At 43.5% G+C, this 72,089-nt stretch overlaps 1 protein-coding gene across 1 annotated transcript; it reads right to left on the reverse strand.

The window, feature by feature from the left end:
- Positions 1–28,237: 28,237 nt before the first annotated feature.
- On the reverse strand, positions 28,238–44,212 carry LOC126251583 (achaete-scute homolog 1a-like). The gene is made up of 2 exons (XM_049952114.1): positions 42,971–44,212; positions 28,238–29,854 (listed from the first exon to the last, which is right to left on the reverse strand). Exon 1 carries the CDS (start codon positions 43,946–43,948, stop codon positions 42,980–42,982), a length of 969 nt encoding a protein of 322 aa, XP_049808071.1. The 5' UTR covers positions 43,949–44,212; the 3' UTR covers positions 28,238–29,854; positions 42,971–42,979.
- Between the last annotated feature and the right edge of the window lie 27,877 nt (positions 44,213–72,089).

A 72,089-nucleotide genomic window follows, 5' to 3' on the forward strand; every position in this document is an offset into this window, starting at 1 on the left:
CTCTTCCAAGAACACCACAGTCATGTATGGATATAGATGAAGTTGTAAAATGTCTAATAACAGACGGATTTCCTTGTTTCAACGAGATTTACAGAAAAACACTTCCGTTTACTTAATTCTCCCAACAAAATAATTAAAAAAGCTAGAACGTTTTCTAGCTACAAACTCATTGCAAGATTTAAAAATGTCCTTCGTTTGCTTCTACAAACACATAAACTCCGACAGTATTTGTGACCAGATGAAAATCTTCAAGGTGCAATTTAGATAATAACTGATATTTGAAGTTACTGGCTGGGCTGGAGGTTTAGGCGGCTATGTGGTAGGTACGAATGCTCTCCCATCACGTGTTACTTGTGATATCTACAAAACGCTCCTTTAGGACTCTCTTCAGACTTCCTACACAATATGCTCCTGCAGATATGAGGAAATATGCAGTTTTTTCAGGATGACGCACCAGCTCATTTTAGTCATTTTGTTTGCGATGCTCTAGATGGTATCTACCATGGCAAATTATTAAGTGAAGACCAGATTCATGACTGGAAAGTTCCTCCAATTTTAATTAAAAAAAAAAAAAACAGTAGCCCCGTGATCATAACCGGGGGACCACGCGAAGTATTATATCCTCTGCTATATGGCATCATTTGGATGCGGTATGCAGAGTCGTGAGGAAAACATACCGCTCTCCCGGCCCTTGTCAGTCTTCCATACCGTGAAGCGGGCTACTTCTCGCTCAAGTAGCTCCTAACGTGATATCACGAGGCTGATATCACCCCGTTCCAATCCTCCCACCAAGAAAAAAATCCCTGGGAAACTGAACACAAGTCTTCTGCACGACAGTCAGGCACGCTCAGAGCTCAGCTATGTAGGCAGACTCAACATCGATCCCTTGGATTACTATAAGTCAATTGCTTTATTTTGGAAACGTTTGTGATTAGAGTTGTAAATCTTCCGCAGACTACCGTAGACTTGGATTACTATAAGTCAATTGCTTTATTTAGGAAACGTTCGTGATTAGAGTTGTAAATCTACCGCAGACTACTGTAGACTATCGTAAATAAGTGTAGACTATATGGTTTTTCTAATGGCATTGGTCAGTTAACACGCCCCTCCTATCCGCATCCACAGCTGAAGATGACACGGCGGTCGGATGGTCCTGATGGGCCACATGTGGCCTGATGACGGGTTGCTTTTCTTTTTGGTCAGTTAAGATCGTGACCGCGTTCTCTATACGATAAGTGTGTTGCATACCTGTCGGGCGTTACCTCATTTCCATCGCTTTTTTTTTTTCTTTTTATGTGGTCTGTGTCGTATTAGATTCCCCTACAAGCTGGAAGCGGTGATCCGTCCTGAAACTAAGTGAGGGCATGTCGCCTCGTAACGTACGGAACATTTTTGTTCTACGTAGTTATCCTCTTGGCTGTTACTTAAAAACAAACAGTATTTATAGCAAAATTAAATCTGTCAATTCTTAATTCAGGTTTTATTCGAAACTTGTTGATATGTAGTACAAAACAGAGGAATGTCGTAGTAAAAACAAAAACAAAATTACAGATTTATCACATAGAGCTAGAAAACACTATTTTCTGAAGAAAGGTATTCATAAATAACTTTCACACTTATTAGTAATAACAGGGAACTCGTGCCCTCGATCATGAAGAACAACGTTCTACAGAGTACAAAATGACACAACAATTATGTAGGCTTTTTTATATTTCTGCATGTAAACTGTGCATACATCAAAAGTAACTGCTTTGGTTACATAAATGTGCAGAAGTTACTCGGCCAACTATTTTTATTATTCATCAAATGCATTTACGTTCTGCAAGGATATTAAATACAGATACTAACACCGAACGATGTGTGGTTGTAAAACAACAAACAAAGAACAAAGAGAAGTCGCCGGTTCCCAGTTTCTCTCTCATACAATCAGTTATGTTTTTTGTCGCTTCCAGTGCTACCAATACTGCCGATAATCCTAACCCTTACTATGCCATTTATGTATTGTACCAGAACTACCGAACTGTAGTTTTGATGGAGCGCAACTCGATTTGTGATGGAGAGACACTTCATCAGTACGGAAAGGAACACTGTGTAACAGGATTTTTTTTTTGTTTTGGAATGAGGTATCTGCTACTTTTGTAAAAGAATATCCTTTTCATACTGAAAGTTGGAATGGAAGCTGCAAACTTCAATTTAAAGATAGCAACGATCGGTCCGACATGTAAGAAACAAATCGCTCAATTGGTGACAAAATTGCGGAGAACTAAATAGGAACACGTCCAGCAGGACTAGAGTGGCAAATATCCGTGTTGTTATACGATACTGGATTCATTCTTCCTGGACTAACAGGGTGCTGGGAAGAATTCTGTAACGCAGATTGAGACATACTACTGTTGAATGTATGTTTTACCATACAGAAAGTGTGGAAATATACTTATTATGTCCAGACTCGGCTATTGTACCTGATCTGCAAGTTTATTGTACATATCGTTGACTTCTCAATTCATTTAGGTTTATTTGTGGAAGTCAGCAATGAACACAGTATTCAATAATGAATAACGCGTTGAGCGGTTGTTCGCGAAAACCTGATCCAGTCCATGCTCTGGATTGACGACAGTTGGTCATGTATAAAAGAAATGAAATATATGGTAACCTGATTATAGATCACCGCTAAAAATGGTAAAAATCTCGTATTTTTTCCTTCCGTGTTTCGGTATAGTTTATTTATCTAATAAAACGGCTACCTACATTAATTCTTAGCTTAGTCTGAGAAGGATACGCTTCGTGCAGACGAATTACGGATGGAATTTATCAGGAAACTGAGAGTTATTTCCTCTCTCACAGTCAGTACGTAACGCACGTCAGAATAATACCAACCCCACTCACTTATCCCTACGCACGAAAGGACGCTGTGATGGCGCTGGTCAAATTTAAGAAAGAGAAAATACCTACATCCACAACTTCGTCGAAGCCCTACAGGAACTAGTATGTCGAATCAGATTTAACCCAACATATACACCAACTGAAGTACTGTGACCGAAGCGGGTGTCTTAACCTAGGAAGACTCCGACGGCAAATCCGAAGACAAGTACTCTTCAGAATATAAGTCTTACACTCATACTTTCCTTATAAACATCCATGCTTAGGTCCAGTGGCTGCTCTTGTATGGCCGACTCCAGGCAAGAACGGCAGAGAATGGCAAATCAGTTTCAGATGGTTCAGTTTCAGGATCGATAAATAACGCAGTAAATGAGGCAGCAGATGCAGTAGGCAAACGTCAAATAAATTCACAACGGCAATTGTAATCGATATCGCAGGTGTCTTTGATAATCTTTCGTGACTTATATATATATATATATATATATATATATATATATATATATATATATATATATATATATATATATACGTGAATCACTCTTTTCAAGACTTCCGTGCTTACTGCAAGGAGCCAGTGCTGGAGTGGTTTGCGGGAAACCGAAATGTGATTAAATATGCAATGAAATGATGTCTGCAGGGATCGATCTGCAGACCTATCTTCTGGGATTCCACGACGGAACCCTTCCTCAATTTTATGGATGGCGGCACAGCATTCAAAGTGCACACAAAGAGAATTGGAAACCAAAAAGTGAGTGCTAAATCAGAATCCGATCGTTCTAAATGGTGTAAATTGTAAGATAATCTAAATGTGCTGTTAATAAACACTACGTACACTACTTGAGCAAAAGTGTCCGGACACCTGTTAGTGAAGGTTAATGTGAAGTAAGTCCACTCTTCGTCATTATGAAGACTTGAACTATGCTGGTCATAGTTTCAATGGTATATCTGAATGTCTATTAGGAATGGCAGCTCAGTCTTCTTCACTAGCCGAAACCAGAGAAGATGGTGATGTTGGACGATGAAATCTGGAACAAAGTCGACGGTCTAATTCATTCCAAAGGTGTACCATAAGGTTAATGTTGGGTCTCTGGGCGGGCTAATTCATTTAAGGAATGTTATAGTCCACATTGTCATGCAGATGTAAACAAGCATCGCCTTTTAACTTTTTCTCTACACCAATACAAGGGTTGTCCAGAAAATAAGTTCCGATCGGTCGCGAAATGGAAACCACTGGGAAAATCCAGTAAAGCTTTGCACAGATGTGTTGGGTAGTGTCCCTAGTATGCCCATCAATCGTGTCGCGTCGCTCTTTTTAGTTTTGAGTGAACAGTGAGCACGTAAAGATGCATAGAGAATAGCGTCTCCCGCAAAGTGTGAATGCCTGGTTAGACCTTTCGCCTGTGTCATGCAGCCCACATAACGCAACTGTCGAGCAGTTCCTTCCTCATGCGAATTCACGGCCGCACACTGCAGGGGCAATGACGCTTCTGCAGCGTTTCCGATGAGAGGTGTCTGATCACCCACAGTACAGTCCGTAATTGGCTATCCCTGAGTCTCTTCTCAGCTCACAAGGACCGTTGGCTATGAAGATAAAATTTTTCCACAGACAACGAGATGCAGAACAGTGCAGAAATGGCCGAAAGCATAAGCGGCTGCATTCTATGACGATGATATTGGAAAGTTGACACAACACTACGACAAAACTCAAAGTTGGAGCGGCGACTGTGTAGAGAAGTAGGTGGAAGATGTACTTAACTGTTGCAAATAAAAGGTTTCTGGTTTTCACTGTGGTTTCATTTCGCGACCGATCGGAACTTACTTTCTGGACAACCCTCGTATAATGCTGTAAACTTTGTTCATAACCTTCCACTTGTAGAATTTTCTTAAGAGCAGTGACAGAACCACGCCCTAATTATGCAGAACGCCCTCATAACACCACGTCCGTCGTACTTCACTGTTGGCACCACACGATGGCATGTAACGCTCTCCAGGTGACACTTAGCAATGACTACAGAAATGTACTGCATGTGACAAGCTGCTCGACCATTGTATCTCAGTCTTTTAACTCCCTACGTACAGTCATTGTGCTTGCTGAATCCCTAGTAAGGGGTGTTCAAAAAGTCTCTCCGCAGTGCCGTATGGTTGTTAGCCGCGCGTGCCGTATGATTGTTCGCCTGCCTGGGTTACTTCCCTTGAAGCGGACTTCCCAACATTCCACTGTTTCGTTTGTCTTAGGTATCGTTGGTGTGTGTCGTTACGTGTTGACGTGAACGTTTAAGTTGAGTTCCTTTGTTCGTTTGTTTCGTTTTTGTCACTGTTAAAATGCTAACCATTGAAGAACGTGTGTTTTTAGTCGAACAAATGTTCAAAGCTGGCGGTAAATACACAGTTTTAGTTCGTCAAACAGTTAATTCAGTTTTCCCGGAGACAACACTCCAACATCCCGATACTGTGTGAAATTTGATTAACAAATTTCGAGGAATGGATTCAGTGACAGATGCACCAAGGTCGTGCTAGCGTTTTGTCTGAGGATAAACTACTCGATATTTCCGATAAAATGTCCATGAGTCCGAACAAGTCAGTTATAACACTCGCCTAGGAAATCCATGTTAGTGTCGGAACGGCCCACACAGATGTAAGGAAAAAATTAAAACTTTTTCCATATAAAGTGACAGACGTGCAAGAACTGAAAAATACTGATCATGGCAAGAGACTGCATTATTGTCAATGGTTCAATCTTTCGTTCAACAAAATGCAAGGGATATTCTTAATGAAACTTCTTTCACTGATGAGGCGTGGTTTCATTTATCCGGGTACATGACCTCGCAAAATTCTCGTATGTGGAGTACTGTAAATCCATTGCGTATTCATGAGGAACCACTTTATTCTGTGAAAATAGGAGTTTGGAATGCAATTTCTAGACGTCGGATTGTGGGTCCCAAATTATGCAACGAAACAATAAACGCACAACGATACTGCAGTATTATTCTGTGCCCATTCATAGGAGAACTTGTGTGAAATGAAATACTAAACGGTTGATTTCAACAAGATGGTGAACCGCGCATGCAGCTCGCGTTTCAATGTCACTGCTTGCTGATGTTTTTGGTGATCGCCTAATTTCACGGGGACTTTGGCCTCCACGATCGCCTGACCTAACACCACCCGACTTTTTCTTCTGGGGCGCAGCGAAAGCAACTGTGTATAGATACCGTCCAAAATCCGTCGATGAATTGAAAACAACAATATCCACTTTCACTGCTTCTGTTACAGAGGAAATGTTACAGCTTATGTTTGGAAACATGATTAGACGAATTGAATTGTGTATTCAACAACAGCGGGGACACTTTCAACATTTAATGCGAAAATTTGATAGTAAAAATGAATATTCAATAGATTAATAACTTGTATTCCACTGGGTTTCATTTCGATATATTCACTGCGGCATACGGAACGCGCTGCTAACAATCGTACGGCGCTGCGGACAGACTTTTTGAACACCCCGTGCTTTTAAATTCACGAATGATTTCTAACAATGATCACATGCGATGTTTTACAACCACTATGCGCAAGGCTACACGGACCCTGTCCGTCATTACATGAGGTTTGCCTGGTCTTGGTTTAGCTTTTGTTGTTCCTTCGAGTTTCCGCTTCAAAATCACATCGTCGACAGTCGATCTGGGCAGCTTCAGAAAGGCTGAAATGTTCCAAATCAATGTATTGCTCGGGTACACCCAACGACTAGTCCACGTTCGAAGACACTGAGCTCTCCTGAGCCACGCGTTCTGCTGTTACTGGTTTTCTGCTGACCGCAACGTACTCCCCACCTCCTTTATACTTGCTAGTCCTCCTCTTGTAACATCTAGTGATCAGTTCTACATTATGTAGGGGTGGCCAGACGCTTTTGATCTCATAATGTATCTCGTACCAAAATGCGAGAGTTAATCATATACCTTAATTTCTATAGACAACTGATGGTGCCTAATACGAATAGGTGAAATGGCTTTGGTTAAAGATAATAATAAGCATCCACATGCAGCAGACGGCTAATACACTACTGGCCATTAAAATTGCGACACCACGAAGATGACGTGCTAAAGATGCGAAACTTGACCGACAGGGAGAAGATACTGTGATATGCAAATGATTAGGTTTTCAGAGCATTCGCACAAGGTTGGCGCCAGTGGCGACACCTACAACGTGCTGACATGAGGAAAGTTTCCAACCGATTTGTCATACACAAACAGCAGTTGACCGTCGTTGCCTGGTGAAACATTGTTGTGATGCCTCGTGTAAGGAGGGGAAATGCGTACCATCACGTTTCCGACTTTGATAAAGGTCGGATTGTAGCCTATCGCGATTGCAGTTTATCGTATTGCGACATTGCTGCTCGCTTTGGTCCAGATCCAATGACTGATAGCAGAATATGGAATCGTTGGGTTCAGGAGGGTTAGACGGAACACTGTGCTGGATCCCAACGGCCTCGTATCACTAGCAGTCGAAATGACAGGCATCTTATCCGCATGGCTGTAACGGATCGTGCAGCCACGTCTCGATCCCTGAGTCAACAGATGGGGACGTTTGCAAGACAACAACCATCTGCACGAACAGTTCGACGACGTTTGCAGCAGCATGGACTATCAGCTCGGAGACCATGACTGCGATTACCCTTGACGCTGCATCACAGAGAGGAGAGCCTGCGATGGTGTACTCAATGACGATCCTGGATGTACGAATGGTAAAACGTCATTTTTTCGGATGAATCCAGGTTCTGTTTACAGCATCATGATGGCCGCATCCGTGTTTGGCGACATCGCGGTGAGCGCACATTGGAAGCGTGTATTCGTCTTCGCCATACTGGCGTATAACCCGGCGTGATGGTATGGGGTGCCATTGGTTACACGTCTCGGTCACCTCTTGTTCTCATTCACGGCACTTTGAACAGTGGACGTTACATTTCAGATGTGTTACGACCCGTGGCTGTACCCTTCATTCGATCCCTGCGAAACCCTACATTTCAGCAGGATAATGCACGACCGCATGTTGCACGTCTTGCACAGGCCTTTCTGGATACAGGAAATGTACTACTGCTGCCCTGGCCAGCACATTCTCCAGATCTCTCACCAATTGAAAACGTCTGGTCAATGGTGGCCGAGCAACTGGCTCGTCACAATACGCCAGGCACTACTCTTGATGAACCGTGGTATCGTGTTGTACCTGCACACGCCATTCAAGTTCTGTTTGACTCAATGCCCAGGCGTGTCAAGCCCGTTATTGCGGCCAGAGATGGTTGTTCTGGGCACTGATTTCTCAGGATCTATGCACCCAAATTGCGTGAAAATGTAATCACATGTCAGTTCTAGTATAATATATTTGTCCAATGAATGCCTGTTTATCATCTGCATTTCTTCTTTGTGTAGTTATTTTAATGGCCAGTAGTGTATTTACTCTTATTTCCACGGAAAACATAAACAAGAAAAGAAATAGCTCAGTTCATATTAGAACAAGCGCGGAGGAAGAACAGACGTTCGTGTTAGACGTTCGTCCCGTAACTGTGGCTAGCTGGTGGATGCAGCGCAGCAGGCGGTTGTGCGTGCACGCAGCTACGCAGCTAATGTGCGGTCGTGTGGGCGCGCGCACGGGCCGCCAGTCTCCTGCACGGCCCGTGCCCCGCGCTCTTTGTGGAGCAACTTTGTGATCAAGTTTTATTTCACGGCGAGGAAGCGTGCCGGGGAGATCGGTTGCTCTCCGTACAGGGGTTGCGGCGAGGGGTGACAAAAGTGCGCAACTCGTTTTCCAGCTGCCGGCGCTGGTGCGGCTTACTCTCCCCCGTGGGCACAAGACGGGCAGCACCCTGCAGGACTAGCAGACATCCACTGCCCACTGTCTGAAAACTGTGAGCGGTGTATTCTACAAGGAGTGATAACAATGAATATTTAGTGAGAACTGGAAATCGGTGCAGGACCAGGGAAAGTTTAAAAGCGAACAGTTGCGTTAGCCATTAGGCCTGCGTGGGAAGAATGACTTTCTGGACAACATTGAATACTCGAAGTCTGTGCACCTACCGTGCCTGTGTGTAACTCACCAACATACTGCAACGTCAGTGAGCCATAGACTGTGGCGGACGTGGAATTACAAATTTCCGAGTATGCTACATACTGCCTGCGCGGAGGCAGGGGCCTCTGCTAACATTGGAACTTTGTGACTGAAGCTCCTCTGGCCGAATTCACTCCTATTATAGAACTGTATTTTGTATTTTCGTCTCTTCTTAATATTTATTGAGTTGCTTGTTTTGTTTCCGTGACACATTGGGAAATTACTAAAGGACGTGGTATTTTTTGTTACTAGTGTTCACCTGCAAGAGACACGAAATACACAAAAAATTAAAAAAAGCCGGCAGCACGAACGAATAATCCGACTGGGACGGAAATCAATACATGTGATGTACAAGGGGAGATAAAGAGATGATTACGATTTCAGACAAAATTCAAGTGAGAGAGCTTCACATGTTGAGCAATCAACACCGCGCTTGTTCAACTTCGGATCTTACGTTAGCAGTCATTCATCTACATCTACATCTACATTATACTCCTAAAGCCACATAATGGTGTGTGGCGGAGGGTATTTTCGGTACCACTATATGATCTCTCCAACCCTGTTCCAATCGCGAATGGTGCGTGGGAAGAATGATTATCCGTAAACCTCCGTATTGGCTCTAATTTCTCGAATTTTCTCCTCGTGCTCAATAACGCGAGATGTATGTGGAGGGAAGTGATATGTTGTCCGACTCCTCCTGAAAAGTGCGGTCCCGAAATTACAATAGTAAATCTACATCTACATCTACATCCATACTCCGCAAGCCACCTGACGGTGTGTGGCGGAGGGTACTTTGAGTACATCTATCGGTTCTCCCTTCTATTCCAGTCTCGTATTGTTCGTGGAAAGAAAGATTGTCAGTATGCCTTTGTGTGGGCCCTAATCTCTCTGATTTCATCCCCATGGTCTCTTCGCGAGATATACGTAGGAGGGAGCAATATACTGCTCGGCTCCTCGGTGAAGGTATGTTCTCGAAACTTCAACAAAAGCCCGTACCGAGCTACTGAGCGTCTCTCCTGCAGAGTCTTCCACTGGAGTTCATCTATCATCTCCGTAACGCTTTCGCGATTACTAAATGATTCTGTAACGAAGCGCGCTGCTCTCCGTTGGTTCTTCTCTATAGCTTCTATCAACCCTTATCTGGCACGGATCCCACACCGGTGAGCAGTACTCAAGCAGTGGGCGAAGAAGTGTACTGTAACCTACTCCCTTTGTTTTCGGATTGCATTTCCTTAGGATTCTTCCAATGAATCTCAGTCTGGCATCTGCTTTACCGACGATTAATTTTATATGGGCATTCCATTTTAAATCACTCCTAATGCGTACTCCCAGATAATTTATGGAATTAACTGCTTCCAGCTGCTGACCTGCTATATTGTAGCTAAACGATAAATGATCTTTCTTTCTATGTATTCGCAGCACATTACACTTGTCTACATTGAGATTCAATTGCCATTCCCTGCACCATGCGTCAAATCGCTGCAGATCCTCCTGCATTTCAGTACAATTTTCCATTGTTTCAACCTATCGATACACTACAGCATCATCTGCAAAAAGCCTCACTGAACTTCCAATGTTATCCACAAGGTTATTTATATATATTGTGAATAGCAACGGTCTTCGGCACTCCCCTGCGGCACACCTGAAATCACTCCTACTTTGGAAGACTTCTCTCCACTGAGAATGACATGCTGTGTTCTGTTATCTAGGAACTCTTCAATCCAATCACACAGTTGGTCTGATAGTCCGTATGTTCTTACTTGGTTCATTAAATTATTGTGGGGCACTGTATCAAATGCCTTGCGGAAGTCAAGAAACACGGTATCTACCTGGGAACCCGTGTCTATGGCCGGCTTTAATTTCTTTTTCTTTCTTTACTGCACTGCAGCCTCTTTGCTTGTAACTTAAGGACACGTTACATTCATTATACTCAAATATTTACGAGGGTATGCTGAAAGGTAATGCCTCCGAATTTTATATGTGATGACTCTTCAAGCTTTTGAAGTAAAGCAGACGTTACCAACGTTCTACATCCCCACTCCTCATGTCTACATATTTATTTCTCAACATAGTCACCCCGGCAACGAACCCATGTCTTCCAAACGGAGAATGTCGGGCTTCGTTGACGGAGCCACAGCCTCACTTCTGCTTGCACCGTTTCAGCACTATCGAAGTTCAGTGCTCGAAGGTGTTCTTTAAGTTCTGGGATCAGATGGAAATGAAACATCTCTCCGTGATGCACAACGCCTCTCATGTAACGTCTGCCAGTGGAATTTGATTAGCATCCCCGTAACGCTCTCTCGTCAGCTAAGCGAACCCGTGGCGAAACGAGCCGCTCTTCGTTGAATCTTCTCTACCTCCTCTATCAGTCCTACCTGACTGGGATCCCAGGTAGATGAACAGTACTCAAGAATCGGGCGAACAAGCACCTTATAAGCCACTTCTTTCGCGAATGAGTTACATTTCCCTAATATTCTTCCGATGAGCCGGCCGGAGTGGCCGCGCGGTTCTAGGCGCTACAGTCTGAAACCGCGCGACCACTACGATCACAGGTTCGAATCCTGCCTCGGGCATGGATGTGTGTGATGTCCTTATGTTAGTTAGGTTTAAGTAGTTCTAGGGGACTGATGACCTCAGAAGTTAAGTCCCATAGTGCTCAGAGAAATTTGAACCATTTTTTTCTTCCGATGAATCTGAGTCTAGTGGCTGCTTTTCCCACTATCTGTTTTATTTGGTCATTCCACTTAAGGTCGCTCTGAAGAGTTACGCCTAGATATTTCACGGCAGACCTGCCTCCAGCTGTTTGTAATCGATAGTGTAGCTATACAGTAGAGGATTTATTTTCTTATGTACCGGGTGATCAAAAAGTCAGTATAAATTTGAAAACGGAATAAATCACGGAATAATGTAGATTAAGAGGTACAAATTGACACACATGCTTGGAATAACATGGGGTTTTATTAGAACCAAAAAAATACAAAAGTTCAAAAAATGTCCGACAGATGGCGCTTCATCTGATCAGAATAGCAATAATTAGCATAACAAAGTAAGACAAAGCAAAGATGATGTTCTTTACAAGAAATGCTCAATATGTTCACCATCATTCTTCAACAATTGCTGTAGTCGAGGAATAATGTTGTGTATAGCACTGTAAAGCATGTCCAGAGTTACGGTGAGGCATTGGCGTCGGATGTTGTCTTTCAGCATCCCTAGAGATGTCGGTCGATCACGATACAGTTGCGACTTCAGGTAACCCCAAAGCCAATAAAGGCACCATTCGTGAATTCTCTATAGGTCGTTCTGCAAATTTTTACTATCTTCTGGCGTTGCTACTTTGGTATAGATAACTGCATCCTCTGCGAATAGCCTTAAAGAGCATACGACGCTTACTAGTATATCGTTTATACATACATAGTAAACAGCAACGGTCCTATCACACTTCCCTGTGGTACTCCGGGTATTACCTTTACATCTGTCGATTTTGTTCCGTTAAGAGCGACGTGTTGAGTTCTATCTGCAAGAAAGTCTTGAATTCAGTCGCAAGTCTGCTCCAGTACTCCATAAGCTCGTATTTTTTTCATTAAACGGCAATGCGGAACGGTGTCAAATGCCTTACTGAAATCAAGGAACACGGCATCAATCTGAGTGCCGTTGTCCACTGCGCTGTGGATCTCATGGGGGAACAGAGCGAGCTGAGTTTCACAGCATCTCTGTTTGCAGAATCCATGTTCATTTTTATAGAGGGGATGTCCATTTTCAGAAACGTCATAGTTCTTGAGCATAAAAAATGTTCCATGATTCAATAATTCGCCTTTCTCAGTGATTGTTAGAGTTGTTGGATGTCCTCCTGAGGGCCATCGTACAGAATTCTGTCCAATTGGCGCATTAGATCGTCAAAATCCTAAGCTGGAGGAAGGACCCTGCCCACATGGTTCCAAATGTGTCCAATTGAGAAGAGATCCGATGAACTTTCTGGCAAGCAGAAAGACAAGCAGCAGAAACTCACGCCGTGTGAAGGCGAGCATTATATTGCTGAAATGGAAGAACAGTATGGCTTGCCATGAAGGGCAAGAATACGGGGCGCAGAAAATCGTCTAAGTACCGCTGTGCTGTAAGAGAAGCGCGGTTGATAACCAACGAGGTCCTGCTACGAGAAGAAACGAGATCCCAGACTATCAGTCTTCGTTGTTAGGCGGTATGGCGGGCGACATTTACGTTGGTACCCCACCGCTGTCCGGGGCGTCTTCAGACACGTCTTCGGCCAGGAATCTCATTGACTGGAGTAGAATTGTCTTCAGTGATGAGTCCCTCTTTGAACTGCGACCCGATGACGACCGAAGACGTGTCTAGAGACGCCCCAGTGAGCGATGAGTTACCACCCCGACTGTCGCGCGCCATACGGTCCGACAACCCGAAGTGATGGTCCCTGATCAGTTTACACCGACTTTATCCTTTTTTTTTATCGCATTCATTTAACTGTGTGTACATGTATATTTAATCTACCGGTTTCCACCCCGTTCGGTAATTACTTCGCGGTGTTTTTTTGTGTGTACCTGAAAAGAAATAGGTATTCACTTTCTACAGAGAAATAGCGTACAGTACGAATCAGTAATAACGTAAACAGAGGAACATGGTCCAATGATGATTATTTTAACAGTGTGAAAGACAGAATTATTTGACGAAAAAAATGATTTCCGGTTTATTTGGCACTTCACAAGAAAACAAGATAGAAAGGATAATGCAAAAATGAGATATTTGCTGCGTTATACGCTTTTTCTGATGTGTTTGCAATTTTATATTTTTTCTAGCAATTAAGTGTATACAATGTTTAGATGATACTTTTCCCGTCTTTTCAGTTCTCAGGAATGCAAATGATTTACCACTAGACCTTTGACAAGAATTTCCACTATGAATTCTACGTGGGTCATTAATAATTCTATTATCCTTGTTCCTACATTTTGTTACTGTATTTAGATTTTTTTTTGTAGAAACTACTTCATAGACTCACTTTACCGTTCAGATGCCAAACTGCACAGCAGACAGCTCTCACACCACAGGCAATTTTGACGATGACGCGTAAACGAAAATAACCACTGGAGACGGACGTAAACTTTCACTGTCATCTACGTTTACCGAACACATCCACACACACACCAGAGCTTACCTATTGGGGCATGCGGAAACGGCACGACTGGGGGAATTCGATCTGTGGAGCACCGGTTTCCACTTACATCATTTCATGTCACTGCGCTGATTTCATTCCCATCATCCTTTAATGTCAGAAAAATCTAATACATGTAGTGCCCGCGGCTCGTGGTATCATGGTTAACGTCTCTGCGTCTATATCGTGGGATCTCAATTTCGGTTTTCGGCCAGATCGGAGAACTTCCCGCGAGGGAGAAGGTTGTTGTCCTAATCATCGCCTTTAAAGATTTAAGTGACTGATTGTTATCCTCGTTAACATTTTACATAGATTCCCCTCTTAGTAGCGCCGCAGTCGGGTAATATTCTCTTTTTCGGGGATCGGTTTGTACTTTCTCAGTTACTCCAGGCTGATTCGTTTGTATTTTTTGACGTCTTATTCAGTTTTTTACAGAGTACATCATCGATAGAGACTGTGCGTGTTGTGAGCGGACACAAGGAGAATTGGCTGCTGTTTCTAAACAGCTGGAAGCTGCACTGGCCACGGTCGACCGGCTCCTGTCTACGGCTCAAAGCTGCGGCGACATCAGGGCGCCAGTGACGAGGCCTGCGACATATTTGGTGCTGCTGGAATCCCCTGGAGACCTGGTAGTAGCTGCGGCATCCAATATGCAATATCTGACAGGTCGGGCTTTACTCGACAGTGACTGGCGGAAGGCGGTGAGTTCACGTGAGACTGGGCGGAAGGCAAAAAAGGGAACGTGCGGCACGATTGGCTTCTTTCGCGGTGGCGGCAGGTAAGAGGTGCTACCCAGTGTTGATAATACGTCTGAGCCACCACTGGATGCCTCTCCTGTTGAACCAGTGGCCTATTTTCATACACAGTCCGGGCAAAGGCCGATGGCGGTTATGCTAGTCATCGGAAGCTCCAACCTTAGGCGGGTGATGGAGCTCCTCAAGGAAATAACAACCAGGTCTTGAAGAATGACCGTGTACGCTCGATATGTCCTCGGAGACGTGGAGGAGGCTCTGCCGGCGGCTATCGAGCGCACAGTGTGCAACCAGCTGCAAAAGGGGCAGACATCGGCACGAATGACATCTGACTCTTGGGTTCTAAAGCCAACCTCGGTTCCTCTAGGCGAATGGCTGATTCGGTGAAGGGAGCTAGCATCGTACGCGGAGTGCACGCTAAGGTCTTATTTTTAGCATTGTCGATCGCGGTCCTCTAGTTCAAAGCAGAGTGGAAGGCCTAATCGAGAAGTTCAGACGATTCTGCGATGGTATCGGATGCGAATTTCTCGACCTATTCTACTGGGTGGAGAATTGTGGGGTTCTGCTTAATACGTCAACTGTGCCCTACACGCTCCGACCACTTACTAGGATAGCGGAGTACGTGTGGCGTGCACATGGAGTTTTTTTTAGGTTAGAGGAACCCCTCCTTGGGATTAGAGCTGAATCGTCGGCAAAATTCGAAGCTACATTAACCACAATGTTCTCAGAGATTGCTCGTCTTCGCAGGTCGAATACAGAAAAGGCTAATATGATATCAGTAAACTACATGAGCATCTAAGGAAAGGCCTCAAAATTAGTATCGCTTATTTAAGATTATAATGCCCATATAGTATTAGGAACAGAAAAGTGGTTGAAACCGGTGAAATGCTAAGTTCGGATTGGGATATTTATTATAGGAAAGTACTTACTCCCTTTCTAGTAGCAGTTTATCGTAGTTCAGTGGAATATCGAATGGTACATTCTGCGCAGGGCATTCCCATTTCTAAGAAGGGCCGTAGGACAGATGCGGATAACTGTAGGCCTATACTGTTGACGTCAATCAGTTGTAGAGTTATGGAACAAGTTTTACGCTCTAGAATTACGACGTTTTTGGAGAAAGAAAATCTCTTCTATAAAAATCAACATGGATTCCGCAAACAGCGATTTTGTGAAACTCAACTCGCTCTGTTCCCCCGTGAGACTCATAGCGCTGCAGACAAAGTCACTCAGGTTGATGCCGCGTTCCTTAAGACAGAAAGACATTTGACACCGTCTTACTCTGCCGTTTGGTGTCTACAAGAAAGTAGCAACGCCAGAAGTCAGTATCGTTTTGCAGAATAACCTACAGAGGACTGATAAATGGTGCAGGCTATGGCAGTTGACCAAGAACGTAATGTAAATGTATCATACTGCTCATACAAAGGAAAAGGAATCCATTACTGTACAATTGCACTATTGATGATAAATTGCTGGAAACAGTACCTACCGTAAAATATCTAGGACAAACTATCCAGAGCAGTCTTAAGCGTAAAGTCCGAATAAAAGAAATAGTAAGAAAAGCAGCTGCCAAACCCAGCTTCATAGCAGGAGTCTTAAGGAAATGCAATTCATCCATGAAAGAAGTGGCTTAAAGACGCTTGGTCGACCAATTCCGGAGCATTGTTCATCAGACTGAGATCGATACCATCCAGGACTGATAGAAGAGGCAGGGGAGATCCAACAATGAGAGACGCGTTTCGTCACTGGATCGTTTAGTCGGCACGAGAACGTTACAGAGTTGTTCAACAAACTCCGGTGGCAGGCTCTGCGAGAGAGGCTATGTGCACCACGGAGAGGTTTACGATTCAAATTTCGGGACAGCATTTTCCAGGATGAGTTGGATAACATATTACTTGCTCCCACATATACTTCGCGAAATGACCACGACGAGAAAATTCGATAATTTAGAGCTAACATAGAGGCTTACCGAAAATCGTTCTTCCCATGAGCTATTCGCGAGTGTAACAGGGAAGGGCGAAAAAGGGGATCAGCTAGTGGTACCAGAAGTGCCCCACGCCACATGCCGCCAGATGGCTTGCGGAGTATTGACGTAGATGTCGGCTTCCCAGATCCTGGAACCGTCAGTTCTCGCTCAAGTAGCTTCTCTGTTGCCATGACGAGGCTAAATGCACACCTTTCCGGTTCTCCCACCAAGGAAAACTCCCGTGGCCTGTGGACAGCAATCAGACCCGCTGACAACTAAGCTACGTAAGCACACTCATCTACATGACTACTCTGCAATTCACACTTAATGTGCTTGTCACCAGCGTACAGTGAACCACTTTCACAGTATTTCTCAACCGTTCCCCAATCGAATAGCACGTGGGAAAAATCTTTCCTTGCGAGTCCCGATTTCTCCTATTTTACCATGATGTTCTTTCCTCTATGTAGGTGGGAGATACCAAAATATTTTCTGCATTCGGAAGAGAAAGTTGCTGAATGAAATTTCGAGGAAAGATCCTGCTGCAACGAAAACGCCTTTGTTTTAATCATTGACACCCCAACACGCCTATCATACCCGTGACACTCTCTCTTCCAAATCGTTAAAAGACGAGCTACCCTTTTCTGAATTTTTTCAATATCCTCCTTAAATCGTATCTGGTAAGGAAACCTTACACGCAGCGGTCCTCCAGAACAGGATGCACAAACCTAGCGTAGGCAACCTCTTTACTATAGGCAGATAAGCCTAGACAAAGAAAAAGACGGGTTAGGTGTACTTCCCGTCGACAGTGAGACAATCTGAGACGTAGCTCTAGTTAGGATTTGGGAAGGATGGGGAAGAAACTCGACTGTCTTTCCCAAAGGTATCAGCCATAATTTGCCTTAATCGCCATAGGGCAACCATGGAAAACGTAAATATTGACGTCTGTATAGGGATCTGAGCCTTCAGCATGTGGAAAGCGAATCTGGTGTCTTGCCACTACACCATTTACTTCGGTATCTGCTTATAAGTATGCATTATCAGCTTTCCAAGCAGAATACTAAAATTATTAGTGACATTTGATTACAAGGGCTTTGGAGCAAATCATGACACTACAGTGCGTACGAGGGTCGGCTATTTTTGTACTATAGTCAGCCAGCTGAATAAACGTCCCCTGCACATCACGCACGTGGACGGTATTTTGTGCGGAGAACACCCTAGCGCCATCATAATGATGGTGCCGAGTAGCCGCCCCAGCCACTCAAAGCTGTGCCTGGTGACACACGTTCTTAGTGGATGCAAAGTTGTAAGGTTGTTGTTTTATACAGAAAATTGTAGTTTCGGTAATATTTTGGATGTGACGAGGAAAAGTAAAGCTGCAATAGTATCCTAGTAATAGCGGGCAACATCTCTGTCAAACAGGTTGCGCTGCGAGAGACTGTTAGTATAACCTTTGCTTGGCAGTGGAGTGCAGTCTTGGAGGGAGAGACGAGGAGACGAGTTGTATCTTCTGATGGGGTAAGATGTTTTTAGGTTGTACTGTATGCCAGCAATAATTTTTTGATATTATTTTTCGTTTATGGAGAGGTATTTTGTAAATTCATTCAGAAGAGTTCAAAAAGTACTCTAATAGCGCATTTGCCGAGACACCCAAGCGTAGTAATTAATCTGGTCAGGGATTTAGAATTGGAGATTTCTGTGATAATGTATGATTTACTGATTTTTCTTCAAAGATGGATAGCATACTTGTTTGTAAGAAAGTAAAGACATGAAACTTCCTGGCAGATTAAAACTGTGTGCCCGACAGAGACTCGAACTCGTGACCTTTGCCTTCGAGTCTCGGTCGGGCACACAGTTTTAATCTGCCAGGAAGTTTCATATCAGCGCACACTCCGCTGCAGAGTGAAAAGCTCATTCAGGAAAGTAAAGACAATTTGTTCAGGTTTTTCCACTGATAGTATATAGTGAATTTTTCAAGTATTAAAATATTTTCTCTTAGTGATGTGAGGTTTTGTTAATACAGTTATTTGATTGCTTTTCCATCAATCAGCATTCGTCTCTTTATTACAAGTTTCACACACACACACACACACACACTTATATATATATATATATATATATATATATATATATATATATATATATATATATATATAATTCTGCTTTCATAAGTTTCTCAGTAACAGAAATTTAACGGACAGTGATCACTGCAGTAATGATATTTATTGGCACAGAAGTTTTGTGTATGTCCCTATAGCTTAAACCACGGATTGTACATCGCGCTGCTGCATTTATTCATTGCACAAACAGGTAGGCCATTTATAATTTACCTGTGATGCAATTAACATTTCAAGAATGACATACTGTTCAGATAGGTCGTCTTGGAAGTTATTTACATCTCACATTGCACCGCACATTTCAATTTTGCATTGCTGATCGCATTTCAAGAGTCACGAGATTACTTACAACCTTAAATACGAGGTAACTTGTCCCTCTAATCACGATCTCAGCTTCACATTACCACACAGACAAAATACCAGTTAATATAACTATACATTACCGTACAACAGAAACTAATTAGCCACTTTCAAAGTATCTGTCGTGGATCGTGAGTCACCGATGCAGTTTGTGTTAACGGAGCGGTGTAGTGTCTTTAATTTCAAACGTATGCGACATAGCCTGTTCCTCTAGCCGTAGGAAAGTGAGAGAGGCGAAACCTTAAAGAGCCAATGCCCTGAGCTCGAATATAACATAGGACGCTATTTTGAGGAAGAAGGTATAACAGGAAGCTTCTTGTAGCTTTGTCGAAACACGTTAAAAGAGTAGCTGGTGCTCAGAAATGTAGAAATGACTAGGGACAAGTGTGCAGTAGATCGAAGTAGCGCTTACTGCGTTTGCCCGAGCTCCACTTCTCTCTGGCACCTCAGCGTGCGTGCAGCGGCTAGGCAGGGACTGGAGGAACTCGGGAGGGAACCTGCCCTCCCCGTGCTATCGCATCCGCTGCAACCATACACCGGTGCAGCAAGTCGAGGGTAGCCGGCGCGCGGCAGCTGTCGTGCCACCCCTAATGCATGCGCCAGGCGGAGGGTGCAGACTTGTAGCGTCCCCTGCAACTGGTCGGCCCGGCGCGACCGGGGCCACCACTTGTCGAGCCGGAGAGGCAGCGGCGAAAGCAGCGCCCTGGAACTGCAACTACACTGTGCGCCGCAGTACCATGCTCCACGCCACGTCGTTCCCAGCGACAGCGTCTGCGAACGGCCGGAGTCGGTGCCAGTTGCACTTCCTAGTAGGCTGTTGCTATTAAAAAAAAAAATCGAGAATCCGATATGTTGTTGTTGTTGTAGTCCAAATACTGGTTTGATGCAGCTCTCAGTGCTGCTCTATCGCGTGCAAGCCTCTTCGTCTCCGGTCTCCGAGTAAATACTGCAACCTACATCCCTCTGAATCTGCTTATGGTATTCATCTCATGGACTCCCTCTACGAGTTTTACGACCCCCCCCCCCACACACACACACACGTACACACTTCTCTGCAGTACTAAATTGGTGAACCCTTGATGCCTCAGAATGTGTCCTACCAAGCGATCCCTTCTTTTAGCTAGGTTATAGTACTAATTTCTCTTCTCCCCAATTCTATTCAGTACCTCCTCATTAGTTGCGTTATCCGATTTATCGACATTTATAAAAATATCTTAAACGGCCGTCGATACAATGAAAGAGTATATCGATATCGCTATCGCTTTGTCCCCCATGTTGCGCGGGGTTGGCGTGGTTAAATCGGATTTGGCATGTTAACTTGAATGGGTGGCCGGATGCTCTTCCTGCCGCCACCCCGTACCCCCCGGGACGGAATCAGATTACCCCATCTGTCGGCGTCTAGTGTAAATCATGGAAAAGTGCGGATGTTTTTCAAATGTCTGTGAGTCATGTAATTGAGGCGGGACGTGGGGACCAGCCCGGTATTCACCTAGAGGGATGTGGAAAACCGCCTAAAAACGACATCCAGGCTGGCCGGCACACTGGCCCTTGTCGTTAATCCGGCGCCGGATTAGATCCGGGACCGGCGCGCCTACCCGAGTCCAGGAAGCAGCGCTTTAGCGCAAAATAGTATATCGATATATCGACGGAAAAAATTTCGATGATCCGGCCTATAAAAATATCGGCTCCACATTATAAATATACTGCCGCTTTGAAGGCTGTAAATGAGAGTATTGATTTATTATTAGTTATTCTGTACATCAACAAGCTAACAGCCTGCTTATCCGCCTTAGAGCGAGAATTTAAAGGAAAACGATGCACGTTCACGTTTGCCGATAACCACATTGCTTAAAACGGCAAACTGCGTGTAAGTGACACAATAAAAGGTGTCCGACGCGCCCGTCGTTCGATTTCGTCACATTTCGGATGTGTCCGGAGCACTTGATGTCGACTTCCCTGTTTTTTTCATTTCTGAAAACGCCAGCGAACTAACAGCTGTAGTGACAAAACTGCTTGGTGAAGTTAAAAGTTGCAGTGTCTGCAGAGCTCCGAGAACCGATTACGTCAGTATTTCCCCTCACACGTCTGCGCCCACCACTAAGACCAATCTTGTCATTTAGGTTTTCGTTCATTTTCAGCAGCTGTTTCTGAAGGAGGCCTATTGAAGAAATACAACAGTAGTTGCCTTAAAACCTGTTTTTAAAGCAACTGGTGCGGTATTTCTTCACATCGGAAATCTTATTATTCCATCCACACCGCCCCGCCACCCCTCTTCCCTAGTGCAATTGGACTTCTTTGTGTCACCTACACTTGCTTCACACAGCCAAAGAGAAAGAGCGCACGTGATGAAAGCTCAAAAAGTAGTAAGACTCCATACAATGAAAGTAAAATTATGCTCTACTACAATTTCAAATATTTACCGAAAATTGCGAAAAAAATATGTAACAAAAAATAAAAATATCGGTTCGCGTGATTGCCATTTCGTTATCGATAGTTCGATATATCGGTGTGAAAACTACCGAATGTGAATATCGGTATATCCTGGAAAAAATATCGATATTTCGATTTCTTGTCAACAGCTCTACTCTGTAGGCTTTGGACAGAGTACTTGCACCGAGCGAGGTGGCGCAGTGGTTAGACACTGGACTCGCATTCGGGAGGATGACGGTTCAATCCCGCGTCCGGTCATCCTGATTTAGGTTTTCCGTGATTTCCCTAAATCACTCCAGGCAAATGCCGGGATGGTTCCTCTGAAAGGGCACGGCCGACTTCCTTCCCCATCCTTCCCTAATCCGATGAGACCGATGACCACGCTGTCTGGTCTCCTTCCCCAAACCAACCAACCAGAGTACTTGCGGACTAGAAAGAAATCGCAAGATCGAGCCGTTTCCATGAAACGTCGACAGACAGGCGCACAAAGCTAATGGTCTGTATCTGTGACATCGATCTGTCGTAGATTTTGGAACAGGTTATATGCTCGTCGTTATGACATTTCTCAAGACACGAAATCTCTGGTGTAGGTATCAGCAAGGGTCCCGTCAGAAACGATCGTGCGAAACCCAGCTCGTTCTGTTCATCCACGAGATGCAAAAAGCAGTAGATAACAGCATCTAGATTGATGCTGCGTTCTTTAACTTCCGGCAGGCATCCGAAACACCTCCGCACTGCTACACAGTGAACAAAATACGCCTATACACAATATCAGGTCATCTGTGTGAGTGGATTGAAGTGCTTCTAGCAAACATAACACAACATGTCAGTCTAAACTGAGAGTACTCTTGAGTCGTAAAAGTGACTTCGGGCGTGCCCCAGTGGAGTTTTACAGAGCCATACATTTCAATGTATGTAGAAATGACCTGGTAGTCGGAAGTATCTTGAGCCTTTTAGTAGACAATGCTATTGTTTACAGAGAAGTCGCGAGAGCAGAAAATTGTAGCGCGTTGCAGGAAGACCTGCAGAGGATCGACGCTTAAATAAACACATGTAACGTGTTGCGAATACATGGACTGAAAGATCTTTCATTATCTGATTACAAAATTGTAGAAGAATCATTGCTACCTGTTACATCCATAAAATACCTAGGAGTACGTGTACGGAGCGATTTGGAGTGCAACAGACACATAAATTAATCGCTATTAAGGCAGATGCCTGACTGCCATTCAACGGCCATTCAATGTAAGCCGTCGAAAGAAAGGAAGTAGCTTGCAAGACTCCTGTTCGACCAATACTTGAATATTGCCCGTTAGCATGGGATCCATACCAGATAACACTGATGGAGGAAATAAACCAGATCTAAATATCTCCACGTTTCGTTACAGGTTCATTCAGTTTGCGACTATTTCGGACATCTGATAAACGTAGCAATCAATATCCCCGCAATATGGTACCTCCATGCCAATGGAAATGGTCGTCGAACAGGCGCACAAAACAAGTCTCTTATCTCTGACATCGATGTGTCATAGAACTGTGGAACACGTTTTATGCTCTCATATTATGACATTTCTGGGGGCCGAAAATCTCCTCTGCAGGAACCAACATGAGTTACGAAAACAACGATGTTGTGAAACCCGTCTCGCTCCGTTCGCCCGCGAGACCCGGAAGGAAGTAGATACCGGCGCAGGGGTAGATGCCGTGTTTCTTGACCTCCAAAATACATTCGATACAGTTCCGCATTACCCACTGAACAAAAGACGAGCGTGTGGAATATAAAGCCCACTGTGTACCTGGACTGAAGAGTTTCTAGCAAAAAGAACACAGCATGTCATTCTCAACCAAGAGAAATCTTTACAAATAAAAGTACCTGCGGACATGTCACATGGCAGTTCTATAGGACCATTACTTTTCACAGTGTATATTAATAACGTATTGGATAATTTCAGAAGTCATTCACGGATGACGCTGTTGTATACAGAGAAATTGTAAACGTAGAAAATTACTGCGAAGTGCAGGAAGACCTGCAGAGGAACAACGCCTGGTTGAGGGATGGCAGTTGAGTCTTGCGCAGAAACAAATGTAACATATTGCGAATAAAGTCGCAGAAAGACCCTTTATTATATGATTACGCGATTGCAGAACAATCACTTCCATAAAATATCTAGGAGTATGCCTCCAGAACGCTATAAAGTGGAACGACCACATTAAAGTAATCGCAGCTAAGGGCGATGCCAGGCTGACATTCGTGGTGATTTGTGGCGCAGACATATAGATGTAGATGTATTTTCATGTGCCGGTCAAGGCTGTGTGTTTCAAGAAAATGTTCAAATGTGTATGAAATCTTATGGGACTTAACTGCTAAGGTCATCAGTCCCTAACCTAAACTATCCTAAGGACAAACACGAACACCCATGCCCGAGGGAGGACTCGAACCTCCGCCGGGACCAGCCGCAGCTGTGTGTTTCGAAGTACCATTACTGACTGTATCTTCCAGAGTAATGGAAAGTTTTGAACATGTAGGAGTATGTGAGTGTAGCGAGACAGATACGGAGCGAGCACGAACCCCACCTACAAAATTCCAGAGGCTTTTCAGGGATATTTGCAGTGTATTTTGGTATAAGGGAGCGGTAGTTTCCGATAGTGTCTTGCCTCCATTTATCTTTCTATCTATATTACACTGAAAATATCTGCAAATGTCAACGTTGTGCGTTGCGTGGCTTGTTTGTAAACATATTAATTCCATTCACTTATTGTAGCCATTCTACTGTTAGTCCTCAATGTTGCATTCGGTAATACTCCGTTCTGTCCCAGATATGCTTTTCCGTCAGTGTTAGTTGCACGTTAGCAGTGATATACAGCAACTTGCGTAGGTTCTCACATGAAGAGTTGGCTAATAGGCATCTCGTGTTTGTCTTCACTGAATGCGGTGGAAGAGTCGCAAATCGACGCTATTTTGATTTGTTCCCGCAATGACGGTAACCATGTCGCAGTATTTTTTTCGTGTGAGTGCTGTTACATTGCTCTGTGTTTTGTTCTGTACGTTTAGGAGATAGGATGTTACAGTAATTTTATCTCTTGATTAGGTATTCTCTCAGAAACGAACAAACTGAATAATTCGTAATTACGTTGCAGAGTACACCGGAGCCCATGAGGACTTTATACCAAATACGCTGAAAATATTCCTGAGCAATCTCCGAAATTTTGTAGTTGGAATTCTGGTTCACCATATTTGTCTTTAATATGATATGGCATAACTGCTGCGTGGTTAGACTGCAAAAAAAATTAGAAAACAGAGAAGCTTCCTGTAGCAGGCCATTGACTACCTCAATATTGAACGCAAACGATATTCTTGAGCCGGCCGGGGTGGCCGAGCGGTTCTAGGCGCTACAGTCTGGAACCGCACGACCACTACGGTCGCAGGTTTGAATCCTGCCTCGGGAATGGATGTGTGTGATGTCCTTAGGTTAGTTAGGTTTAAGTAATTCTAAGTTCTAGGGGACTGACGACCTCAGAAGTTAAGTCCCATAGTGCTCAAAGCCATTTGAACCATTTTTGATATTCTTGGCTGTTGACCCCAAACTAGAACTGCGAACATCGGTAACAGACAAGAAAACACCTTTAGTGTAGACCACATTCATCACCAGACGGAGACCAAGCAGCAGAAAAGACCAGGTTCTCCTAGGACCACGGACGCCATCATAAGTAATGAAGAATTCGAGTATCTTACTGAACTCAATGTCTTATCGTGGTTCTGCGTACGGTCCCTACGAAATAATAGACAGAGATGTCACGTGTTATTCGTGTGCCCCCAATAATTCATGAACAATTTGAGATATCGTGATCAGGTTTTCGACTTTTGGTATTGCTTATTTTTTAGTATAATGAATTTTTATGTACTGAGGTACTAAAGCAGTTTTGACTTTCTTAAATGGAAGAATGTACATTTAAAAATAAATTTCATGTACCTTGAAAACAGGGTTGCAGTGATGCGGCGTTGGCTGCTGTTTGTGGTTAATCTTTTAGTAAAGAAGCGGCAGGAAAACGCTAAATAGGAAGATTAAGATGGCCTTATAGCTTATGTTTCGTGGCAGGTGTAACTGAGTCCTGTTATCAGTTTCTGCTAAACATTTAACTAATTCTTCATATTCTTTAGCAAAATATTTTACTGCAAATACAAAAGTCGTATTGTCGGAGTCATTATTTCGGGGCTATTGGAACATCGTTAAGAGTTCCAGTTTTGCAACAGAATGAATGGTTTTTTTTTTTTCAGACTATACAGGATCTGCAATACGAAGCCACACGTCACGACATAGAGGTCAACAGTAATGGAAATACTGGAAACTCCTACACGACAACTGTACGATCCATGACGAGTCTGCGTCGTTGTTTCCACATACGATAATACGAGGAAGATGTTTCATATCATGTGAAAGTTTGCTATCAGTACTGCCCGCAACAAAAAAGTTGGGTATACTATATAGGTTCCATATCTTATCAAGAATAATTTGTAGCTTTTCTTTCCCTCGTCCCCATCATGCGAAATTTGCCACGTCTGTTCCATGTCTGTGTCCGCTGCATTTGTAACTAACTCTTGAATTTACGGTTTGTTTGTTCAGCAGCCTCGACGATGCCAAGTGCATATTTTAAGAACACTTACATCCTATTTATTTTGTTTTGAGGCAATGGTTGACTTTGTTCCTTCTTTTTATTCTCCGTACATTTCACGCACAGCTATCCAACATTCCTTTCTAATATCTTTGGATATTATCCAAATCTGACATTTCACTACAGCGAACATGTAGTGAACACTCTCGGTTCCAGGCGCAACTTCTCTCCGTAGATCCTGTTAACCTGCGCGCTAATGTGACCGTTTTAGATGGAAATAAACGCGTGCAGCCGTGTTTTCAACGTCGTTGCAGCGTTATGTTTTAAGGTTAGTGCCTTTTGTGTCTCTCACCACATTTGTAATAGCAGTTGAAGGACATTTCGCTTGAGATATAATTGTACCATAAAAAGAAAAGTTCAGATTATATTGAAATCGTCGTTACTATGATTACATCACAAGTTTCTGATGTTTCGGGGATTATGAACAGATTTATTTCCTCTATACCAGCAATATTGCATTAGAGATTGAGAAATATGCCTTTTACCATACAAAATTTGTAATTGGTTTGTTACAATTTTTATTGATATTTCTAATGAATTATTTATTCTCGAGCATTGTTTTCACTGATTCTACATTTCAGTTCCGATCCTCAGTTATCCCGAGCAACATAATTTTTCTGCTGTTTTAGTTAGAACCTTGGTATCTAGCAGTGTGCCAGTTGCTCTGAGTTAGTCATTCCACAATTGCTGCTTTGAATTGTTTCGAAAGACGACAAGCGAGTCAGCCAGCAGTCAGAAATCCTGTCGCTGCAGATATGTCAGATAGTTAACTCACATCATACTGTCGTCTGTCTTGACCGAGAACTTGCAGTTGGCGATCTTAAATATCTATTTGTATTCTCCTCAGAATTAGAGCGATCTATTTTGTGCTATGGTGTGACGGTAAACAAGAAATGTTATTCCCTTCCTTTTAATATTTTCTGTCATATGTGGCTCACAACTATCAGCTAGTTGATCCTCTCCTGTTCGTTATATAACTCCAATGTTTTCCAATAAAGCGTCTCACAAAACAGCTCTCTACATCATTTTTTGTATTTCTTTTTACTCGTATTTATTGACTGCACAATCTCTTCCGCGGTCTTGACCTGTTGATGAGAGCTGGTACGTGCTGTAGCCTAAAGGCATCATTACTGGATTTAGTTACATGAAGTTATTGTATATATTTTTTTCTTTTTTTGAGAATGCAGATTCTTTAAAAGGTGAGTGGAGTACCATAATTAGCTTACTACCAAATAATTCATGATAATGGTCTGAATGCAATTTATAGTTTGGCAGAGATTAGTTAGCATACATTTAGCTGTCTACAAAGAAACTCCCCATTCCTATAATTCAAATATTATGCTATATAGTTCCTTCATTTGGTTTCTTTATGCATTTATTGCGACTAAAGACTTTTCGTACGTTTGTACATTCTTAATTCTTATTAATCCCATATATTCAGCGTACTTTTTAACTTTTACTTCTCCCCCCTTCATTTCTATTGCACATTCAAGCAGTTACACAAACGCACTCACCCACCCGCCCGAACACACACACACGCACACACACACACACACACACACACACACACACACATGCGTGCACGAACAAGCGCGCATGTAAAATACACACGCATGCGTGGATACACATACGATACACACATAGACACACTGATGATTTTTCCTTGAGTTAAGCCTATCAGTGATTGATACTGAGGAACTCTTTGTCCGAGCATCGTTGAAATTACTTGATCATTACACATCATAGATTTATTGAGTGGTGATCAGGGTAGATAAAAATAAAAGAAAGCATTTATTTCAAATGTTTTTATGTAGGAATGTATCAAAAACCAGAGGATATAAAAATGTACAAAATATTATTTTATATATATCTATATACAAAAATGTAACATTCTCTCGTAACCGGCCACGGCCAATACACGGATTCTGATGAGGTCATAAGCGTCCACATTACTACTAACGATGCTGAAATATTTCAGCCAAACAATTAAAATTCAAACTCCTTAATTTTGTCAACGAATGATAATATACAATGGTGTCAAATAATTTAAAATCAATGATGAACAAGATAATGTAAAGTATGCTTCTTTAGTAGCAATGAACTATAGATTTTCCTTTGTCATTCTTCTTCGTAAAATGGTGATCTGTCACTAACAAAATACATGTGTAAAATATCTCAACATTATTAATGCAAACAGCTCATTAAAAACATCTAAAATTTCTCAAAATATACTATACTGACAATATTGGGAATATCGGTGTATAAGATATGTGAAATTTAACTGCGCTGCAAAGTGCTACAAAGATATTATATGTGTACTTCTCGTTCACGGAACCAGCAAATGACGAAACGCTGATGTAATCAGTCCAAATCATAAAATATAAAGTACACTTTGTGTGTAATACTATATTATTATCTGTCTTACGTTGGAACACTGGACAAATTCGAATTTTCATAACTCGTCAAATTATTAAACGTTTGCATCCATTAAAGGTTTGCGATATTGTATTGTAAGATTGACCCCTACAACAGAATTGCAGTTTTACAGCAGTCCTTTATAAATGTTAACAGCTGGATGCGCTTACGAGTTGCCATTTGATATTCCTTAGCAAACACAAACACTGCGATACACTGATAATGGCATCCGAATTTGTGCTTATGCATATCTTACTAATTTACATAACAAATTAACACGCCAGAAAGTTTTACAGTTCTTTTTGTACCTTCACAGCAGTTGTGAATTTGAAATACCTCGGGTTTGTAACGCACACCAGGTGCATTCTTTACAACTTTTCAATAAAATTTAATGTCATCCATTAACGCGTGCAGTAATAGGTTATCTACAGAAACAATTAGATACCTAACAAACATAAGGCACCTTGCTGGGAAAATATCTGATACAAGCATAAGATTTTCTTTTCAGTCTTCTTTTACAATGATGTCGATAATGTGGCACAGTCCCCTTGAGGAGGTTCACCGCTCAGCAAAAGCGACTAACGTACAGTGAACGTTGCACGCTTCATTCCACAGTCCAATACACACATATCCCTTGGAACGTGCTCTGCTTCTTTTTAGGAATGTATGAAAGTTGTTTATATATAATAATATCAAAATATATACCTGTGTATATATATATACAAAACGTACAACGTAAAACTTCGTACAAAAAGATACTGACTAGATAAAAATATTTTATATTTTATATAATTTATATAAAATGGCATATCAAAACAGATACAGTCTGAGTACAAGCAACCCTTTTTGTTGCATTCACAGCACCGATTTTGCAACTTGGGATGCTCACAAGAAGGCACTTGTCAGGAAAGACTACAAGAAGTTCGGCGGCCGAATAAATGGCACCATGTTGAGGTCGAAACGTCTGCTCCGATGACTGAATTGTACATGCGGCTGACTGATCACAGCCAGGAAACACCTGCAAAAAGGAGAAAGCAAACAATAAATTTACAGTTACAGATAGGAAATTATTACAAAACTAAGACAACAAATGTGGATAATGGTGTAAGATTCATATATGAAATACAACTAGTGAAACACGAATAGCACTGAGGTGCTAGGGAAAAAAATATTTTGACGTGTGGGAGGGGGTAAAAGTGGGACAGATAGAGTTTGAGCTGAATACACCGTCATTCTATGAAATTATCTCTAAAGAACTATGTAGATAGTGAACAAAACATATTTTGAGGAAGAGCAGCGGAAAAACATACAATACATGTCGCAAGAGGTATACGCTGAATCTTTGTGTCAACAACGTAAAGTCGTTATCGGGGTCGTGTTGATGAGACACAACACACACATCACTTCCGAGGCAAAACAGATTCTGTTCGAAAAGCGAGGCACTGGGAAAACTTAAGCTATAGGGGTTGGCCTCGTATCGTTACTCGGTAAATCAGTTGACAAGAGCACTGGCAGTGAAAGAGAAGGTTCCGAGTTCGAGTCCAGGTTTCAGTCTTCCAGGAAATGTCAAAAAACAAAATGCTGGTTGACACTTGTTCTAGCTGGTAACGGTTTGACAGACGTAAATGTGTACTAAAATGCCAGTAAAAGCTGACATACGTCACACAACAGGTGCGTTGTACGTAAAAGCATTTTAGAATGCCAGTAGCACACTTGTAGATGTAAACGTCATCAGATGGTAAAGCTTTCCCTCTCGACATATTTCCCTCTTGAGTATTCTTTGCACGATTTTGTAACCGTTTAAGGGACTGCTGGCTTCACCTCAATGTGGAGCACACAAACAAGTACCCGTAGCCACTGCTACAGCGAGACGAGTTAATTCTGGCGAATACGGACAATTTTGCACAAGAACACTGTCACGGTAGGTCTGAACAAGCAGTTACCGTTTCCGTCACGAGTCGAGCACTTAGAATCTGTTGTGCGTCTGAGCGAATGGCGAGCAGACCACCCTACTTTAAAAGCCGCAGAGATTCTCTTCACATGTAAATGGGACCGGCTTACCTCATACCTGGCTATAAGCATTAATTATTAATTAGTACGCGCATTAACATACTTCGCTCTACTTTTGAATGCCCGTCAGACGAGCGGACGCGCACTTTTTGATGCAAATACGATTTATGGGGCGGCCCATGAATGGCGTACAAACGACTTTGTCCCGTATACCTGCGGCGCTTACCAACTGGAGCACTTTTTCCCCCTCGCCTGCTATCGGTAACGCGGCCAAGCCTAGCGAGAGCAACGGCTTCGCGAGCCCCCGGCCGCACTACGCGGAAAAGGAAGCGAAGCTTGTGCGGGATAAGAAAACCGGTGTCTGCTCGCGACCCCTCGCTTCTTTCCGCTGCGGCTACCAAACCAGAAAAGATGCGCGACCGGCAGCGAAAGAATGGCAGAATCCTGTTACGAAAGAATACTCGGACGGGGTGCTGTGTACCTTCAGACAGTTCACGGAACTGTTATTCAGTGTACAGCACAGTAAGAAATTCCAGTTATGATATAATACCCTACTAGCATTGTGAAAATTAAAGTAGTTTTTAAGCAAAAGGAAAGAGGTGGGGGTGAGGGGTCCTGTATCAGGCCAATCAACCATCCTACTATGTCAATAATTGGAGAACCACTCGACCAAACAGAAACAAACAGGAAAATTGGGCATTTGGCTTGAGAAAACAGCCATACACCATACGTGGGACAGTTGAAAAAAAAACTGTAGATAATGTGAATTCAATTACAACGGTCAAATTTCCTGTGGGATCAAAACTGTGTGTTTGACTGCACTTGGAAAGAGCCTCATTTGACGTACGCTGCTCTAATTATCTTAGTTATCTAGACATATTCCGTGGCCAGATTTAAAGCTTCATCTGGTCTGTCTCTCTTCTTTTTTTTTTTTTTCGAAAACTAGCAAGAGAGTATTCGTGTGGACAAGAAAAAATGGGAAATAAACGTTTAACGTCCCTTAGATAACGTCGGCCTCCCACATGAGCGAGACCTCGAACTGGAGAAATACGTGGCAGAAATTAATCGCGTTAAATGATGCAGTGATAAAAATATTGAATCGCTTTCGGAAGTAGTGGAGTTAAGTTCTTGCTCCACCATCTAGTTAGACGTTGTCTGTGGTTTCCCAAAATCACTTAATACGAATGCTGCTGTGGTTCCTTCGAAGTGATTACGGTTGATTTCCTTCACCATCCCTGTCCCGAACGAACTCGTTGTCGACAAAAATTTAATTCCCAATCTTGACTTATTCCCCCCATAGCATCAAGCGATTTGGAAAATCTGCTTGAATCGCCAGAGGAGTATTTGACCTTTCTCTTGTTTCGTCTGGCGGTACTTCTTCCAAGTCAGAAGTGCGGCGTCGAGACACGTTGCACGGTATCAGAAAAATAGTTTGTGATAGTGTGATTAACCTGTTTCGAAGACAATAGAAGTATTGCTGCTCGGTGTGCCTCATTCATTTCACTTGGTATTTGCTACTCGGTAGAAAAAAAAAAAAAAAAAGAAAAAAAAAACATTCGTGATAGATTGAGAAAGACAAAACTCTGAAAGTAAATGACGGAACGGCGACAGTTTTCGGTCTTTTCAAAGAGTAAGGGAAATGCATTCATTTGCATTGTTGTGATCTTTTCTTTTACTATACGTGTCTGGACTGCTGCGAATTCAATTTCGAGTGCGGTCTGCCCGCGTACTGCGAGAGTGGGCGGCAAACCGAGTGGCAGCAAGTGTCGGCGCTGCAGAAAGCAGCGGAAGGCCGATTGCACGAAGAGTCGGCCCTTTGTGCGGCTATCAGCGGACCGATAGCGGGTCGCCGGACCGCGACTCGCGACGCTCTAACGGCCGTGTCGCCCACCGAGATCTGGCGCTGCGGAACTGGTCCCCACCGTGTCCTGGAGCCGAGCAGATCTCGTCCGCCCATCACAGGTTTTCGTCTTTCCTCTCATTAGACAGTGCTGGACGTATTTGCTTACGTTCAACCAGTTTGTTACTAACTGTACTAATCGTATTCTATACAATCTCCACTTTGCCAGACCCGATCAGTAGCTCTTCACTACGTGTTTTATCTATCTGTTACCTACCACTATACTGCTGTAACTCTGCACTTGCATATAATCTGTCTCTCACACGTGCCATTGACGGATATATCTTCCTTTACTGTTGAGAAATCTCGACACCGGTAGACTTACGTTCGAGCAAGGTTATTTGCATGCTACAGTCAGCTCTGTAGTGTCCCTTCTTCAGTTTTGTTCGTTTTGTTTCAGAATTCATTGTGTTCTTCTCGGTACCTTTCCTAATTGTCTGTTCAGCGTATTCTGTCTTTTACCCTGCGTTTCCTTCATACTTACGATGTCTTTTCTTATTGTCATCGAAAGTCTGAGAAAATTTATCACGACCATACATTTCCGGAGAGTAGTAAAGTTACCGACCGAGATGCAGTGGTTTGCGACCGTGAATTGAAGTTCAAACGGGTTTCAAAAAACAGCCGCCTAACGATCCAAATTAAGGTATTCGATTGTTTCATTTAATGTGAGTTCTGGGATGGTTTTTTTGACAACGGCACGGCCGATTTCCATCCTATTCCTTTTCTACGCTGATTTTGTGCTCCATCTCTAATGACCTCGACGACGGACCAGTAAACAACAATTATCGTTCCTCCTTTCACTAAAGAGACTCAGAAGTGGTACTTAGTTTGAAAGTTTTTACAGTTCGCAATTGCTTCAAGCGAGGTACACGGTACCCAGTATTTAGTAATACAGCTGCTGTTGAAAGAGACGCTACGTTGCTCGGATAATTCTGCATTACGGAAGCAAACACAGTGTTAGCTCCTGTCTCTGAAGAAATGGCTCGTTATAGGGTGTTGTCAAAAGACTGAATCGCGCTAGGCTCAGTCAGACATCAGAATTTGTGCAGGTCTTTTTATATGGCAGTCCAGGTGCCCGATCCATTTCTATGCACGAAGGAAGAAATAAAGGGGAAACTCTGCCTCTTCGTCCTCTCAAGGTCAGATGGATGAGAAAATGAGCCACTATAAAGTTTGCATTCAAAAGAGCAGACAGCAGCACGGTGCATACAAACTTGAGCCGCAACGACGACCAGGGTTCGGGACTATCAGTAACGTGTGAGTATGAGAAGGAGGGAGATGCTGCCACGTGCCGAATCGCTCCATCGTGAAGTCCAGACAGCGAGCGGGAACGTTCAGGCCGCTCGGGGGCAAGTTGTGTTTCCAGTCAAGGACGAGTCCGCCGGCAGACGGAGGAAGAGACCCTCTTTATGGCCAGGAAATATTTTAAAATATCTCGACAATGGCTGCTCGTTCGAGGGGGCACTGCCTAGCGGATGGGAGGGGAAGCGGTCTGAGGAAGGGGCGCCGAGTCTTTATGTGAGGCAAGCCAGCGTGACGGAGAACGCGCACAAAGGCGCCGTCTGCCGCCTGCACCGGACTTGTACGAGTCTGGCCGCTCCCAGCCACGAGACAAACTGCACTTCGTCTCGCGACATCCAGTCGCAGAGTACAGCGCTACAAGTAGTTGTGTGTAATCAGAGATACCTACAAAGGAAACAAAGAATTTTGCTAATTAAGTCCACTATATCTACAAAACATAATGAAATACGAATGGATATACTATTGACGTCGCCCAGCTTGTAACCTCTGTCCCCTTTATGAGTTCCATATGAAGCTGAGAGACACTTTCTTTATCAGACCCAGCCGCAGATCTCGATAGTTACGCAGTCCATTCTTTAGTAACAGGGCTTGACTGCTCTGAGTCCATTTTTAAGGTCACGTAAGAAGCCCACCCCAGGGAATAAACAGAACGCTGAAGAAGTCAGCTGGCGAGATGGTGCCGATTCAGTAAATAAAATGGAAAATGTGGGCAACACTGTATGCTTCAAACTATTAGCCATGACACCATTTCAGCGGTTTGTGCAGCCCATCACACTATCAGATCATCAGCCACTGCTTCTCATGTGGATGAGTGGTTCCAGCTCTACATTTTATCAAAAGGAAGGGAAGTGGTTTCACGTCCAGTCGACAACGCTATCTTTACAGGACACAAAAGCTCGGATTACGAAAGAATGCCCGAAGGACATTGCCCCTGCTCTTTTCAAAAGAACCATCATAGGATTTGGCTGGTGCGATTTAGAGAAATCTTGGGAAACCTCCATATGGATTGCCGGACGAGGATTTAAACCGTCGTCCTCCCGAAAGCGAGTTCAGCGTGCGAATCACTGTGCCACCTTGTTCGGTCACATTTCATCATCCTAGAGAAATATCATCGCTGGTGATGGGGGAGGGGGGGGTGCCAAAAATCGAATTTGTGACCTCTGTGGACAAGAATCCAACAACGCCAACATTTATTACCATACGTCCACAGAGGCGACCAGGCGGGTTAAGTGTGTGCTAGAGGACAAATAAAGAGGAGTAGGAGAGAGAGGCATTACGTTTCCTAATTCTACGACGTTCGACAGTCATGTCCAAAAGAGCTTAGGAAATTTCGTTTGTAGCAATTTTCTTAACGGACTGCTACAGAACAGTGCTATGTTATGACACACTGTCATAACATAGCACTGTGGTAGATATTTTGCAAACGTCTGAAAAATGATTGGAGGTAACTTTCGAAACTCTGCATTGCAGAATGTAGGATCTTATCCGAATTAAATAATATTTAAAGTCTTTACTGTAATTTCAGTACAAATTTATCAACATTCACAGTCGATGGTAGATTTGGCTGACTGGGGAGGCAGAGGATTGTGATGACACTACGGAAAAATAATACAAATTTCGTCGATCAGTTTGGAAGATGGAAAACAAAACGATAACTTATAAATGGGACAGACGAGGAGGTGAGTTATAAGTTCTTGTTCACGTTGATGTTATCAGAGGCGAAATGCTTGCCCAGGCGGAGAAAGAAGGGGGTCTGATTGAATGTACTGTTTGCATATTAAGTAGAATGATAGAAAGTACGATCAGAATTCTGCCATTGTGCAATCTCTCTCTTTTTCTCCAACCACAAAACTTTTCGTCCACAAAGTGTTTAGACGAATATGTCATTCCATTTCCCCAGGTCAGAAAAAGGAAGAAGACGAAGATTAAGTAAATGTAGCAAAGTATGTGACAACAAGACCTCAAAAGCGAAAGAATGATAGTGGTCGATATGCGAGGATGCTGAGTTCCGACAGCCCTCGCTCCAGTTCCCAGGACACGTCACACGTGGTGGATGTCAGCTCAGCTGGGCGAGAGTCTTTTATAAAAATGCTCGGGGCGCAGGTACCTCGGCGGCACGAGCAGGTACGCGAGGTAGACGCTGGAGGCCGGAGAATTCCTTTTGGGCGGCTGAATGCGTGAGCTAACGTCGGAGCTTTGTGCCGCAACCTGGCCGGGCCGCCACGCGCGCCCCACAATGGCAGCGCGCCACCCTCCCAGCCTCAGCTTCCCTGCTCAGAGCGGGGTGCGCTGCTCCCAAATCCCAGGACCAGTCGCCTGCAGTGCTCCCCCGAGCAACACACCAACACAGCTGCAACACTCCAATGGTACTGGGCTCCGGACTGTCTCTGCCATTCAAGCTCCGCTGCTGTTCTTCGTTTTATTTGGGACTGATGACTTGGACATTGCGTTGTATCGAGTGCTCCGTTTGAATATATGCCCTTAAGCGTTAACAATTCACGATTTCGTTGCACAGGAAATACTCCCAGAGCTTCTAGCTTAGGCAACTACTTATGTTTCGATTCTTTCGCTAGACTGTTGCATGAACTGACAGCTGCGTGACAGAATTCGAGAAGCTGATACTATCAAATTCAAGGTATTATTTATAAAGTAGGTTCCTCTTACAACGAATGGAGTTACCATTTCCGCCTGCATAATATGTAGTTATTTAAGACTCATTTAATAGAACAGATGGGGTATGAAAACCCAAAATGCTCCACTACACACATTTGGTCTTATATTGCTACGACTCCAATTTAAATCTTTTTGAATGTTGAGTCCTCCAGTGATGCAGCTCTCGGATTTGAGCACAGAAATAATCTCTGCTATTTTGTATATGTTCCACTGTAACAAAATGCTCAAATGTAAGCTCATATCATGTCTGTACTGGTCAAAGAGTTTCATCCTTACAGAATTTAGCATAGCAGTTTCCTCATCAAGTATCTGGAACAAAAAGTAGGTATTCTTAGGGCATGCATCGGAGACACGTAATGTGTATGATTTTACAATAAATGTCCAACACAAAACGATGGTAGTTAATATAAATAGAGACTGTGGTGGCGGTAGGTGCTGGGGAAGTAGGTAACATGAGAGCAAAAGATGTGATATAATGTATGAAATTGGTCAAGTGATGCAAGAGGTTGAAAGGTAGAAAATAAAAGAAGAAGAGTGATAATGACAGAAGAAAAGAGTAGAAATGAGAGGTAAAACCAGAAAGAGAAAGAAAAGGTGCTTAGACCACCTGTGGGGGATAGCTGAACCAAGATAGGAAACTGATCCTTCTCGAAAAAAAGTTTCGGTACGTCTCTGTCGTCTTGTAAAATGCAGGATGCATAAAAACTGACGAAAGCCTGTTTTCAAAAGCCTAGGCTCCTTCTTGAAAGAAAGATAACATGGAGAAGAGGGAGAGAAGAAGACTTGGATAGTGAATTACATTAAAAACGTGCGATGCTAACAGTAGAATAAGGAAGAAGAAACAGCATAAAGGACAGTGGAAAGCGTCCAGTATATACCTGTCGTAAGACAGATATCCCAAAGAAGAAGACTCCATCCTTAAGATGGAAGGTCTGACTGAAGAAAGCTTAATGAAAGAAACTGAAGAGGGTGAAAAAGATCTACTGGATCCTCGGTTGGGTGGCGAGGAGACGGTACGCTGAGTGTGACATCAGTTTCACGCCAGTGAGCAAAGTGGCTTCACGATGGAAGAACTGGGCTGTTAATCGGGATGTGCTTGGTTCGAGCCCTCGTCGGGCAGTCCTGATTTTGGTTTTTTGTAGCCTCTGTGATTCAATCGGTTGTCGGGATGATTTAAACCTTGTCTTGTCCAATTGATGCAGTGCTGACAATCTAAAGCGATCGACGACATAGATTCTTAACTTCCTACTGAGAACAACAATGAGGACTGTAGATGCCCGTACAGACTTCGAGGTCTCCGAGCCTAGACAGAGGGGCGGTAGCTCCCAGGCGCCACCTGGGTGCCAGCGCAGCTTTTCGCACGTGTCCGCCGTCAATGGCGAGTGTCTGCGGCGAGTTTTTCGTGCTCCTGCGTCGCGCTGTCATACAAATGAGGTGGGCACGGGTCCTGGGCTCTTTGTGTCGTTCCGGCGACACGTCCCGTTTTTGTTCTTGCCGGCCGGGAAGAATGCTCGCTCGGTCCCCGGCATTCACGCGCGCTGCTCGGGCCAGGGAGCGCGTTTAAAGCGCACATCGGGGTATTGTGGCCCGCGCCGGGTAGTAACCTTGGTGCGCCGGAGCACTGACCTGTTTTTCTTTTCTTTCTTTATTCTGGACGGCTGCTTCGAGCCAGACAGAGTGGGCGCTTTTGTTTTGAGAGCACACTCCCGTACCTCCTGCACTCTACCCCGTTTTTGCTCGGAGATTTTCTCGGTCAGCGGTCTCCGTACGAGCAGTATTCAGCCCTTTTAGGCAGTCCCAGTTGTGCTTCTCGTAATCCCAAATCCCAACGTCGTTGCCAGCAGAATGAACAGAAGGACGATGCTACTCTGTACGAAATGTCAAGCTGAAGTGTGCAGACTTCTAATCTCCAGATTTAGATTTTACATGGTTTTCTTAAATCCCTTCAGTTTGTCGTGGTATATATATGAGTCAAAGATGCTTTCTTTCGGTGCGGATGCACACCATGCCCCATCTGTTAAGGGAATCAGGAACTACGAATAATGGGTTCAAGGGTTGATGTCGTTACGTCAGTAGTGAATATGAGAATCTGGGTAGGAAGGGATGCGTGCTCGGATGGTCGCGACACTTGAGGCGACCGCTCACGTAAAGCGGAAATCGGGTTCCAGCACAAATTTTGACCTGTTGCTACTGACATTTCACTGCCCCAATGCGGCTAATATCATTAAAATTTTTGAATTCTCATTTTCTCTGGGCTGTAACCGTCTTATCTGTAGTGTACGTTAACCATTTGCAGCTCGTTAGAGTGCAGTCAAGGAAGATTGTAATTTAGCATTACATTGACAGCGGCTATGAGACTTTCGGAAAACTGAGCAAGTATAAGAATCTCCCTAGGATTTCCTTCAAGTGATAAATCACGAATAACCTGTATCTGGAGACTGGAAGAGGGATTTCGATATAATTAATCCCAAAAAAGTGCTATGCTTTAGTCAATCCTCACATAGCTTGTTGGGTGTTTCAGAATTTTCACGGAAAGTAGGTGTCAAAGTTACGTCATAGTAAGTGTACTGCCTCTCACCATTGGCTGTCCTTGCATGGACTTCGATTGGTCTTATCACTTCGATCGGTCTTATCATTTAGCCCATCCTGACCCAATCCTCTAATGCTGATGAAGGACTATGCAGCGCCGATAATACAAATTTCAATGTATTTCATGTGTGCCGTGATGTCTCTCTGGCTGTGGCATTGCACGTAAGTTTTGACCCGGCTGCAGTCACCTCCTCAACTGCGCATTACATACAACTGTATCAGCGAATTTGTGTCAGTAACTGTATGTAAAAATTTATAGCAACGAAGATACTCGGCAGCCACTTACTAAAGCTTTTATTTATTGTTGGCGACGGGTTTCTGACCCTTCACTCCATCTTCGACTATTTAACTGTCAGAATAGCTCTCAAATATGTAACAAAAAGGTTTTTATGCCAGCGACGCTCCTGACGAATGAAGTCATGTTTTTTTTGGCCCATTTTCATTCATCAGGAGCGTCGTTAGCACAAAAGTCTCTCTGTTACGTATCTGAGAGGTATTCTGACAAGTTAAATAGTCGAAGATGGAGCCAAGGTTCAGAAACCTGTTGTAAATAATAAATACAAGCATTAGTGACTGCCTACTGAGTATCTTCGTCGCTATAGCGGTTTTACATACAGTTCCTGACACAGGATACGCGTATACAGTTATATGTAATGTGGAATTGAGCAAGCAATTGCTACAAAGCGAGGAGCCGAGATAAAATATTTTTTTAATGGCCGTAAGTAGACTATGTCGTAGGGTTTTTATCCCTGAACCTGCAGCTAGTAGCTACGACGAACCCCGAACAATTTCAAGTAGGCTGGCGCAAACTGGTCTACCGTCCGCGTCCTGTTTATGAACGTCGCACGTTATGTCGCGGGGACTAGTCTCGAGAATTTACTGGTACCTGTTCCCCTGCACTTCCGCGCCGCCAAGGGCCAGTGGGTGAGTGGCGTTAATAGGTACGCGTTAACGGTCACACGGCCAACAGGTCGTACTGGTATGCCCGATGCGAGGAGCGGGTCCGACTCGATATCTGGTATCGAATGTAACAAAGACGCGAGCTATAGTGAAGACAAAAACAACATAAAAAAGGAGGGGAAGTGGAGGCGAAGAGGCGGAAGAGTAGCAACAGAAGCGCGGGCTAGCTCGGCGACGCCCGTTAGGCGTCAGGCAGCGGCCGCAACAGCAGCACAGCGAGAGTGTGGTGGGCGGGGTGGGGGAGGGGAGCGGCAGGGGGAGGGGGGAGCGGCCTGGCCGGCTGTCCGTGTCAAGGTCAGTGCCGGCACTCTCGCTCTCCGGCGGTGAGTCGCTCAATGACGCAGCACGCGACACTCCGCGCGCCTTCCTGCCCGCCGTTCTTACGATTACGCAGGAGGGCAGCGCTAGGCCGGCTTCGCGATCGTGTGGCTGGCGTCTCTGGATACACATGCAGAGGTCCTCTGTTCGATTGTTGTTCTCCCTCTCACATTTTTCTCTGAAGCGAGACCGTCTGGATTACGGTCTACTCAGGTTCGCGCTGTTCAGCTCGAAGGTGCATGACCCCATGAACAGAAAGATGTATGCGAAAGCAGCCTATGTGATGGAAGCGCCTAGCGTTTAAAACCAGAGCGTAAAACTGCGAAAACGTCTGCTAAAAGGGCGTATAGATCTCGGCTTGCGAATAAATAAATACGAATGAAAAAGGTAAATTGATAAAAAATGATAATATAGATGAATCATCAAATAAACTTTGTTGCTGCTTGAATTTTCACACTATCTTCTTAACCTTCGTTAACTTGACAACTGCGTTCCATTTCCGAAAGTAAATACTGTGCTCATCTAAACAAAGTTTCACAGATTACTAAAACTATGTTCCTTGACCCTATATGGGAAATATTACATCAGCACTTCTTTCGTTTCTTCGCTTCAATATTTCGACTTTCTACCATGTTTCATAAAATAATGACACCATTACAACGCAACAGACAACTGCGGCGTTAACAGTATTGCAGGTTCCAACGAAAATAACAGAGACCAAAGAAAAAACTTATCGTAACACAAACTGTGTACAGCTGACAACAAAACAAACCTCATCGCTATTCTCGAAAATGTGCAGCAAGAATAAATTTTCCTGCAGTGCGAGATACATTTGGAAAAGGGTAAAGCTAGCAAATTCCTTAACTCGTTAAATGCTGTACATGTGCTTATTGAAATGAACTATTTATCACGCAAAAAATGCACAACAAATACTGTAAGGATTATTCTAGCTACACAAATACTTAATTTGAGCTGTTATATTCCGAGTTTGTTTGGCAACATTCGGAATATAAAACGGCTGTGGTAAAAATCCTTGAAATAAAATAGTAATTTGAAAGCTGTATTGTATAAACCAGGGAGGATAAATATCTTAAAGAAGAAATACAACCGTTCAACACCCAAGAAAATTAGGAATAAGAGAAGTCTTAATGATTACGCAGTATGCTTAAAAACTGCAGTAGCTGTACGCATGGTTGACAAAACTAAAGAAAGGGATAATTGCAAACTACATTTAGATGTAGAAGATTAGATACATTTCAATACTGTTAACTGCCATCACTGTACAGAAAAAAAAAATAATGCAACACATTCACAAGGATTTCTTGCTTCCTTATTTCAGACAGTGAATACTCTTCAAAAAATGGTTCAAATGGCTCTGAGCACTATGGGACTAAACACCTATTGTCATCAGTCCCCTAGAACTTAGAACTACTTAAAACTAACTAACCTAAGGACATCACACAACACCCAGTCATCACGAGGCACAGAAAAGAATACTCTTCACCAGACAACAAAGTAAGATTATTCGTGTACTTGAACGATATTGAGACGAATGGGATAGTATCTGAAAGAACGTAGCTGTCAGAAGGATGTGTAGTACTCAAAATATATGACCGATCTACAAAATCAAGGACAAGTTGGGCACATTTTGAGAATAATGGAGGAAAAAGAATTTCAGCATTGATCATTCCAGTTTCATCACTTGTGATCGGAATAAGAAATGTTACGTACTGTCTTACAAAAGTACTTCAATAGTGAGATTTGAAATGGGAAACCCCAGTTCAGTTTATGTTTAGTCTGCATTCTTCAGAGATAATCAGAGTGATAGATGGTACACAAGTAATTAAAGAAAGTGTATTACGACCTTATACGCCTCAAAAGCATTTATTAACAGAAACGAAGAGAACAGATCAGAATCCATTTACAAGCAAACCTGGACAAACGCCGTAACTAGCTGTAAAACGCAGTGCACGGCCAGTCTGTAAGCAACATATTGTCGGAATATGCGTCTTATTCTGACTTTGAATTCTGCAAGTGGATAACATGATAATGGAACAGTCAATTAGCATATCATCAGATGTATGAGTTCTCACGAGTCAAGTGAAGCGGTTAATCTGAGGGTCCTACGTAGGTGAAGGTGGTTGTTGTCAGAACATGTTACGGACGTCAAAACTTCCAGCATTAGCCAATGTGAACCAAACAAAATTAGATTACAACATACAGAACAGTTTTAGTTACAGCATGAGGTGTCTGCACTGGCCGTGAAATGCATTTTAACGAAGATCGACCTCGAAGAGAATGTATAAACTAGTAGACATAGTGCAATACGTATTAGAGCACAGTTGCGGAAGAGTGAAGGAAAGTGTTTATCGGGTGACGTACCTTTCCGCATCACTGGCTCTGCTGCCACCACGAGATGGCGTCCAGCAGCTCCTCGTCTTCGGGACTCATCGGCTCGTAGCCGTCGTAGGCGTCTGCGGTGCCGTTGGCCGCGTACACCGTCGAGGACGCCGCGTACGACGACGAGCCCTCCGACGCGAAGGACGGCGTCGGCGACCCCGACGAGCTGGCCGCCTCGGAGCAAGGCGGCGACAGCGACGAGCCCAGCATCTGCGACGGCGTGAAGTGGCCGACTGCGGACGCGGCGTCGTCGGAGGCGTAGTAGGGACTCGCGGAGGCGGGCGTGTCGGGAGCCGCCACCGGGCCCCCGGTCTGGACTCCGTCGTGCTCCGCCAGCAGCTGCTGCAGGCTGCGGATGTACTCGACGGCCATCCGTAGGGTCTCCACCTTACTGAGCTTCTTACTCGCCTGGCGTCCGCTGCCACCGCCGCCGCCGCCGCCGCCGCCACTGCCCGCGCCGGGAGAAGACAGCGCCGCCGCCACCGACGCTGGGATGTGCTGCCTCAGCGTCGCGAAGCCGTTGTTCACTTGCTTGACTCGGTTGCGCTCGCGGGCGTTCCTCCGCGCGACGGACGCCGGCTGGTGGTGGTGGTGGTGGGCGTGGTATCCGCCGCCGGCGTGCGGCTGGGTACCGTTCCCGGAGGCGAAGTTGATGCGCCTCTTGCAGCGTAGCAAATCCGCCTGTTGTGCCGCCGCCGCGGCGGCTGCAGCCCTGACTTCGGAGGTGGCGGCCGCAATGGGCCTCTTCTGCTGGACGAGCAGTGCGTGCTTGGGCAGCAGCGGCGACAGCACCTGCGGCTGCTGCTGCTGCGCCACGCCGAGCGCCGCCGCGGCTGACGGAGACGTCGTCACGATGACGCAACTGGCACCGGTGGCCGCCGCCGAGGCCGGCTGGACGAGGCTCGCCACGGCCTTCTGCTGCGGGCCCAGGGTCATCACGCTGATCGACGCTGTGGCCATAAATAGCTCACTCTTCTTTCGATTGTGTCCCTTTGTGGAGTCTGTCAACACTGCACCGCCGTATCAGTCATTGAGCGGTGCCAGCTAGACACTTGTCTTCCTCCGTCACTCGCTACGGTACTGCGCCACCGATTCCTAAAAGCGAAATCGGGAACCTAGGAGAATCGGCGTGGAGGTCGGAGACGCGGTCTTACTCTCTCGCGCGAACTCGAGCGGAGCTTGCTGACGCAGCCAGCTGCGATGCTGACGCTACGGAGGCCCGTGCCGAAATGCTGTGTAGCCCCGGTGCGCCAGTCCCTATGTACAACAGATACAACACTGCCCCTGCGGCCCTGCCTCCCCTCCCGTCCCCCTCGCCCCTCGACCCGGCCCCCCGCGTTCCCCTAGCTGCAGCCTGAACTGAGAGCCGAGCGGCAGCAGCCCAAAACCTTTTTTCCTCGGCACAGTAGGTGCTGCGCCTGTGTGCGTGCGTACGTGTGTGTGTGAGAGAGGGGCGGTGAGGCGTAGGGAGGGGGAGGGAGAGGCGCGCGCGGCCCCCACCCCGCGTGCCGCCGGCAGGCCACAAAAAGCGCGCCTCTCGCCGTCTGCGTCGCGCGCGCACTCCGCCGCTGCGCCCTCTCTCTCGGCGGTCGCGCGACAAGCGCAGCTGAACGCGTGCCTGCGACGTGCGGCGCATGCCGCCTCCCCTCCACCGCCCGCCGCCCGCCGCCCGCCGCCTCTCCTCTCGCCACCGCCGCCGCCGCCGCTGCCGCGCTCGTCTACCTTTTTCCCTTCCTGCTCTCTGGCTTCGCCGCTGCTACTCCTCGGTAGCCACGCGACCGCCCGACTCAGCTGCACCTCACTACCGCCTGAGACTGAGCGTATGCGCACAAACTTGCGGCACGCGCTACTTGCAGCAAAATTGGCCTGGACTGCTCACATTGTCAACGGACTTAAGGTATCGTTTCGGCGGTTATGCAAGGTGAACTTCATCGGAACTACGATCTTCACTCTCACTTTACCGACCCACCCCACAGAAAGGTCGAATGCTTACAGTGGTTGGAATGTTGACCACGGCATCTCGGAGGAACGTAGCAATGATAGACTTCAGTATGTCAAAAATTGCGACATCCTCAGGTTGCACTTTATTGGTCTTTATTATTCACACATCAAGCAACATACAACATCGATTTCAGTATATATGTCCTCCCATCATATATGTCTGGGAACCTAATGTCCACACAAATTATTGAAATGTATGTATGTATGTTCCACATCTCCTCCTAAACCACTGGAGCGATTTCAGCCAAACTTCATATACCTGCCACTTATTGTTTGGAAAGATTCTCTGTGCGGATAAGGTCCATCCATGTATCAGAAGTGTTAGGATGGAAGTGAAAAAGTCATACAGACCACGACGCGTGAATACCCATAGTTTAGTCATCCAATACGTCAGAATGAGAGCACTTACAGACTTGCAAAAAACATGACTGGGTGTTGTGTGATGTCCTTAGGTTGGTTAGGTTTAAGTAGTTCTAAGTTCTAGGGGACTGATGACCATAGATGTTAAGTCCCATAGTGCTCAGAGCCATTTGAACCATTTTTTTGCAAAAAACCTTACACACAATTTCAAACCTCCACGAAACTTTTTTCGCTGACCACCCCCACAAAAAGAGCAAAGGAAAAACGTTTATCGCTTCCTATATTTTCGCTATTCATGCAGTAAAACTGCTGCATGAAGCATGACCTTTTAATTTATTACTTCTTTACTATTAACTGTATTTGTGGCACATTTTCCAGACAAGAGAAACACGTGGCAGTTATACAATGAAGTGCCAAACAAACTGATATAGTCATGCGTATTCAGATACAGAGATATGTAAAAAGGCAGAATACGCCGCTGCAGTCGGCAGCGCCTATATATGACAACAAATGTGTGGCGCAGTTGTTGGATCGGTTACTGCTGATGCAACGGTAGGTTTTCAACATTTAAGTGAGTTTAAACGTGATGTTATAGTCGGCGCTTGAACGATGGGACACAGGATCTCCTAGGTAGCGATGAAGTGGGCATTTGCCTATACGACCATCTCACGAATGTACCGTTAATATCAGGAATCCACTAAAAAATCAGTCTCCGACATCACTGCGGCCGGAAAAAGATCCTGCAAGAAGGGGACCAACGACGACTGAAGAGAATCGTTCAACGTCACACAAGTGCAACCCTTCCGCAAATTGCTACAGATTTCAGTGCTGGGCCATCTACAACAGTCAGCGTGCGAACCATTCAACGAAACATCATCGATATGGGCGTTCGGAGCCAAAGTTCCACTTGTGTACCATTGATGGCGGCACGACACAAAGCTTTACGCCTCGCCTGGGCCCTTCAACACCGACATTGGACTGTTGAGGACTGGAAACATGTTGCCTGGTCGGACGAGTCTCGTTTCAGATTTATCTAACGGATGGACTTGTACGGGTATGGAGACAACCTCATGAATCCATGGACCCTGCATATCAGAAGGGGTTGTTCAAGCTGGTGGAAGTTATTTAATTTTGTGGTGCGTGTGGAGTTGGAGTGATATGGACCCCTAATACGACTGTGTCATGTGACGCGTACGTAAGCATCCTGTCTGATCATGTCTATCCATTCATGCCCATTGTGCATTCCGATGGACTTAGGCAATTTCAGTAGGACAATGCGACACCCCACACATCCAGAATTGCTCAGAGTGGCTCCAGGAACACTCTTCTGGGTTTAAACACTTCCCCTGGAGTTTGAACACTTCCGCTGGCCACCAAGCTCGACAGACATGAACATCATTGAGCATATCTGGAATGCCTAGCATCGTGCTGTTCAGAAGAGATCTCCACCCCCTCGTACTCTAACGGATTTATGGGCAGCTCTACAGAATTCATGGTGTCAGTTCCCTCCAGCACTACTTCGGACATTAGTTGAGTTCATGCCACGTCGTGTTGTGGCACTTCTGCTTGCTCGCGGGGGCCCCACATGATATTAGGCAGGTGTACCAGTTTCTTTAGCTCTTCAGTGCAATTAAACTTTCACCATCTAAGAGGGCCCACATGAAAAACGAGTAAGCGTAGGGCAATAAAACTTTGTGCAAACATTTGTAAGGACACAGGAAAGAGAAATAACGAATAAACCATCGAAACAGGTACATTTTAAATTCCGCATTAGAGGGTAACATTTATTAATTGCTTACCACGTTTACCTTCCGCATCCATGATAGCCTGGAACTGCACTAGAGGTTGATCTACTGCTGCCAAAACCGTTTCAGGTTGGATGTGGGCTACCTCCCTCGCTATGGTCATTTTCAGCCTCTAATATGTGTTAGTTTCCCGTTGGTAAACCCTATTCTTCAGGTAACCTCACAGTCAGAAACGAAATAGGTTTAAATCTGATCTTGGTGGAGACGATTTCTGGAACGATCGGCTCATGATTTGGTTACCTACAGCTGTGATACGAAATAACCGAATCACCTCACGAGGACTGCGTCAGTGCTAGTGAACACAGCGGTACTATTGCTGTTGTTTTGATGAAAATGGTTCAAATGGCTCTGAGCACTATGGGACTTAACATCTGAGGTCATCAGTCCCCTAGAACTTAGAACGACTTAAACCTAACTAACCTAAGGACTTCACACACATGCATACCCGAGGCAGGAATCGAACTCGCGGCCGTAGCTGTCGCGCGGTTCCAGACTGTAGCGCCTAGAACCGTTTTGATAAAACAGCTTTACAAATGACACCGTGTTCACTTTGTCCGTAACGCTGCTGACTGCCTGCAACTGTAATGCAGGCGGATGCTTGTGTTTCAGTCCTACAACGCCGTACCAGTTCCTGAGCCAAACAGCAAGTCATGACACAAACAATACTAAGAACGCAAAATCGTGCAGCGCACACTCTGATCATAATTAGTGTAAAGTTCGATACCCATCGGTAAATTGTTCTCTGTCTTCACTGGTTCAGTTAGCGAAAATTTAATTGTAAGCTCCGTAAATTAAATAAAATATGTCTATGCACCGATCACCGATAATCGTCGTCGTGTTGACACCGGTATCCTTTCATTATATGTACCACAGTTATCTGACGGTGAACATCACTTTCGAATGGTACCCTTCACGGCCAGTTTGGATTTGATATGTATTTCAAACTAAAAAATAAAACGTTTTCATGCAGCTTAACGTAATTTTAGCAACGTACTAAAAACTACGGCCGTAATTTTTCCCGAGGGCATGCAGCTTTACTGTATGATTAAATGATGATGGCGTCCTCTTGGGTAAAATATTCCGGAGGTAAAACAGTCCCCCATTCGGATCTCCGGGCGGGGACTACTCAAGAGGGTGTCGTTATCAGGAGAAAGAAAACTGGCGTTCTACGGATCGGAGCGTGGAATGTCAGATCACTTAATCGGGCAGGTAGGTTAGAAAATTTAAAAAGGGAAATGGATAGGTTAAAGTTAGATATAGTGGGAATTAGTGAAGTTCTGTGGCAGGAGGAACAAGAGTTCTGGTCACGTGACTACAGGGTTATAAACACAAAATCAAATAGGGGTAATGCAGAAGAAGGTTTAATAATGAATAGGAAAATAGGAATGCGGGTAAGCTACTACAAACAGCATAGTGAAAGCATTGTTGTTGCCAAGATAGATACGAAGCCCACACCTACTACAGTAGTACAAGTTTATATGCCAACTAGCTCTGCAAATGACGAAGAAATTGAAGAAATGTATGATGAAATAAAAGAAATTATTCAGATAGTGAAGGGAGACGAAAATTTAATAGTCATGGGTGACTGGAATTCGGTAATAGGAAAAGGGAGAGAAGGATTGGGGCTAAGAAATGAAAGAGGAAGCCGCCTTGTAGAATTTTGCACAGAGCATAACTTAATCATAGCTAACACTTGGTTTAAGAATCATAAAAGAAGGTTGTGTACATGGAAGAACCCTGGAGATACTAAAAGGTATCAGATAGATTATATAATGGTAAGACAGAGATTTAGGAACCAGGTTTTAAATTGTAAGACATTTCCAGGGGCAGTTGTGGCCTCTGACCACAATCTATTGGTTATGACCTGTAGATTAAAATAGAAGAAACTGCAAAAAGGTGGGAACTTATGGAGATGGGACCTGGATAAACTGAAAGAACCAGAGGTTGTACAGAGATTCAGGGAGAGCATAAGGGAATAATTGACAGGAATGGGGGAAAGAAATACAGTAGAAGAAGAATGGGTAGCTTTGAGGGATGAAGTAGTGAAGGCAGCAGAGGATCAAGTAGGTAAAAAGACGAGGGCTAGTAGAAATCCTTGGGTAACAGAAGAAATATTGAATTTAATTGATGAAAGGAGAAAATATAAAAATGCAGTAAATGAAGCAAGCAAAAAGGAATACAAACGTCTCAAAAATGAGATCGACAGGAAGTGCAAAATGGCTAAGCAGGGATGGCTAGAGGACAAATGTAAGGATGTAGAGGCTTATCTCACTAGGGGTAAGATAGATACTGCCCACATGAAAATTGGAGAGACCTTTGGAGATAAGAGAACCACTTGTATGAACATCAAGAGCTCAAAAGGAAACCCAGTTCTAAGCAAAGAAGGGAAAGCAGAAAGGTGGGAGGAGTATATAGAGGGTCTATAGAAGAGCAATGTACTTGAGGACAATATTTTGGAAATGGAAGAGGATGTAGATGAAGATGAAATGGGAGATACGATACTGCGTGAAGAGTTTGACAGAGCACTGAAAGACCTGAGTCGAAACAAGGCCCCAGGAGTAGACAACATTCCATTGGAACTACTGACGGCCTTGGGAGAGCCACTCCTGACAAAACTCTGGTGAGAAAGATGTATGAAACAGGCGAAATACCCTCAGACTTCAAGTAGAATATAATAATTCCAATCCCAAAGAAAGCAGGTGTTGACAGATGTGAGAATTACCGAACAATCAGTTAAATAAGCCACAGCTGCAAAATACTAACACGAATTCTTTACAGACGAATGGAAAAACTAGTAGAAGCCGACCTCGGGGAAGATCAGTTTGGATTCCGTAGAAATACTGGAACACGTGAGGCAATACTGACCTTACGACTTATCTTAGAAGAAAGATTAAGGAAAGGCAAACCTACGTTTCTAGCATTTGTAGACGTAGAGAAAGCTTTTGACAATGTTGACTGGAATACTCTCTTTCAAATTCTAAAGGTGGCAGGGGTAAAATAGAGGGAGCGAAAGGCTATTTGCAATTTGTACAGAAACCAGATGGCAGTTATAAGAGTCGAGGGACATGAAAGGGGAGCAGTGGTTGGGAGGGGAGTGAGACAGGGTTGTAGTCTCTCCCCGATGTTATTTAATCTGTATATTGAGCAAGCAGTAAAGGAAACAAAAGAAAAATTCGGAGTAGGTATTAAAATCCATGGAGAAGAAATAAAATCTTTGAGGTTCGCGGATGACATTGTAATTCTATCAGAGACAGCAAAGGACTTGGAAGAGCAGTTGAACGGAATGGATGGTGTTTTTAAGAGAGGATATAAGATGAACATCAACAAAAGCAAAACGAGGATAATGGAATGTAGTCGAATTAAGTCGGGTGATGTTGAGGGTATTAGATTAGGAAATGAGACACTTAAAGTAGTAAAGGAGTTTTGCTATTTGGGGAGCAAAATAACTGATGATGGTCGAAGTGGAGAGGATATAAAATGTAGACTAGCAATGGCAAGGAAAGCGTTTCTGAAGAAGAGAAATTTGTTAACATCGAGTATAGATTTAAGTGTCAGGAAGTCATTTCTGAAAGTATTTGTATGGAGTGTAGCCATGTATGGAAGTGAAACATGGACGATAAATAGTTTGGACAAGAAGAGAACAGAAGCTTTCGAAATGTGGTGCTACAGAAGAATGCTGAAGATTAGATGGGTAGATCACATAACTAATGAGGAGGTACTGAATAGAATTGGGGAGAAGAGAAGTTTGTGGCACAACTTGACCAGAAGAAGGGATCGTTTGGTAGGAAATGTTCCGAGGCATCAAGGGATCACCAATTTAGTATTGGAGGGCAGCGTGGAGGGTAAAAATCGTAGAGGGAGACCAAGAGATGAATACACTAAGCAGATTCAGAAGGATGTAGGCTGCAGTAGGTACTGGGAGATGAAGAAGCTTGCACAGGATAGAGTAGCATGGAGAGCTGCATCAAACCAGTCTCAGGACTGAAGACCACAACAACAACATACAGTGATAAGAAAAAAAATATATTATGACCACTGTTCAACACGTCGTTGGATGCCGCCTGGTGGTATTGCGGGTACGTGACGCGTTAACAATAGTATACGATTGGAGCAGACACGGATGCGGGATCACCCTAACGAAGACATGGGCTGCAAATGGGGATATCCATTGAAATAAGCGACTTCTACAAAGAGTAGATTATTATTACGCAGTGCCTTTGAACGGGTATCTCGAAAACGGTGAAGGTGGTCGAATTTTCAAATGGTTCAAAGGGCTCTGAGCACTATGGGACTCAACTGCTGAGGTCATTAGTCCCCTAGAACTTAGAACTAGTTAAACCTAACTAACCTAAGGACATCACACACATCCATGCCCAAGGCAGGATTCGAACCTGCGACCGTAGCTGTCTCGCGGTTCCAGACAGCAGCGCCAGAACCGCGCGGCCACTTCGGCCGGCGGTCGAATGTTCACATGCTACTGTCGTGAGCATTTACAGAAAGAGGTAGAAGAACAGTGAAACTACCTCCAAGCGCAAAATGCTTTGACGTCCACGATTCTTCACGTAACGTACGGTTCGGAGTCTTTTCTGCTCTGTAAAGTAGGATAGATGGTCATTTGTGGCATCTCTGTCGAAGGAGCACAATGCTGGTGCACACACCGTTCATCTTGCATTGTTGAACATGGAACTTAGCAGCGTATCATCCCTCCGTGTTCACATATTGAGCCAAAGACATCGTCAGTTAAGATGCAGTGGGCACGAGACCATCGGGATTCGACCGTCTATCAATGGAAACGTGTCGGGTCTTCGAGTGAATCACATTTTTGCTAGACTATGTCGATGGTCGTCTCCACAAACGCCGTCATCGAGGCGAACGGCGTTTCGAAACGTGCAGCGCGCCGCGGACGCGGGCTAGAGGGAGCAGTATTATGCTCCGGGAGACATTCTCCTGTGCTTGCGTGGGACTTGTGCTAGTAATCACAGACAAGCTGACAGCTGCGAACTACTTGCGTCGCTTTATACTTGATGTCTTCCCCAAAGGCAATATTATCTTTTAGGAGTATAATTGGCCGTGTCTCGGAGCCAGAACCGTACTACAGTGGCTTGAGGAGCCTAATACTGAACTCACGTTGCTGTCTCTGCAACCAAATTAGCCTGAGTAAGTCCTATGGAACCCATCTGGGTCGCTGTCGAGCACCATCATTGTGTATGCAAATCAACGGCCCGTTGTTTACAAGAATTATGACCTGTGCGTAGACATCTAATGCCACATACCTCCATAAATCTACCAACAAACTGTCGGATCCCTAATACGTAAAATCAGAGATGTATCTCATTCCATAGACAAACAAACAAGATATCAAGCAGCTGGTCATAACGTTTTGGCTCATTAGTGCAGATGTGATTGAATTTCCAGATACATCTAACGATAGAATGGTTATTCTGTAATGAATCGGAATGTGGAAGATTGGCCTCACTGTATCTGAGAACTGAGTGACACCTCCAGCTTCAAAAATCATTTGATAGCACACGTACTCAAACAACAAATGCCCAACTTGGTCCTGTACGCATCTCTTACGTCATTACAGCTATGTACCCTTATTTACTAGCAGATGTTCCTCATTCCACAAATCCGCTAATCTCCTAGCTGGCGCAGTCTAACAAAATTTCCTTCACTCAGAACGCTCGGTCTCGTGTCCAAATCAACAAATACGTGTTTTATCTGTTTTTTAAATTATTGTTATTATTATTGATAATACCACTAGTATTAACGCTGTTAGTTCTCAGTAAGTACTCTTATCCACATTATCATCATATACATTCAAATCTTCTTCACATAATTTTCAATTTCGTTACTACCAATTTAACAATATTTGGTGACACTAAAAATATTATTTTAACTAACTAAATCCACAACAGGATGTTGTAAAAAGTAGTGTAGATGTAAAAATCTTGGACGATTAAGAGAGATCTCAAGGTCTTAATCTCATCACGTTAAATAAGTAAATAAAAAATAAATACATTCTAACGATGTTAATGCTATGTTGTTTTTCCTCTGTGTCTCCATCGTATACCATCAACCTCAGGTCAAGTTATTGAATAAAGACGATGTCAAAATGGTTCAAATGGCTCTGAGCACTATGGGACTCAACTGCTGTGGTCATCAGTCCCCTAGAACTTAGAACTACTTAAACCTAACTAACCTAAGGACATCACACACATCCATGCCCGAGGCAGGATTCGAACCTGCGACCGTAGCAGTCGCACGGTTCCGGACTGCGCGCCTAGAACCGCGAGACCACCGCGGCCGGCAAAGACGATGTCCATGATATGGAATTGGTCATAGATGTTTATATCACCTTCTGCCAACATCGTTGCCCCTTTAATTATTTAAAGCATTATTTCTTTTGTGGATGAAAATATTCAGTGAGTTTTGTGTGCGTGCTGTTATTCTGTCCTGCTCTTACAAAACTACTCGAGCTTTAGTTTGTACGACTAGGTATACATAAATTCCAATAATAGAATTACAGAGAAGTTGACAATTAATATCTTAAGGTGTTTTGGAGTTATTATTTGGGTTACTGTTTACTTAACAAGAACACCGTATTTTCATCTTCTTCAGCATATGCTTACATTAACGCAGTGCACATTGAATGTACAACAATAATATCAACTGTGTATTTCGTTGCTTCATGCGACGTCTTTTTTTTCTTCTCAGAGTTGCGAACTGGCATTCCGACTTCTGCCTTGGTGGTGCAGTCCGACCCTCGATTATCAGTTGTTAGCAGCTAGGTGCAACTCCCAAAGAATATTGCTGATGTAATTTTTCTCCGTTTTCTCAATATCAGTTCTCGTGAATGCCGTGGAACTTCCTTCTGACATATTTCTCCAGCTCAGTCCCTACTACATCTCTAATAAACACGAATACATCATGAAACTACAACCTATGTTTCCAGAATGTTTTACTACTTATATTCCTTTTCCGTGAACGTTAACAAGAAATAATGGTAATATAAAAATATGTTTAATACAAACGAATCTAATACTTTAATATACTAAAAAAGAAAAGTAGTTGCTGTGGTCGCGAGAGATAGGACTTCTCGCCAAGACGAATTGGATAATTCTGCGTGTCACGTGACTGTAATTCCATTGAAATCGTATGATGAGCAATATATGCGATATACTTGATAAATTGCCTGCCTCCCGACCACTCCTTAAAACTTATTACTTTCTGAAATTTGCTTATCTTTTCATTTTCTGGCTGAGTTTAACAAGGAAGGTTAACAAATGATGATGAACGATGAGACATGAAGCAAGGAAGGTTTGTGATTGGTGGCGAAAGGAACTTTGTGGCAATCACTTTTGAAAGTGGGAAATAACTTGGTGGGACTTATTAAGACTTTCAGGCTAGTTAAGCACGATAAAAAAACAGAAGGGTGGAATATCTCAAAATCAAGAAACGGAGTGTCGAGGGGAAGGAAGGGGGGAGGGGTGAAGGGAGGGGGAGGGAAGAAAGGGGGTAGAATAAATCAAGTAAATTATTGAGGATGTCAAGTATCAGAGCCACACAAAAATCTACGGTAGAGAGTGATTGTTGACTTGAACAAAGAGGTGAAATAATACATCTACGACCTGGTTATCTGATCTATGTACAGCTTATGCTGGTACTACTAACCTGCATTTTAAGACATGTAAACTGAACGATGACTATTACCGAGCTAGTGTGTAACCCGAGACTGCAAGAGGATCCAATTAATTCTTCTTGCTGGCGGGAATGCCTCGTTTAATTACCGAGCCATTTAAACCCGTTTAACATGCAAGTCGTTATTCACTCCTCATGTGTAATGCATACACCGACTATTATGAGCGCCTCTTGCGTTTATAATAGTATACACGGCGCATTCAAGACGAAACCACACGAAAAAGGTTCCCACGTAATACGTCCTTGGTTTAAAGTGGTGTAGATCTTCTACAGTGCCTGCCAACCACATTCTCTGCAGGATGCCCAGACATTAGGCTACATGTTTAAGGCTAAATAGGATTCGTTTTTATTTGTTCAAATTTTATTACATTCACAAAAACTGACGAAAATACCTGAAATGAAACTAGCCTTCTCAGGTAGTAAAAATACTGTTTGATTTCTCTGAATAAGAGGTAGCCTTGAGTGTGGAAAAGCCTGGTAGTCTACTGTGCAAGAGAACATTGCTACCGAAATAATACTTCATAATTTACAGTTACTCACTTAGGGACTATATGCTTCTATCATGGCTAGCGTTCCGTCTGAAAACTGGAAAGGAGGGCATGTAAGACAGCAAATATGGAGAAGAAAAAGTAAAGCAGATAAAATTATTACTGCATTTCTGTCACATTCTTTGGAAGCTTTCCTCGGTGTGAACAATAATGAGATAGTAGCAAGTTAAGGTTAATTCTATCACTTGACTGTTTATATGCTAGTCTTTATTAAGACACCATAGTGATAAAATGGACTGATATTTGTGGTTCTTCGATTGCTGAGTCGCCTGCATCTCCAAAGAGGTGTGAAGTCAGTACTAACGCGAGTATATGGTGTCCTGTACTCGTAAGTAGTGCTACGTTTATAGTGACTGGTTGTTCCTGTTCCTGTTCCTGTTGTTGTTGTTGTTACGAATTCACACACACATTTGAACATTCATTATGATAAAACGTAGGGTCAGAATTGCCTCACATCTTTCTCCGGTATCCAGAATGATCTTCCGTAAAGTCGCTGCTACTATTTTTTCTGTTCTTCTGGAATAATTCGTGCTAATAGTTTGCAGCGATAACTTATTCAACTGATGGCTCGGTAATATACTCTCTTGTCAGTACTCACATTGATTGGAGATGGGATTATTACATTCTTTTTCACGTCTGAAGGTATTTTCCCTGTCTGACATATCTTACACATGAATTTCAATTATACTGAGGGAATGTCGTCTACTACAGGTGCATTGTTTGCACTTACATGTCTGATAGGGTCGTTCTAACAGATGCGACTGACGCGCATATGGCCTTAAGAACTAGATTCTTATTTGTTTCTTTTCTATGTTTAACTGGATGAGTAATCTGTTGAGAAGTTTGGCAGCTATGCAGCTCTGTATACTTTCGTAATAAGTTATTTAACATTTATCTTAAGATATAGTTATGTAATTGAATTATTGTTTTTACGTTTTTTGCATGGATATCCATTAAAAGCAAATTTAATGTGTACATTCGGACGTAAATTTTTGCCTTCAAAAACAATTAGTATTCATAGAGCTATTTAAGTAATGATAAAGTTTATTGGTAAATATTTTCTAACTCTTTACTGCCTATGACTTGCTACTAAATTGCGCTATCTAAAACATGGATTACAATGCCAGGGTTCAAACTCTGACTTACCTTTAGACTGTTTGCCCTGTAATTCAGTATTAAGTCCAGTTTTCAACGATTCTGCAGGATTAGGACGCTGGAAGAAAAGATGATCTACGAAACGTGTGTGAACCTGCTGCCCAAAGAAGTGGGGTAGTGTGTGCGTTGCGCTGGGATGATGCACTGGCTACAGCTGCTATCAGTTAACACGGTTTTAATATGTCAAAAGTATGTTTCACTTGATAAAAACGACAACATTTTTGTAACGAGCGAGGACTTGATTCGCGACATTGTAACAACAATTGTCATGAAAATTTTGGATATGATTGTATTGTAGTAACTAGCCCATTTCCATAGACAAGGCTGATAGGTCCACTGACAATCGCAAAGACACCCAACAATTTTTCTGTCTTCTGAAGAACGGGGCCGGCCGGTGTGACCGAGCGGTTCTAGGCGCTACAGTCTGGAACCGCGCGACCGCTACGGTCGCAGTTTCGAATCCTGCCTCGGGCATGGATGTATGTGCTGACCTTAGGTTAATTAGGTTTAAGTTCTAGGGGACTGATGACCTGAGAAGTTAAGTCCCATAGTGCTCAGAGCCATTTGAACCATTTGAAGAACGGGACGGATCCACACAGTAAATTATAAGAAATACAAGCAGGGACAACAATCCTGGACCTTAGTGCGGAAAAGGTTTAGTTAGTGAGCTACACCAAGCGTCATTAGAGACGGAATTCTAATTAGATTGACATGGATGAAGAAGGAAATATTGACTGACTTGTTCAATTAAACATTCCCGTCATTCGCTGTTCAGTGTAATATGGAAACATTGGAAAAACTAATTGAGTTGGCAGAACGAGCACAATTGATGCTGTTCGCATCGAAATCTCCTTAAATGACTGGTTGCTCCTGGCAAGTGTAGCTTGATATGGGAACGACACAAGCTCAGCGGGGACACGATACTATTTTGCTGCGCTTGTTGGCAGGCTGCATAGGTTTTCCGTAGTCGTTCAGGGGGTTTGAAGATGGCTAGGTTCTCAATAAGCGTGTAATAGATGTGCGTGGAAGGAGGTAAGTCGATGCTACGCGCAAGGTGGATAACGTGATAAACAATTTGTTGAGAGTGACAGTGTTCTGGAGAAGTAGAAATCCAAGTGGCAATGGCAGATGTAACGAACATGGGTCAGGTAACGCTTTACAGGTTTTAATAATGGTGGAAGGGTGTAATCGCCATAGTCTGTCAGTACTTCTCTGTTGAAAGCATTTTGTAGGACAGTTAGTAAGTAGAGGTTTTATAAGTAAGTAGAGTTTTTATATTAATTTGGGGCCGAAAATTAGTCCCAAATATTTCAATTAACTGGAGGAGATGATCTAGGAGTGTAAAATGGAAGTCAGGAAGGTTGAATCGTCCTATTGGTTCAAATGGCTCTGAGCACTAAGGGGCTTAACATCGCAGGTCATCAGTCCTCTTGAACTTAGAACTACTTAAACCTAATCAACCTAAGGACATCACACACATCCATGCCCGAGGCAGGATTCGAACCTGCGACCGCAGCGGTCGCGCGGCCTCAGACTGAAGCGCTTAGAACCACTCGGCCACCAGCGGCCGGCAATCGTCCTATTGTTTTTACTTATGTTGCCGCCTGGGCGTCATTCAGCAGCTTAACATGTAAAGTGTCGGAAAGAATATTAAGTTGCTTAAAAGGCGACGTTGGAAATAAATGTGTTCGGATCAGCGAAAGGTCGAGCCTGAAAGGTCCAGCCTCCGGTCTGCACTAATCAGCAAAAGGCTGTAGTAATGCCGCAGGCAGGTATAGGCAGCCCTGCACGCACTGCCAGTACGTCTGAGAAGCTCTGCGGGCGTCTGGCGGTGTGCAGTGCTGCCACACCGCGGTGGCGCGATAAACCACGTCCACTGGTCCTGCCTTCAGGGAGGATGCTGCCTACTGCTGCCGTGGCCGCGGCCACACGTCGGTACTGGCCCGAAAGCAGATTCGGAAGCCGGGAGCAGTGGCTGTTCCAAATATAGCTTTTGTTACTACCTACGTGATATATTACTGTTGCAGCAGACGTTTCTATATATCTTAGTCTTTGGTTTTCGTCACGAAAACGAAGTGAATGGGAAACACATTCTCTCTCGAAGTTCACCATGTATCAGCATTATCCTTAATTTATGAGAATGAGTGTATGATACTGTGTACTGTTTGAATATATATCTATGCACCATGTGCGTCATGTAAATGAAATAGTTTTTAAGTTGCACCTGCCACTAGCTGTCCAAGACTGATTAATTTCTAAGTGTACACAGGCCACCAGAATTACTGTTCAACCTACGCTATTGGAACTGTAAAATTCAGCAGATATGTATGTATCACACATTACTTTTTAGGGTAGATTTATAAAAATAAATTGTAAATATTCTCAGCCAATGCTATCGGAAAAAAATTGGATTACTGTTATAGCATATAAGTTCAAAGTATCTCTGCGTAGGAATGTCACAGTCAGATTGTATCTTAAGGACAGAGCAACACCTCAAGAACCGAACTGTACTCAAGAACTGAACAGTAACTTAAAAATATAATTGTAGCTGTGTGAAATGAATAAATGAAATAATTCGTCTTTTTTCACAAATCCCTACCCTCACAAATGTATGTAAGGGTCCTGCATGACACAAACGACATTAGTTTTTCTGAAGACGAGTGTTATTAAGGAGAGTAGTTAAAGGTGTAATTTAGAAAAATATACACAATGGTTTTATGAGATTACGCCTATAGTACAGCACAAATACTGACCTTACGACTTACCTTAGAAGAAAGATTAAGGAAAGGCAACCTACGTTTCTAGCGTTTATAGACTTAGAGAAAGCTTTTGACACTGTTGACTGGAATACTCTCTTTCAAATTCTAAAGGTGGCAGGGGTAACATACAGGGAGCGAAAGGCTATTTGCAATTTGTACAGAAACCAGATGGCAGTTATAAGAGTCGAGGGGCATGAAAGGGAAGCAGTGGTTGGGAAAGGAGTGAGACAGGGTTGTAGCCTCTCCCCGATGTTATTCAATCTGTATATTGAGCAAGCAGTAAAGGAAACAAAAGAAAAATTCGGAGTAGGTATTAAAATTCAAGGAGAAGAAGTAAAAACTTTGAGGTTCGCCGATGACATTGTAATTCTGTCAGAGACAGCAAAGGACTTGGAAGAGCAGTTGAACGGAATGGACAGTGTCTTGAAAGGAGGATATAAGATGAACATCAACAAAAGCAAAACGACGATAATGGAATGTAGACGAATTAAGTCGGGTAATGCTGAGGGAATTAGATTAGGAAATGAGACGCTTAAAGTAGTAAAGGAGTTTTGACATTTGGGAAGCAAAATAACTGATAATGGTCGAAGTAGAGAGGATATAAAATGTAGACTGGCAATGGCAAGGAAAGCGTTTCTGAAGAAGAGAAATTTGCTAACATCGAGTATAGATTTAACTGTCAGGAAGTCGTTTCTGAAAATATTTCTATGGAGTGTAGCCTTGTATGGAAGTGAAACATGGACGATAGCTAGTTTGGACAAGAAGAGAATAGAAGCTTTCGAAATGTGGTGCTACAGAAGAATGCTGAAGATTAGATGGGTAGATCACGTAACTAATGAGGAGGTATTGAATAGAATTGGGGAGAAGAGGAGTTTGTGGCACAACTTGACTAGAAGAAGGGACCGGTTGGTATGACATGTTCTGAGGCATCAAGGAGTCACAAATTTAGCATTGGAGGGTAGCGTGGGGGGTAAAAATGGTAGAGGGAGACCAAGAGATGAATAAACTAAGGAGATTCAGAAGGACGTAGGTTGCAGTAAGTACTGGGAGATGAAGAAGCTTGCACAGGATAGAGTAGCATGGAGAGCTGCATCAAACCAGTCTCAGGACTGAAGACCACAACAACAACAGCACAAATTTGCTGATGGTAGCAGGATGCACATAACCTTGTCCATTTCCAATGTCCACATGTATAAAATTACTTCTCGTGATTGAACAAAACCACAGACATAGCATCTGGGTAAAACTATGTAGTACTATGTAGTATACAGGTGGGAAGAGATTGAAAACAGTAAAAATAGGTACACACACACTGTGAAGTAAAAATTCATTTATCTCTCGTACAACTTAAAAGTAGTTTTACATTTTGTTAAGCAGACACAGCAACTCTATTTTCAAACATCTACTTCTTGAGCCAATGGAGAGTAAGACACTCACAGAGTTCCAGGTTTTGAGTAGCAGAAAGTTTGAAGATTCGACGCATCCATACGATCTTCTGCTTCCCCTTCGAGCAGATGATGGTATCCATGTGGCTGTATAATCGAAGCGACGTTACCATATCTTTATAGGGTACACCAGGATCATCCCCGTGGTAGAAATTTATTAACCACTTAGAACTCTTCCGTGTTTTATCGCATTTCACAATCTTGAAATACCTTGGTGATGTAGTGTTTACTGAGAATGTCTCTATTATTCCGGAATCTTCTGCGTACACTACCAATGCAACATTTTTAATTATGAGCTGTCTTTGCTCATCATCATTGAAACCCTGACCACCTGCAATGATCTTCACACGCTGAGATACCATTATGGAACGCTCTGGATATGGCGCAAGAACTGTTCATTTGCACAACTCGTTGCACATTACCGGTGAGCTACAGTAGTTAATCACATGTTCATGCAGAACTATAGCATACACTGCAGTGTGTTCCAGGAAATTTGCCGAAGATTTAAATTCAATTCATACATCTGTAGATCGAGATTTAACTATCTCATTCTGTTTAGAGCAGTCTGTTACGATTATAGGCACCGGCTCCTTGAATTTCCATGGACTGAGTAGACATCCTTCCTCTTCATTGTATGAAGCATGGAACCTCGCATACAAGTCATACACTTGATTGTATACATTTACATCCCACTGCTTACGGGTAGAACTCGGAGTTCAGCTAGATTCTGACATTAGTTAACTTGCAATTATCTAATTTGGTTGAATCAATTGCTACATTCCCTCTTCTACTGGTCTGAAAGCCAAGTATGGTGAACGTGGGCGTCTCCAGCTGAGCGGAGGTTTCAATAGACCAAGTTTTTCTGCTTGCAGTCGGTAGCACTGTGTACTAGAAAACCAACCATGAACGGAAATATAACGGTAGAAATACATCGGCATTCAGAACTTTAAAAAACTTCAAGCGCTGTTCATCCGATACTATGATCTGTGGCATTTTCCATATTATTTTACTGATGTGGTCTCGTTCTCCTCTTGAGCTCCTTCAATGCATGAGTTGGTATCCGTTGTACTCTGTGCCAGAATAAGTTCCTGTTTAGCATTCAGAACAATTCGTTGCATGTCCTCAAAGTATCCCATAAGTAATTTTGAAGATGTACACACAGTAAATCTCTTGTACTCTTCCATTGTTCTATCCACTGGATCGTCAATGAATCGTCCAGCATTTTCTAAATCATTCAAATCCGAGGGAGAAACGGAGACATACGTACTAAGATACTTCTTCAAAACCCGTTCTTTTGTCAAACCCAGTAGCCGTCCTATTGATCCGTTCTGGTCGAAGTCAATCGTTGCACTCGTTGTCTTTATTTCAGATTCAAGTGTTTTGATGTTTGCACGTAGCATAATCCGCTTTCCAGCTTGTTTTAAAACTTCGTCTGGATAGTCAATACCGTATGCTACAGGTTCTATTTTCACCATTTATTTTCCATCATTCATTTCCAGATGAAGTCCATTGTTAGCCTCTGCGATGTTGGGAATGCTACTGGAAGTCTCCAGTCCAATAAGTGCAATACCTCACTCCCTGTTTCATAAATCAATCGGTGGGAAATAATACGCGTGTAATACTGCGATCGTTCGTTTAAAGTCAGAGTATACGACATCGCATCTGAGCGTCGTCTGACGGGGAACCCTTAATGCACCTCGTTATATGTATGCTTCTTCGTAAACGTTAGGAGGAACATGATGCACAGATGTTCGCAGAGGTAGGAATTAAAGTCTTGGTACCAACAAAGCTTGTAGAACACACGTCTTCTGTAGGCGACGTATAATTGTAAATCTTCTGGCGACTGCAAGTCTTCTGGTCCTCCAGCAACATCTAAATTCACATTTCCACATTCTCCGGATTTCCACATACTCTTCGATAGTGTATCTCGCATGAAGACACCACGGAATCTACATCTACATACCTACATCTACATGTATACTCCGCTAGCCACCAATCGGTGTGTGGCGGGGCGAAATATTCGCGCCACAGTTATATTTCCACCCCTCTGTTCCACTCGCGGATAGCGCGAGGGAAAAACGACTATCTGAACGCCTCAGTACGAGCTCTGATTTCTCTTATCTTTGAATGGTGATCATTGCGCGATTTGAAACTTGGTGGTAATAATATATGCTCTACTTCCTCGGCAAAGATCGGATTTTGGAATTCAGTGAGCAGCCCCTTCCGTTTAGCGCGTCGTCTACCTGCAAGTGTGTCCCACTTCAAACTTTCTATGTGATTTGTAACGTTCTCGTGATGGCTAAATGTACCAGTCACGAATCTTGCCTCCCTTCTTTGGACCTTCTCAATCCCTTGAATCAGACCCAACTGGTAAGGGTCCCATACAGACGAACAATAGTCTAAGACTCTACGAACTAACGTATTGTAAGCAATTTCCTTTGCTGAAGGACTGCATCGCTTCAGGATTCTACCAATAAACAGCAATCTAGAGTTCACCTTACCAGTTACCTGTGTAATCTGATCGTTCCATTTGAGATCATTTCGAATAGTCTCACCCAGATACATGACGCATGTTACCGCTTCCAAAGACTGAGCATCTATTTTGTACTTATACATTAATTGGGATTTTGGCTTTGTTATACGCAGTAGGTTACACTTACTAATATTGAGAGATAACTGCCAGTCATTAAACCACGCATTTATTTTCTGCAAATCCTCATTGATTTGTTAATAACTTTCGTTATGATACTACTTTCCTGTAGACTACAGCATCATATGATACTACTTTCCTGTAGACTACAGCATCATTGGCAAACAGTCTAATGCCGCTGTGAATACCATTAACCAGATCGTTTATGTAAATCGTAAAAAGCAGCGGACCTATTACACTGCCCTGGGGCACACCTGACGTTACACTTGTTTCTGTTGAAGTCTGCCCTTTCAGGACGACATACTGCTCTCCGTCTGTTAGAAAACTTTGTCCAACCGCATATGTCATCGGATAGACCTCAACCGCTCACTTTTTGGAGCAAGCGACAGTGCGGAATTGAGTCGCACGCCTTTCGAAAGTCGAGGAATATGGCTTCAACCTGGGAGCCGGTACCTAGAGCCTGCTGTATATCATCCACAAAGAGGGCCAGCTGTGTCTCGCATGACCTCTGTTTCCTAAAACCGTGCTGGTTTCTGCAGATGAGCCTCTCAGAGTCTAGAAAGGTCATTATGTCTGAACACAAAATATGGTCCATGATTCTACAACAAATCGATGTCAGTGAAATTGGCCGGTAATTATGTGCAACCGATTTTCTACCCTTTTCATAGATTGCTATGCCTGGGCCTTCTTCCAGTCCAGTGGAACTTTCTGCTGTTCCAATGATCTCTGACAGATGATGGGTAAGAATGGTGATATATTTGTAGCGTAGTCAACATAAAATCTTAAGGGGATACCGTCTAGGCCAGATGCCTTCCTGACGTCTAAGGATCTCAACTGTTTTACAATCCCAGATACACTGAACACTATATCAGCCATCCTTGCGTTTGTTAGATGATGGAAAGGGGGAATGGTGTTGCATTCCTCTACCGTAAACGAGTTTCTCAAAGCTAAGTTTAGAATTTCGGCCTTCTGTTTATCGTCATCCGTTACATTATCCGTACTGTCAGCAAGAGCAGGTATTGAATTATTTGTAGCGTTCATAGATTTCACGTACGACCAAAATTTTTTGGGGTTATTTTTAGAATCTGTAGATAAAATATTGCTTTCAAATTCGTTAATAGAATCCCTCATTGACCTTCTGACAGCTGCTTTCATATCGCATAATTTCTGTTTGTCAGCGGGGCAGTGACTACGTTTAAAACGACTGCTTTCTCAGCAACTTCCTAATATGTTTCTTGAATCAAGGTGGATCGTTTCCGTCCCTTATATTTTTACTAGGCACATATTTCTCTAGCACGTGGTGGGCAATACCTTTAATTTCAGACCAAAGATGCTCAATATCTTTGTGTCCCGTGGTGAATGCTTGAAGCTGACTATGAAGATATTTATTAATGACACTTTTATTTGCTTTCCCAAACAAGAAAACTCTAAGCTGTTTCTTTGGTTTTTTTTAAATTTCCACTCGCATAGTAGCCACAACGACGTTATGGTGGTTAATACTTTTAGATTAACTTCCTCAAAAAGATCAGGTCTGTTTGTCGCCAACATATCTGATATGATATGTTCCTATCTCGAGTTGGTTTTCTAACCAATTGCTCAAGGTGGTATGTAGAGAGCGTTACTAGAATAACTTCACACGAGTCTTTACTTCTGCCCCCTGTGATAAACGTGTAATTTTCCCAGTCAACGGACGCCAGATTAAAATCTCCACCTATAACTAACGGATGATTTTTATAATTTGGATATTTATTTCCTATGTACTCAAGATTTCCTTCAGACGTTCTGCGACGTTTGTTGCGGACGCTGGTGGTCTATAAAAACATCCTAATACAATGGTCACTACTTGTCTGATTGACAGCTTTATCCAGACTATTTCAAAGTCCGACCCAATATCGATCTCAACTGCGTTTAAACAGCTTTTAATTGCAATGAACACACCAGCTCCCGTAGCATCGGTCCTATCCTTCCTAAACATTGTACGAGTGCAAAATTTCACTGCTATTTATGTCTGGTTTCAACCAGCTTCCGGTACCTAATGCAATATTGGAATTACTACTGTTTATTTCGGAGAGTAATTCGGGGCTCGAGCTACAGACACTTCGACAATTTACTAACATGAGATTTAGCATATTTAACTCCTCTGGGAGACCCGTTTTGGTGAACTAACAATTTTAACAGTTGGCACACCCACATCAGTGTCATAAACTGGTTACTTTTCATGCCAACGGGTTGTTTCCCGTGGGGAGGAACCGAATATAAAAAGAAAGCCATGTGCACGCCACAAGTACTGTGCTATCCATGTAGTTGCTTCCTATCTAGGGGCGTCCTACAGCCTTCCACCCGATAGCGCAAGTCGAGAACTCTACAATCATTTTCGTCACGGAATCGACGTAGCCTCTGGTTTACATTCTCCACTTGACTCCAAACCAGAGAACCCCAGTCCACCCTGGGTACGATGCTGCAAATCGTCGACTTGGCTTCCACTCCTCGAGAGATGGAGGCCGCCTTCGCCAATTTAGGCAGCCGTTGAAAGGACCCAAGGATCTCCTCGGAGCGCCGACGAGTGGCATCGTTGGTGCCGACATGTGTAACAGTCTGCAATTGGCTGCACCCCACACACTCGATAGCCGCCGGAAGAACTGCTTCCACATCCTGGACAAGGCTCCCCGGCAAGCACACCCGCCCTAGCCGCTATGGTCCTGAGGGGCTCCGTGACCTGCCCAACATTGGAGTTCCCAATAACCAACAAACCCCTATCCCCACGTGCCTGTCCGGACCTTGCTGAAGAAGCGGCCACTATCTAAACATTCTGCGTGGTGTCTGTTTGTTCTATATCGTGTCTCCCTACCACTTTCGCGCAACGACGCTCTGAGCGTGTTTTTTAGGGAATTGACTAGTTTGAACCTGGGACCTGTTGCTGGTAAGGAGACGCCAGACCACACATGACATGTAGAATTCAGAAGAGTTCAGTGAGCCTAGCGATGATATAACCAAATACTTAATGATTTCAGCGTCAGCTCCACTGCACTCCCTGTAAAAGAATCTTAATACTAACTAAATTTAGTGGAAGGGGTTCAAGGCTTTCCTACTTCTAGTTAGCTGGTAAAATAACGTCGAAAAAGCAGTTAAGTTTACCATTGGAAATTTTATTCTACTCACAAACCATCGTTTATAAATTGCACTAATGATAAAAGGAAATGTTTTAATACAGGATGGTAAAAACCAACTGCGTTCAACAAAAATGTGAACGAATATTCCCTGAATGGGTTTACAAGTTCTACAATGGATCGAAGGATGACCTATGCCATATCACATCTATAATCTAGGTTTAAATTAAGTTTCACAAGAGAGAAAACTATCAAAATGGTCTACAGTGACCCTCAATTATCTTTAATTACTTATCTAACTTGTCGTAAATTACAGTGGCTGATGTGGCTTCTCAATAACTATATAACAGAAAAATCATCGCGTTTCAGATTTTTACTTCAAGTGGCAAATGTGAACACCATGAGCTTTAATTGACGATCGACACTAGTATTACGCAAAAAGGGGTGTAACAGATGAGACTTCTGCAGTTCTGAGTGAAGCTTTATGCGCTGTTATGCGGCATTGCGTGCGTTCATTACCTTGTCGGTGTTCGTCAGGGGGCGACGGACAGCTCAGCTCCGCTCACCTCGCTGTCTCGGAAGCAACTCTCTCTCTAACTTCTCCTTACTACAATTTACCGAAGTTGGTTTAAAAAAAAACTATCTGGCTGTGTTTTCATCTGACCAATCAGGGTCTCAATGTTAACCTTAAGCTCTGCCTACAAAAATTCTGCCTATCCAATGAGAAACGTTATACTTTTCGTGGTGGGGCAATGTTTTTAAAGTTTGCAACGTAACAGAGACGCGAAAACGTCTCACGCTAAAACTTCCGCTGGTGTGGTCCTTTTAGCGTTATCGTAAGATCTATGCTGTTCTTTTGGAGGGCTCTATCTTTTAACATGGGCTGGGGGGTGGTCCTAACGTGATAGAGACGCGAAAAAGTCTCGCGCTAAAACTTGCGGGTGGTGTGGTCCTAGCAGTTAGCTGGCGACGTGGGTGTCCGTCCGTCCCTTATCGTAGGGCCTTCCAGCTTAACACGGTTCTGCTCTCGGCTTCTGTCCTCGTTTCTCCCCTCGGAACTGCGTCTGTCCCATGGTGGGAAGGTATGACATGCATTTAGGCATTCTTGTGTTAGTCTGTGGTATTCCATTTGCTCACTCGTTACTCGTATTACTTTGTTTAATTTAATGTCACGATTTATTCGGAGCTATGTGACATTCTACTGGATTTGCTTATCATGTCAGGGTTTTCATGGAAGGTGTTGGATTTGCCTGACACCTTACAACTATCCTGGCAGAAGGTGCATTCTGATCCGGCTAAGCCCCCACCCCCCCAGCCCCCCTCACCCCCAGCATCAGATAGCGCACTCAATCTATAATCAAAGTGCATGGGATTTGGCTGGAGCCTGCATCCCCCATGCAGCCTTCGCCTTGAGGCTCGAGCCCTCGACACAGTCCGCCAACCACACAGAGGTGAGAGTGGGTCGACTGGCTCAGTCGCACCTGAGATCGGCTCAGTGACAGAGAGCTGTGACATCCCCCCCCCCCTCTCTGCCCAGCTAGTACGGCATAGGCTGCCCCACGCACACCATCCCCACCGCACCCCAAGGTGCCTCTGGAGCCTGTTGACTGTGGCCAACAAAGCTTCCAGCTGGGTTTGCACTGTGGCCAACTCCTCCTGCATCCGCACACAACAGACACAGCCCCTATCCATCTAACTAATAAGTGATTTACTATAAGAAACTTAAGGAAACCTACTGCCACACAAGGGTAACGGCTACACTCTAGTTGGCAGAAAGAACACTCAACAATGAAAAACAATAAAAATATATGGCATAAGCTAGATCTGGTGCTTATTCTCCTGCTAGGGGCTATGTAGCGAATATTAAAGAAAAAAACAGTGACTTACAGTAAAATGCTAGACGCTATCTAGTGAATATTATTAACGAATTAAACAATAACCTACGGTAAGCTACACCTACTGATTACCCCTCGTATTTATAATGTAAACAAACGTTTACATACACGCGAAAATGACCTAATAAAACCATACAAACTGCTATCTTCAATGTATCGAGTCTCGGTGACACTAATAAATGTAAATACTAAGTATTGAACACTGATAGATGCAGGTACAAAACAAAACGTTTAGCTAACAATAAGAGTTCAGATTGTAAAGCACAAGTACGAACTCTACTTTACAGGAACCGATGCGCTTACAGTACACAATCACTAAAGCCCACAACAAGCTAAGGAATTTAAGCAGACGCCGAGGTGAGTTTTACCTTTCTGCTAACTAAACCGTATGTAAGAAGGGCTCGGAGGTTGAATTATAATACTGATTTACTCAGATATTGTAGTGCAACACTAATTTAGCATGTATTTCACGTTTGCGTAACTGTTAACGCTCGCAGGTGGCGCGGGTCAAACGTATACAAGTGAGGTTAGAATTCACTGTCAGTATCACTTTTCCTAATAAAACGTATAAAAACTGCTACCTTCAATACATCGAGTCTAAATGACACTGATAAACGTAAATACTGAGTATTGTACACTGGCTTAATTGACATTCCCACGTATTTAACGTCAATTAAGAATGTAAACAAACTTTTCGTAGACGCGGAACTGTTCTAAACAGACTCTTCAATTATCCTATTCAGACGCAAATAAAAACTGAAACCTCCGATTTATCAAGTCTTTCTGATACTAATGCACGTAAATACTATAGAATATACAGCAAAACAACTAATTACTAACTAAATTACTTATCTGGTAACACAGGAAGCGCAAATCGCTCGTAGCCGGCGTCAGGATGCCAACTCACTCCAACTTAGTGCCCCACATCCTGTTCAGCACCAGAAGGTAACGTGCAGTACGAAAAATAGTTATGAATAGTGTGACTTAGGCCTTGTCACTGTAGAAAGTGACAAGTGTAGAAGCTTGGTATACTGAACTTTTTCCGCACAAACTCAGCAGGTCTCTATTGGCAAGCAGTTCTATCCAGTAGGATAACTAAGGGTTTTTTTTTTTTTTAATGAAGAAACCTAATCTTTTATGGTTTCAGATATAGTCGCTTTTTTTATGGCTGCAGCTTCCATCGTGCTTTTATGTATTCTTGCTTCCTCTAGCTGCTCCTGGGAGTTCTGTGCGTCCTTGACTGATCTGGCAATAGCTGAAGCACCACCAGCGCGTGAACTCATCACTGAGATCTCTGAGGGCAGGAATGAGTATGGGGATAGTTCCACCTGATGCGGAACCTCGTGTGCTTTAACTGGTCCTTCGAGCTTGAGGGCGGCTTTAGCAGTATACATCGCAGTCAGGGTAGGGTTTTTTTAACCACCCCTGCCGTGCCTTCTTTTTCTTCTTGATCGTTCGCTTCTTCTTCTTAAGCGCACAACGTGCAGCATTCACAACTTGCATGAAATTCATCACCTCTAAGTCCAACTTAATTTTAGCATGCATGGTTTTATCTACTACAAAGGCTGCAAACGCTGCCTTATACCAATATCCTTTCTCACATGTATTGCCTTGGCTTTATCAGCTAAAATTCTATTTGCATCGTGGCATCCTGGGAGATCTTTATGTTTTGAGTGTGCAATGTCCTTTTCCAAACACACTCATCAAGGAGGTTAATGGGCCTTCCCACCACGAGCCAAAAGTTTTTGATGCTTTATACCAGGTCCGCAGTAATTATATCCCGGAATGTGCAATTCGACGGGAAGTTTGTCTATAATGACACCACCTCCTATGATGTCTCCTACCATGCATGTTAAGCTACTGTGCTGGTTGTGCTCTGTGCAAACAGTAAATCCAGCTGTTTTGTTTTACAGGAAAACCAAACCATTTAACTAGTGCTCTATTCGCTCGACATCCTATGACACACTCTATGAGAAACACATATGGTTCTGAGGTCTTCTGCGTTTTCGCGGTGTAAAAACGTCCTGAAATATCAGTTCCTTTGCCATCCTTTAAGATGCAATTTCTAGGATTTGTTCTTTCCACTTTGGAAACAGTATGAGCCGCGAAGATTAAAACGCACCCACATTTGACCTTTTATTCTTCTGTCTAGATATTCCACGATATTCACCTTCCGATGGGTGAATGTTAAGTACTGATTTATTCCATACCACCGCAACACGGTCTCGAAATACCCATTGTGAAACTCTCCACCGTGAGCGGTTTGGAGGTTGCCATGAGCAGTCGTAGTTGTTCTATTAGCACATGGGGTTTTACCATAAATACTGACGGGACTGACTGCTGACTCTTTTGTGCTGAATGTCAATACCATCACCACTTCTATAATGACCGTCTAACAGTAATGGTTTCATAACATCTCTGTATTTCTCACCGCGTTGATTTCCTGCATTTCTGTGTATACCCGTCAATGTTATTATTTCACCATACATCTCCTGAACTTTTGGTGAAAATTTTACTGTTTTTGAGGGTTTTAGGAAAATGAGGTTCAGTAGACCTGGTATTCTTTGAAATTCCCTGTCCCCTCCCTTTATTGGTTTTTCATTTAAATTTATAGGCTGAATTGCCATATAATTTTTCACCACTGACACCGAAGTTTTGTCTATGCTACCGTCACTGTGACAGTTAATGAAACCGGCAATAGCATCATCGTCATCTTTGCGTAATTTCCCTGAGAGTTCATCGTGAGATTCAGTAACCGGTTTAAAGGTTTTTTGCCGTGTCTGCTCTCGATCCAGATGTCCTAACCTCAGCGATTGTAGCTGCTCTCAAACAGCCTTCGCCGGCCGGAGTGGCCATGCGGTTCTAGGCGCTACAGTCTGGAACAGAGCGTCCGCTACGGTAGCAGGTTCGAATCCTGCCTCGGGCATAGATGTGTGTGATGTCCTTAGGTTAGTTAGGTTTAATTAGTTCTAAGTTCTAGGGACTGATGACCTCAGAAGTTAAGTCGCATAGTGCTCAGAGCCATTTGAACAAACAGCCTCCTGTGCAGTGATGCCCCTTGCTTAGTCGACATCTTGCTATATACTAAGCAGGCCGTTTCACAGGCTGCACCTTCTAAACATTTCACTCGTCCTTTTCAGTTAGGTCACATACGTCCTTTTCAGTTCCATCAACTTTTACAGCTAAGTCATCTACTTTCTTTCTCAGCATGATGTGGGTGTACTTCTGTAATTCCTTAACCATAGCATCATTCATCAGTCTCGGTAGGGTCTGGGCGTACATCTCTAGCTCCTTAACTTTACCTTCGAGAGACTGAAATTTTCTACCTATGTACAGGTGCATTCTCTGTCTATGCACACCTATTCTCTCGGGATGAGTGCCTGACGTACGTGCGAACTTGTCCATAGAGTGATGCACACTGACATACTCATCACGTTTTTCATTACTATAAGTATAGTAACTCCTGTAAGTTCCGTCTATACCTAGCGTCATTCAGTTTTCTTCATTTATCAATAAAAAGAAACCTGTACTGTGTGTGATCCAGCGGTCTTCACAAATCTTCACAAAATCATTGAATGACATGTCAGTTCCTACATGTGCCTGGTAAATGTGTTTTAGATTCAAATTGTTTTGTCGGAAATCTATAATGAGATTTGCATTGTCCCTCACTAACTC

The sequence above is a fragment of the Schistocerca nitens genome, chromosome 4, assembly GCF_023898315.1.
Source record: "Schistocerca nitens isolate TAMUIC-IGC-003100 chromosome 4, iqSchNite1.1, whole genome shotgun sequence".
Classification (NCBI taxonomy): Eukaryota; Metazoa; Arthropoda; class Insecta; order Orthoptera; family Acrididae; genus Schistocerca; species Schistocerca nitens.

Excerpts from the sequence above, each read along its gene's own strand:
- LOC126251583 (XM_049952114.1), bottom strand. The coding sequence starts at position 43,948 with ATGGCCACAGCGTCGATCAGCGTGATGACCCTGGGCCCGCAGCAGAAG.